At 40.3% G+C, this 71548-nt stretch overlaps 3 protein-coding genes across 7 annotated transcripts in view; all 3 read left to right on the top strand.

Annotated features, from left to right (window-relative positions):
- GABRP (gamma-aminobutyric acid type A receptor subunit pi) overlaps window positions 1–7566 on the top strand; it is a 19391-nt gene extending 11825 nt beyond the window's left edge. For 3 of the 5 annotated variants that reach the window (XM_051771735.1, XM_051771737.1, XM_051771736.1), the window contains 5 exons: window positions 429–511; window positions 2649–2786; window positions 3804–3956; window positions 4462–4655; window positions 5584–7566. In XM_051771735.1, the coding sequence (XP_051627695.1) occupies window positions 429–511; window positions 2649–2786; window positions 3804–3956; window positions 4462–4655; window positions 5584–5898 (883 nt within the window). In that variant the 3' untranslated portion in view covers window positions 5899–7566. Of the gene's footprint in view, window positions 1–428; window positions 512–2648; window positions 2787–3803; window positions 3957–4461; window positions 4656–4741; window positions 5444–5583 lie in introns of those variants that run through there. The other 2 variants (XM_051771738.1, XM_051771739.1) reach the window with 2 other exon arrangements.
- Window positions 7567–18814: 11248 nt separating this feature from the next.
- LOC127462824 (kazal-type serine protease inhibitor domain-containing protein 1-like) lies at window positions 18815–32526 on the top strand. The gene is made up of 4 exons (XM_051771741.1): window positions 18815–19607; window positions 24671–24831; window positions 26438–26582; window positions 27946–32526. The coding sequence occupies exons 1-4, from the start codon at window positions 19151–19153 to the stop codon at window positions 28089–28091; spliced, it is 909 nt and encodes a 302-aa protein (XP_051627701.1). The 5' UTR covers window positions 18815–19150; the 3' UTR covers window positions 28092–32526.
- Window positions 32527–32764: 238 nt separating this feature from the next.
- Window positions 32765–46144, top strand: LOC127462827 (ran-binding protein 17-like). The gene is made up of 6 exons (XM_051771743.1): window positions 32765–32854; window positions 36513–36662; window positions 40953–41018; window positions 41520–41624; window positions 44941–45104; window positions 46130–46144. Exons 1-6 carry the CDS (start codon window positions 32837–32839, stop codon window positions 46131–46133), a joined length of 507 nt encoding a protein of 168 aa, XP_051627703.1. The 5' UTR covers window positions 32765–32836; the 3' UTR covers window positions 46134–46144.
- The last annotated feature ends 25404 nt before the right edge of the window (window positions 46145–71548 follow it).

Raw genomic sequence — 71548 nt, 5'->3', positions numbered from 1 at the left:
CTCTGTGGTTGTGTTAGCAGTTCCTACTGTGCTCTGTCTCGTTACTCCCAGTAACTAGGTCCCAGTTACCTCAACTGCAAAGTAAAACTCATTTACCTCCCCATGAGAGCAAGCCAGAATATGTGTGCCCTTCATTAACGTTCCTTCACGTCACAAGTGGTGACTTCTTCAGACGTGCAAGCTGTAGCACTGGAAAAAAATGTGAATCTACACCGAATCTCCCACCAGAGCAAAGCAAAATTCCTGCTTGGGTTACATATTCATCAGGGTGGCTGCAGAGAGCACATGCTCTTAAGGAGGGTTCTAAATTCATTCATTTCATAGGCCTAATGACAGAGCAAAGTCTTTGTCATCCAGTTTGTTATGTAAAACAGGTATTTCATTACATGCTTTTATTGCAACTTTCAGAGTTCTTTCTCCTCCTACAGAATCACTACTACTGTTGCCTGTAACATGGACCTGTCAAAATATCCTATGGACACACAAACATGCAGACTGCAGCTGGAAAGCTGTAAGTGTAACATTCTAGAAAACTCTAAATTTGTTTATTCATAAATAACTACATATCTTGAATATTTGGATTCAGTGCAGTGGCTTTCTGGAGTAGACTTTCAGTCCTGCAGATACTAATGTCCAAAAGAAAACAACTTTTGCATCATCAATTTTCAAATGTTTGTGTTAAAATCCACGGTCCAGAGAATTTCTGTCACTGTGCAGACTATGCAAAAAGAGTGATAATAATGAATATTTATATTGAAATGCAGATATTTCAATTTTGCACAGAAAAGTTGAAGTAATATTGGCTGGTTTTCCAAATTTGGTACCTTTTGAACACATAGCTTCTTCAAAACTAACTTGTGGGGTATGGCAAGGAACAACCTCTCACATTTTTAGGTATCTAGTACCCTTGTCAACAGAAGAGTCTCTGACTGGGAAGTCTCAAGAAAAGGAATTGTCAGTGAGTTCTGCTCTCAATGAGATTAAAAGTTCATCTATGGCAATGCTGGCTGAGAAAGGCTCCAGGAAAATTTAGACCACTCCAGGGTTGTTAGCCCAGAACTCAGCCAGCTCTGCTGCTGTGTGCTGCGAAGCTCCACAATGAGCAGGCTTCATCTCCTGCTTGATGGCACAAAACCAAACATCTCAGCACTGAAAACATCATCTTTTTAACTTCTGAGGTTGCAGCATGAAGCACCTAGGGAAGCACATATTATTTTCACATTAAAATCATATTAGTTCACCATGGTTAACTTTATTACAAAGCACAGCTCTTGAAATAATAATGATTGGCCTCTTCTGCTAAAGCGGAGCTTGTTTGGGCCTGGTTTAAAAGTGATTGGATCCTACATCATGTTGAGTTGCTGTATAATTCCAATGAAATTACATACACATTGCCCACTGGAGATTTCATTAGGATAAGTGCCCAGAAATAATGCTATTTAAATATATACCAGATGAATTAACAACAATCTATCATTTATTATAAAATTTTCCTGAGTAACTACAATTTATAAAACCACTTAGAAACTTAGAAAAGTCGTATGCTTAGGATTCTACTCAGGGATTCATACTCTGGACACCTAATTTAGGAGCTTATCTCGCTCAAGCTCTGGTAATTTGTGTCTAATAAGAAAACACAATTAGATGAAAACAGAGCTGCAACTGCATCTGATTCCTCCTACCAGGACGAACGGGTTATTACCAGAATCACAGTGTCCTTACGCGTGGTCTCAAATAAAATAAAATAATTACATCAGTGAGACTGATGGGCTTGTTTCCTAAATTAAGTGAAATTTTTGAAGAGAATGGCAGGCTGGTGATTCAGTACAAGCTTTATCTCTCAGACTGAGATATCCCTCAGTCCAACCTGAGGTTATGCCATCACTTACATTCCTGGAAGCACTTACTCAGGTGGCATATACGGAGTCCCACTTCTTTGGAGGCAGGAATTTGGTGTTACTTAAATGTCAGGGGCATTTATTTGTCCTCAGTAACTTAATGCCTTTGGGGATAGGAGGAATGATTTGTAGAAACAGTTGCCTTTATAAGCAAGTTTTCTGGGCAATGCGTATCCAGTCAGAGGAACCTAGTTCATAACCATGTAGCAGTCTCAGTTCTAAGCTTCTGACTGACTGAAAATGCATTTTCTCCTATTTTTAGGCACTTGAATAGGTGATTCAGTGAAATGTGCTTCTGCTCCTTGGTAAGGGACTCAGTGGGATCTGAATTCTCTATTTTTAAGCACTGTGTATCTCCTGCTCTCCTCTCAGACTGAAGAGACTACATTTGAGGCTTACTTGCTGCAGTGTTTAATCCTGCTGCATGTAATCAAGCTGTGCATGACAGCAATCGATTATCTTTAAATCAGAAATACCCCATGTAAAGGATTGAAATAGACTCTCTGCAGACTTGCATGTTGTGTGTCGTTCCCAAAGGCACGTGTTCCTATTGAAATCTGGACCAGGAGACAAAGTGCAGCAATGAAGGCACAGCCAAGGTCCACCTGTGGTCTGACACAGCTCTGAGGGCCTTTGTCCAGCCTGTAGTGCCTGGATCGTGGCTGTGTTCCCCCTCAGGACTCAGAGCAGGGCAGCAACCAAGCTGTAATGGCTAAACCACAGTCAGACAGGTCTCTGTGTTCTCCTTAGGGGGCTATGATGAAAACGATGTCACCTTCACATGGCTGAGAGGAAATGACTCTGTCCATGGCATGGAGCAGCTGCGGCTCTCCCAGTACACGGTGGAGCGTTACTACACCCTGGTCGCCAAGTCACAGCAGGAGACAGGTAAATTTGTGAAAGAAAAAGGTAAGGAAAGCTCTTGGGTATTTCCCATCACATCTCCACACATACCTGAAGAAACCTTCTCCCTTCTTTCTATAAAGTTACAGTAACTGGGAGTAAAATTAATTTTTAAAATATACTTTTGATTGTAAATTACAATTCTATCATGATGGAATAACATCTCTTTGTACATCAGAATTCAATGTCTTTTTCATTATCAGTGTAAATACTCTTCTCTCCAATCACAGACACTGTGAAAGGGGGGCAAAACTTCCTTAGAAGGTTTTAAAAATAACAGTGTTTTGTTGTTCTGTTGTGTACACAGCCCATGAACAACACAGACTTTGTTTCTACGTTTCAAAGGGAGCTATTGTTTAAACAGCAGAACTATATCCTGAAAACATTACTGATCCAACCCCAGAACCCTTATGTCAGTATTTACAAATAATTGATTTTAAAAAATTGACTGAATTTTTTTGAGCAGAAAAGGATACCATTATCAAAGATCACAAATTGCTAATGAAAACAGAGCATCAAATTCCTTGTGATGATAAGGTAGTGGGATGCTTTGGGATGTGAGCCAGAGCCTGCTGAAATCGAGAGACAAATCTTTTGTGTGTTTCTCAGCCATCAGATGAGCCTGAACTTGGCAATGCCCCTTCCAAGCAGTGTTGGGAAAAGTGCACTGAGCTGAGTGTGCGAGAGCAGGGGACAGCACCAGCCCTGCTCTGCTCCCAGTTAAGGCACTGCTGTCACATACTTCCACTGGGGCTGAAGCCCAGGAGCCCCTCTGCAAACCCTGCATCATTGGATGTCCCTGCCCTGTCAGTGCTGTGTGTCCTCTCGTGTGGGATGTGTTGGCAAAGCAAGCCCTCTGAGGTGAAGCAATGCCTCCCCCACAATCATGGTGTGGCTCTGCTGAGGTCCCTCAGCTGAAGGGCTGGTGCTGGGCTGGTCCAGTTTCACTTCAGGTGTCCTTGGGAATCTCACGCTCACTGAGTTTCTTCCTTTCATGATCAGGCAGTTACCCACGTCTGATATTACAGTTTGAGCTAAGAAGAAATGTACTTTACTTCATTTTGGAGACCTATGTGCCCTCCACTCTGCTCGTCATGTTGTCCTGGGTTTCTTTTTGGATCACATTGGACTCAGTGCCTGCAAGAACCTGCATTGGTGAGTTATTGCCTGAGGAATTGAGAAGACTTAAGCTGGCAGGGCAGCCTCTGAAGGTTGGGTAGATGGTCCTTTTCTTGAGCTCTCTGCTCCGGGATAGTCTGTTGACCTTCTGCTGTTGCTTGGGGCAGAGCTGGGTTAGCATGGAGGATGTGCTGTGGCAGGTACACGTGCCCACCTGCCAAGGCTCCCAGGAGATTCACAGCAGAGAGTAGAGGACAGAGCACACATTCTTTGTGGTGTGCTTTGGAGGGAGCAGGATGGGGGAATTTTTTACAGAAAGCCAGAAAAAGAAGAGAGTCAAGTGCTTATTGGAGCCAAGTTGTCAACAGCAGGGAGAGCCTGTGTGAAACTTGTAGCTAGTGCTGCAAAAGCATTTCAGTTGCTGCGATGGATGATTTGGATTTGGTAAGAAATGATATGAGCAACAACATGGGCAGAAGGGTAGGCCAGGACTTTTCCAAAGAGTCCACAAGAGAAGGTATCTCTTTTTCTGCTTTCCAAGGAGTTACAACAGTGCTTTCCATGACAACTCTGATGATCGGCTCACGAAGTTCACTTTCAAAAACCAACTGTTTCATTAAGGCCATTGATGTTTATCTTGGCATCTGCTTCAGCTTCATCTTTGGTGCCCTTGTGGAATATGCAGTGGCTCACTACAGCTCATCACAAAAGTGTGCACCTAAAGTACCTCAAGAGGTAAGGCCTGATAAGCCCAGAGATCTTGGATTGGCAGCAATTAGTTCTCCATTAACTGAATAAGACAAATGGTCTTCCTGTTACAGGTACATTAACACTGGCTTCTCCTAAATGGCACTAAATCTTTATTTTTGTGTGCAGCAAGCACATGAATAGCTCTAGAGCACTGTGTCTCTGACAGACTTCTGAGCAGCAGCCTCAGCTGACAGTCATATTGGGTTCATCAGACCACATTCAGGAAGGCACTTTGGCCTGCCACTGGAATTGGGTCTGTGGCCCTGAACTGAGCTCACGTGAGCATGAAGCACCTCTGCTCCTTTCAAAATGCAGCCAGAGAAGACTCGGTATAACAAACCTCTTTGCTCTCCTATGGAATAACTCTGATTAGGAAGGTACTTTGCTCTTTTTTTTACAAAGGAAATATGAACCCTTCTTCCTCCCTTCCCAGAAGACACTACCAAACATCAGTCCCACCATGTTCCATGGGGATTGCAAGAGTACATTGTTCAAGTGCTCTGCTTTAGCGTGAGAAATTAAAAAGTCAGCTATGACCATAGTCCAGTAGTCATCAAAGGCCCAAATCCTGTCAGAGGGAAAAGAGGTTTCCCACTTCAATGCTGTGTTCCCCAGCCATTAAGTTACTGAGTAGACATGAAGGATGGATGTCCAGGAGGAGATGCATGTTGGGTTGCACTGGGTTGCTCAGTGACAGAGTGAGACTTGCTCAAGGTCTAAAAATACCTCTAGAAATACAGTGGTGGAAACACAGGCATCTCTGGGACCTCAGGCCCTCCTAAAAATAGGAAGCAGCTGAAAGGCGTGTTTGAGTGGACCACATACAACCACTCTTTTATCTATATCCTTATGGTTTCCTTCCTCTGCAGGAGAAGACGGATCCTAAAACTAGCTCTGCACTCTTGTTTCCTAGGGGCCAGCAAATAAGATCACTAAAGAAATGGAAGATGTCAACATCACTAATATCCTCAACAATTCCATCACCAGCTATAAACAGAAAATCAGCTTCACAAGCATTGAAATTTCCAGTGATAATGTTAACTGCAGTGATTTGACTATGAAAAGCCATGAGAAAATCAAATGTGTCTTGAGAAACAAAATGCACAGGATTATTGGTTATTTCACAATTCAGAACCCCGGCAATGTGGACCACTACTCCAAATTGCTTTTCCCTTTGTTTTTCATGCTGGTCAATGTGTTTTATTGGGCTTATTATCTATATTTTTAGTAGAAGTTAGTTGCTTCATCCTCCTACTTCAGCAGGAAAGGAATTGAGCCAATGGGTATCCAGGTATCTAACATCGGTGAATTCAATGTGGACAAAATGCTTGTGTCCTCAGGTACCCAGCAGAAGAGTGTGTGAGGTGTGCAAGATGCAACACTGACTGGACAGCAGCCTGTTCAGCTGAGTGGCTGTGCTGGGCCCTGTCACTCGTACCTGTGTTTCCTTTCAGCATCTCACCTGCTGGAGATGGGTGTGCAGGACTGCACGGAGCAGAGCACTGCAGGTGGCAAAATTGTTTTGGTAGCCTGGAGCAGGTTAGAACCTTCAAGTTTAGATCTCCAAGAGAGTGTATAGGATTATACAAACAAAAACAAAGCTGTTATTCTTTGTTTGCCAGAGATAACAGAGGGACTGTGATTGCTTCCTCAGTAGCTGCTCTGTTGCAGTGGGAGAAGCCGAGCGCAGCAGCACGCTGTGTGCTCAGGAGCTGGGCATGGTGCTTCCTGGGGGCACGCAGTGCCAGGCTGGGGATTTTGGTCCTGCTGGCTGTGGTGTGCTTTTAACGCCTGTCACTCATTGAGGTAATCCTCACTTGCTGAAGTTCTCCCTCCCTCAGACAGACGGAGGGCTTGCTGTTTGTAGTGAGCAAAATTTTTTCAGAGATTTGGGAACACAAAATAGAGGCAGCAAAATTGTTTGGTAACCCATCTCTTATACTCCTCCTGCTGTGCTGCAGTTGAACAGATTCTACCACCTTCCATGTCTTCCTCACACATTATTTTTTAGCCTGGAGAATGCTTCCTTCAGCTTTCACTGTTATAAGCAGCTCTCATTTCTTGCCAGCCACAGGCTTGAGTGGCCCATTTGTCATCCCCTCTTTTATGTGGCTGTGCAGCTGTGGCAAGTCAATACTGCTGGGTGAAAAACACGTGTGGGCTGAGGGAGGGTAGTCTAAATCACCCTTTCACTCTCTATTTTAGCCTGGAAAAGTGTTACTTTTCTGCAGAAATTCAGATTCTAAGTGGGCTCTGGAAACTGCCCAAAGTCATCTTTCTTTATCCTGCAATCAGCAGGACCCAGAGCTTTCTTTTAAAGATAAATTAAATGTGGTGCACACACAGTTATGTGCCATTTGGTACTGTGCAGCTTAAGGCTACTGGAAGTCTTTATTTCCTGGTTATAAAATTGACATTTTATGGCAGATTTCTCCCCGACCTTTTTTGGTCTATGCTACTTTTGTAATTGGGAGGGTGTAATCCTGCAGTTCTGTGGGCAGGACTGGAATTGCCTGCAATGGCCGCCATTCAGCACAGTTCTGATTGAGTGAGGCCTCTCAGCAGGCAGCTTATATTACAGTGTTTGCTTAGAGTAAGAATCTCTTACTGGGGGTTCCTCTACAAGGTGGGCAGAGCACGCAAAACTATAGATTTTTTACTTTAATAACTTTTTATTGAACCATTTCACTGTGCTATATTGTGAGGGATCTAAACCTCATATTCATAAATCATAGCTTTTACAAAAAGCAGCACGAGAAAACAAAGGGGAACAGACTGACAATGGCAAGTGAATAAACACAAACTCCAATAATGAAATGTTGTCTTGTATATACTGGCATTTAAAGTCCATTCCATAAAATGTAATAAAGTGAATGTTTGTGATATGAACACAACCCCCCAGAGAGATACTCTATTAAAAAAATCATTACCTTCTTTCTGTATCAGTTTCTTTCTGTAAAACCCAACTAAAATGTCCTAATGTGCTCCAGCCACCAAATATTAATGTTAACAAAAGGAATTTCTTTGTACAAAGCCCTCTAAGATCAAGTCCAACTGTTCCCCCAACACTGCCAAGGCCACCACTAACCCATGTCCCCAAGTGCCACATCCACACAGCTTTTAAATCCCTGAAGGGATGGGGACTCCACCCTCTGCCCTGGGCACTCTTTTCCAATGCCACCACCCTTCCAGTGAAGAAAGTTTCCCCGATATCCACTCCAAACTTCCCCTGGCACAGCTTGAGGCTATTTCCTCTCCTGTCCCTTGTTCCCTGGGAGCAGAACCCGACAGCCCCCCCCAGCTCCCCCCTCCTGTCAGGGAGTTGCAGAGCCAGAAGGTCCCCCCTGAGCCTCCTTTTCTCCAGGCTGAGCCCCCCCAGCTCCCTCAGCTGCTCCTCATCAGACTTGTGCTTCATACTCTTCCCCAGAAAGGCCTCTTCCAGCCTGACCAATTCCATGATTACAGCAGCCAGCCACCCTCAAGACTTGCTTTCATTACCTGCAGCTTTTGTTACAACTTTGATGTTTTGCCATTGTTCAGGACTTGTTCTAAGTTACACCTCTGTGCACTTTTCGGTGACCCAGCCTAGCCAACCACATGTTGTCTTGAAAAGTGTCAGCTCTGTCTATTCCAATTTATTGCTGATTTTGGCAACTTCAAGAAGGAAAGGAGGGACAGAAGGTAGTAGGGGAAGGAGGTTTTTTCCCAGATATTCAGACACATTCATATGAGAATCAGCCTTTCCCACAAAGGACTGGTATGTAACACATAATCTGCAGTGAGGACAAAGCCACAGGTTAAGCACTGCACACAGCTCTGTTTTGCTTAAGGGTTCAGCCTTGCACAGCTCTACAGGGAACAGGAACCAGTTTGAGTGGCAGCTTCCAACCTGATGGTTTCTGTGCTCGGGGCTGTTTCATCTCCCACTGACCACATCTGCCGTATAGCTCTGAGGGAGCTTGGTAGAGGACAGAGTTATCCCTAAGGTTTACTATTTCACTGTAAATTCCACTATTTACAGGAAGCCTGTTTGTTTGTGCTCTTGGCAGAATGTGAATGTACAGAGGAAAAGACTGACTGGCTTTTTGAGATAATTCTGCATTGCAGTGATAGTTCTGGTCTGCAGAACGTTGCCCTAAGCTGCAGCTTTTGCAATCTGTCTCTTTTTAAGAACATTTGCTCTCTAAGGCTTTGAGGACAGATCCTTGTGAATGTTGACATGGGGAAGCAAGATGGATAGTAAACAGCATCAGGCCATGCCGTAACTTGAGGCACTCCTGAGAGATGCAAATGCTTGTAACCCAGAGGAATGTAAAGCCTCAGAATATGCTCTGAAGAGTCACCCTAGCTGGCAACCAAAAACAGTCTAGGAACAGCAGCATAAAGCACTTTGGGGATTAATTTATCCAGTAAAATATGAAGGAGCTGCAATGTAGAGGAGAGCTCAAACAGGTTAACAGTGGCTATTTGCATCCCTCCTCTAGAGCTAATACAGGTGTTTAGGGGAGAGAAGCACCACAGCCCAACATTCTCTCTATGCCCTCCACCTGTTTTTCCCCTCACTGTTCTTGTGCCCAGTTCAGCCAGCATAAGCAATAAGCAGGCACTGGTCTTGCTGCAGCAGCCACCAGTCTGAGCTCACAGAGTGTTATTTTTCATTTTCAGGAGGATAAAGGGCTCAGTGCAGGAATCCTGTCATTTCAGAGCATGTGGTTTACATTAACATTTCCAAGAGGTATTTGTATACACAAACAGTACCATCTGCTGAAAAGAATAGTCTGCATTTTCACAAGGTTAATTTCATTTAAAACCAAGTGATTGAATTGGTAGCATAAACCAATAGCTAGTGTCCCAACACACAATCAGGTAGCAAGCCACATCTTTACAAGGAAAGACTGTTTAGTGCTGGTACTTGGCACAGGTTTTATCAAAGTTCTCACTGATATAACTTTTCTATTCATTAATGAATAAAAGTTGTTTTAAATTACAGCCTGTTGTTACACTTGGGATCAGGCAATGGGCTTCTTGTTAATCTGAGGAGAGTGTTAAGACTATAATGAATAATTTGATACATTTTCTTTCTTTCTTCTTACCTTTTTCAGATCTTTGTCTCAAATCCTGCAGTTTTTCATGAAGTTCCTGTAGTTTCAAACCCTTTTAAATTGTTTTTTACTCTCTTGGTAGTTTACCACAAGAATTCAATATTGAACTGCAGTCTGCTTTGCTTGGGCCCAAAAATCTGTTATGTCTTACTTTCTTCATCAGATTAGATCAGAGGATTGCAAACAAGAAATCCATATTTTAGAGTTGACATTTGGGTGCTCATCCCTGCTAGTAAGCTAAATGAACAGAAGAGTTATGAACAGGGAAGAGGAAGCAAATTTAGTTCTTGATATGGAGTTGCTTTTTTGTCCTCCAAAAAGAAAAGCTTTCGTATAACGTCAATGTACTCCCTGGGGAGATTGCAGATCCTACACCAAGATAAGTATAGTGTATACTAGCACAGTTTTGAAACAGAAGAAGTTTTCAGATCCAGGGTGTACCAGCATGATGAGGTTCTGATTCCTGTCTTTTAGGACAGGGCTTCAGCAGGGCCTGCCGGGCAGCTGCATCTGCTTAGCACTGAACTGCCTGGAGGCATGGCCTGAGAATGTGGCACTCTGGAAGCCTGTGAATCCAGAAGCCATCTGGTTTTGGTCTTTCCAGTATGTCATAGGGGTTTTATTTTCAGTCACACTGGAGAGTCCCTCCCTTTACCCAAGCCTCTAGCAGAAGAGGGATTTGAATGGAAATGGCCTGTGTCTGTTTCAATGTGGATTTTTTAGTTCCACTAAATTATAGAACATGTACAGCTTTATTAATTTGGGACTCTATTATGTTTTTATTGGGTTGAGACCTTTGGAAGACAAATCCTCAGATTTCAGAGAACATGGACTTAAAGCTCTGCAGGTAGAAGTCAGACCATGTGGATGCCTCTCAACACTAAGACCAAGTCTTCCCATCACTCCAGAATTTTAAATTTATCCAGTTTGAGATATATGCCCACCTGCAATGCCTTGTTTTAAATATAGAGATTATTTCCCTCCCCCTTTCCCAAGGAGGCAGTAAGTTTTGGCTTTATACTATTGGTTCAGATCTTCCCAGAGATGTCCTGCCTTCCTCTTTTGCTACAGCCCACAAACATGACTGGGTCTACCTTTGCCATGTGCTGTGGCACAGGAGAGCAGCCAGGCAGTGTCCTTTCCCCTCTACTGCTATAATAAGAGCAATGCCCCCCTCCAGCATCACTGCACACCTTTTAACTGGTGTTTGTCATAAGCAGAGAAAGCCTCTTTAGTGCAGACGTAGATTCATGTCAGTTGTCATGAAATGTAATGACAAATACAAGATCAGACCAGGCCTTCAAGACTGCTTGTGCTTTCAGACATTTACTTTAGAACAGCATTTAACACAAAACCATTCTGACTTGCAGTGCACACACAATGTTTCTGTTTGGTGTGTCCAGCCACACTGCAGCTGGAATAGACTGAGACTTCTAAGAGTGCTCCATAAGCTTGGGAGAAAAACAATTCCAAGTATGCCCTGTTGGACAGGGACAAAGGTATCTGCCCTGCCAACTCAAACAGGAAGCCAGCTTAGCTGAAAGAAAGGACAGGGTGAAATCCTGAGCACATTTAAGCTAATGGGAGTCTGGCTACCAATTTAAATGGACACAGACCTTTACTTCTTAACTCATGCTCACACCAAGTCTTTATTCATATTCCCTCACTTAATGCCATTTCCAGCTTCCATGACTTTTATTAGGAATAAATGTGCAAAGCTAAGAGCTATCCCAGATGAGGTACCCTTGGTACTGTGACCCTTAGAAACATCAGGATAGTGAAGGGGACAGGACTAGCACTGGGCTTCTAGAGATTGGCAAAGCCCCCCCAGTGCTCTGCCCTCTCTTGACCCCAAGAGCACAAGCATTAGTGAAAGCAAATATCCCTAGACAAGCTTCATCTTCCCAGTGGCACAACATGGTTGCCAGCATTTGTGCCAGAGATCTGCCATTGATTGTTTGTTTGTTTGTTTGTTTGTTTTAACCTCCAAGTATTCAAAGAATCACAGACTATTCTGAGTTGGAAGGGACCCATCAGGATCATCCAGTCCAACTCCTGGCCCTGCACAGGACACCCAAACAATCCCACTCCATCCCTGAGAGTGTTGTCCAAACACTCCTTGAGCTCCCTCAGCCTTGGTGCTGTGCCCACTGCCCTGGGGAGCCTGTTCAGTGCCCAATCACCCTCAGGGGGAAGAACCTTTTCCTGATGTCTAGCGTAACCCTGCCCTGACACAGCTTCAGGCCATTCCCTCAGGTAATTGAGATGAATGATGTTGTCTGGAGATTACTTCTTCATGACTCCTTCTGGAGGTATGAACACAAAAAGCCCAGGGTGCTGATCTGCAGGATTCTTTGATGCAGTCCTGTCTCTCTGTAGACAACACACAAAGTCCTGAGAAGAGCAGGAAATTAAACAGCAAGAGGCAATACCTGTGCTCTCAGCCCTTCTTTCGGGGCTAAATGTTGCTCCTCCAAGCTTGTCTCAAGTGTTGCCTTCTGTCCTTATTCACTCTAAAGATTTCTCCTGTCCCCTCTCACAACTTCCACCTCCTCCTGATGCATAAGTCATGGGTGCCTAAACCATCTAAATCCAGCAAAGCCTCCCATCCCCACACATAGCCTGCATGTCCCCTCCTCTGGACAGCACAGGGCATCTCTTTGAAGCTCTCTGATCACAAGTGAACATAAATGTTTGTCAGAAGTGTTAAATTTTGGAACAATTCCAAACAAACTGAAGCGCAGTGGTGGGAGGCAGATTCCTGCTCTCCAGCTTCATTGCTGGATCATTTTGACCCGAGCACCACTGCCCAGACACAACTTATTTGGACACTGTATTACCAGGGGTTGCAGCCTGAACCTAAGGCAGAGCTAATAGCGTCTGTGAAGGAGAAATGGAAAGAAGAAGTTGGAGTCTGATTTATGGTTTAGCCTGAGGAAAAAGAGACTTTAGCCCAGCTGGCAGCTCCAGGAGGTCCTGCTCTGCCTTTCCAGGCTGTTGTGGGACCACAGGGACCCTCCCAACATATAGGCCTTACTGACTGCAGCCCTTTGCTCTGCACGCTCCAAAGAGATAAGGGAATCACTTGGGAATATCCCATTTATATTACTGTTCTGGCATAGAACAGGAAAGACTCACACTTCTAAAAACACCTTGGAAGTTTCAATGGAAGTGCATCCCCTTCTGCACAGATCTCAGAGCAGTGCTGGCTGGGGGTCAGGTCTGGCACTGGGGGTGAAACTTATTTCCCTCAAGAGATAAGAGTAGTTTATGTAAGATCCATGTGCAGCAGAGATGAGGGGAGAGAATTTTGCTTGTATCACAACTTGATTTCTAGTTGCTTTCCTAGAGGAGGACTGATACAGGATACCTGTACATTTGATGTCATGAAGAACACTACTTTCCTCACTACTGCTGTGAGAGAAAGCAGGAGAAGCTGAAGGAGCATCCCTCAGGTTTCTTCTCTGTGCCTGATTTCCTGGCTGGTTTTAGGGACAGGTAGTTTTTGCTAATAAAACTTTCCATTATAAAGTTTCCATTGCTTTGGAAAATATTCACCTTGCTGCATAGAACAAACAGGCCCTGAAGTTATAGTTAGAATATCCTAAAGATTTAGTTCCCAGTAATAACAGGGCTAAACCACAGCACTGCTAGAAGCAAAACTATATTATTTGAAATGAAACTTCTCATAAATATCCAGCTATGAAGCGACTTTATATCAGCTGCTGGACATGGCAAACTGTCCTATCCATCAACGTTAGGGTTGCCAAGAAAAATGACTATATTCATTGTCTCCAAGTTTCAGAGAGCTCTCTCTATTAGGCTTTCCCAGGAAACACTGTGGTTTGCCCCTTTTAAGAACTTTGCTGGTACATGTCACTGGCAGCACCATCAGTGTCAACTTTGGGCTTACACTTCCTGCTGTGCCTCCTGTCTCTGTGCATCTGCTGGGAAACAGATGGACAGGTAAAAACACACATCTGGGTCTCAGCTGCCAGAGCTAACATTGCTTTTCAGTCTGTCAGGTAAAAGCACCTTGAAACATTGTCAAAGTCAGAACCATGTGGCTTTGAGGTTTTTTGTTTTGTTTTCTTCCAGCCTCTCTCCAAATGCTTAGAGCACATTTATTGCAGGTCTGTGATAGGGACCAGGCCAGTTTTCAGACAACTTGCTGAACATTGCACCCAAGAGGGGCTGAGAATAGCAAGGGGCACACCTGGACATTGCTAGACCCTTTAACACCTGCTCCAGCCATGCCTTGGTGACAGAGGTAAGTGGGTGCCACCCAGAACCCTGGGACAGGCCGGGGATCCCAGGGCCTTTCCTGTAACTCCCACCCTTTCCTGCTCATTGTATGCAGGCCCCCCAGCCCACTGCCCCATTTCTGTCTTGCTGCTTGTGGCTGTCAGCATGTGAAAGACACACTTTCTTGTGCTGCTCTTTTATTGTCTGGTTTTGTGTGTCAAGGTTTGACACGTTTTCCCCAAGCTCCAGTGTCTTTGAAGCCCTGCTGTACCTGAAAGCACTCCTGTGGCACTGTTGATGTAGACAGCAACTGCCTTTGACACACAAATAGTTTCACTCTGCATTAAACTACAGTGTCTGCTGCAGTAGAATATGACACCTGAAAACACTGTGTTCTGTGCAAAACAGAGAGCTAATGGAAAAGCATCCCCAAAATAAAGGCAGAAGGTAAACAAACCTTCATGTCCCTCTCCCTCAACAGGAAGGGGAACAGTGGTGGCTATTGCTTCCATACTGCCCTTGTGATTAAAGTGTACAGAGAAAGGTTTAAAATGAGCAAGTAAGATTTGCCAGGCTGGAAATGTGGGCAGGGCCTATGGGTGAAATGTCCTCCTGATACCTTTTGTGCAAGTTTCCTCACTACAGCTCCCACCTCGCAAAAGAATGAGTTCAGTCTTGAAAGGAATCATTGAACTCTCTGGCCCCTTGGAAAGAAATACTAGCTTGTGTGAAAAGGAGTCCATAAACCTGTATTAAAACAAACCCAAGCATTTGGTATAGCACAGTGCTATGAGGCACTTCTTTGGTCTTTGCAGGTTAAAATTTGAATGCCTACAGTGACCAACAACAATGCTGCTGAAATGTGTAACAGGAGAAATCTACAGCCAGCCACTGGTGGAGACAGGTGAGCCACCAAAAGCCTGGTCAAAGCCTTTCATGGAAAGCATCAGCTTACAGGCAGAGGACGGACATTAATTTTGATTTTTTTCTTTTTTTCCTTTTTTTTTTTTATAAATTATATGTAAGGCCTTAAAAATGCAAAAAAAAAATGAACCTCCATTTTAACTTTACACAGAAAATAATTAAAGCATTATTAAAATATGCAAAATTTATAATTTAATTATACAATTACAGAGCCTTATAGTCTAATAGCCCCACTGTATGTTGCATATTAGCGAACAATTGCTTTCTTAAAGCTCACAGCAGAATCATTTACTTGATGCTGGAGAATAAGTTAATTACGGATCTCCTGCCTTTGATTAATGGATTTAATAATCATGTTACAGCAGAATTAACTTATAGTTCATGTGCTTACAGCCCTAATGATGAGATTCATGAAAGCAACATGTCAGCAAATAGGACTGGCCCCAGAAAAGGCATTGTTTGGAGACCCCAGGACTGCCTGAGCTGCATCACTGCCAGTCAGCACTTCTGGTAGGAACCTGCAGATGGCAACCCACCTTTCTCACTTCATCTGGCATTACTCACCCCCAGTTGCCACTTCAAGCTAAACACCTCCACTGAAGCTCAATTCTGGATACTGTGGGGGGAAAACTTATCCCAGGAGACCAGTGCAGTGCCAGTATTGCACATACCCATTGGGCACAGCCAGTGGCCTGCTCTGACCCAGTATAACAGCAAACATTCTTTTTCTTTAACGCTTCTTTTGGGCACATAATACAAGTATAAGGTTCCTTGGATAGAAACACATTGAGTCAGCCAAGATTTCCTCTCTCTAAAGGTACCTCAAGTACAGGTAGTACAACTTAAGAGACAGAGCACTCTAGTTTCCAAACTTGACTTCAGTTGTTCAAGGAGAGGAACTAGAAAAGGTAAAAGGAACACTTGGAAGGTTTTTGTATTTTGCTGTTATTCGTCACAGGACTCCTGTGCATGTCTGCGTAAAACCAGATCTGCAAGTCTCGCAAAAGCCACATTCAGAAACCTTAACTTAATTAAGACTCAAATGGACACTAATAAAAACAGAATGAAGAGCTGAACGTTATTTTTTCTAAAGGAGCAGTACCTCAGGAATGACCAGCAACAGGATTTCAAATTGCATCAGCCATTACCTATAACTATGCAAAGCAAAACAATGCAATACAAGTCAGGAGCTTAGCATAACACCAGGGCCCAAAAAGAAGGCAGGAAATGAATAGGAATACAATTTGCTTAACAAATCACTTACAGGAATTCTGCAAGACGTGGCCCATGTCCTGATGGACAACACAGCCTGAGGGTACAGGAAGCACTGGTGCCTGTCTTGCACATCCACCAGTGACATTAATCCACTGCTGCTTGTGGTTTTTTATGGGAGATATTTAGGATTAAGATAATTCAAGGTTTGTGCTGAAAATCAACACTTTTTTCCACCAAAGCAAGCTTCAGGGATTAGAGACATATTGAAATAATGCGTATTTTATTACTGAAGCAGATGGGACTATGCCTTTAGACGTGCCACTTCAAACCCAGCTATGCATCCTAATCTCTGTCCTTCCTCCCCCTTTATACTTCTTGCTCTGACTGCCACACATTCATCCAGTGTGGAGAGTTCTCCTCAGCTTGTCACCGCAGCCTTGCTAATGAAAGACACTCAGACAGTTATCAGGCCATGTCATACAACAATGCTTTAACCTCTCTTGCCCCAAGTTGTTCCAGGTGAGCTCAGGAATCAGTGGCCAAATAATATTCAGGTGCAGATCCTCTGCCAAGTGGCAGCTGTTTAAACGAGATCACAGGCATTCTCAGTTCTTAATGTAGAGGCTGAATACACCAAGAATTCAGATTACATGAGTCAGGTAAATGCCAAATATGCTTTCTAGGATATCTGTGCTGGGTTTCCTCTGTGCCAGCTCACATGAGGTACTTCCTTGCAATGTACTGGTTTTTAGCCCTCAGATCACAGGTTTCTTGGAAGACCCCAGGTGAAGCTCAGCCTTACCAAGTGCGGGGCTGGCCTGCAGACCTTCCTGCTTTGGCTCCACTTTGAATATATGGTTTCACCCTTGTAAACGTTCTTTTACTTTATATGAGCCTTAGCAAACCCTTGTCCTATAGATACTCATCTCCTACAGCTGTAGACACAGGTAATGAAATAGACAGTGATGAGCAGACCCTATAATGCAAAACTAAATATCCAATTAGAACTCGATGAGGAAGTCTGAAATAAAACACATTAAACAGAATAAGGAGGTGGGACAAAAAATCAATTTCCCATTAAATTTAGTGGTTACTATTTTTTTCTGACTCTCAATGTTAAAAGCATCAATTACACACACAATTTACTCCTTTACAATCTGATTCAAAATTCAAAGCAAAAACTTGCACTGCAGAATATGAATTAGCCCAATGATCACAGGGAAAAAAGCAGTGCCCTGCAGATCTCTCCAGGCTGGCTTCAAGAAGTGTTCCACCAATGTAGGCTGGGGGAAATTGCATTATATGTTGTTTGGGAGAAGGAAGTGATTATGAAGCAGCCTGCTACTTCACTCAAAGCAAGAGGTGCAGAAGGTATGAAGCTGAACTTGGGAAAAGCCATGGAAATATTTTGGGATAAAAAGTAAATGACCTTAAAATATTTGCTTTTGTGGATGTGCCCAGAGGATGCAAGGCTGGTACAACAAAATGCATCCTTCACTGAGCTTATGTAGCAGCTCTGCACCATGAATAATAAAAGAAGAAGAAAAGCTGCTTGGGGATGATTTCAGGACAAGCATGACTTCTCTTTTATTCCACTTTGGTAACAGTGTCATAATTTTATATTTTTAAACTGTGATGCACGTAGAGTTATTTTAATCTAACCACAGAGACACTTCATTTGTAGGCAGTGGTGATCCTTGACCCATGGCATTGAGCTATACTTGTAGAGTCTGTAACTCCATGATGCTTCATTTCAACCTCCCACAGACAAGAAGATGCATCGCTGGTGAGCTGCATGTGGTTTGAACAATGGTTACAGCAGCCTGTGGGCTACAGACACCAAATCTCATCAGCAGTGCAAGGGAGGGGAGATTTCTGCCAAGGAGGTAGGGAGCATGTCTAAATCCTGAGGTGGACAAAGAAAAGTGTAACACCTGGTGAACAATGACCCTGCAAAGCCATCTCCCTGAACTGGCAGACATATATATACAGAAAGAGCAGGGAAAGAAATCAGAGTTACCTCTTTCATCTTCCTTCATAACCCACAATGCAACTACATCTTAAGAAACTAAGGCAGAGAAGACCTATGAAAAGATGAGTGCAGCACCTAAAACTTCAGCAGAATCTTCTTTTGAAGACGCTAGAGCAGCTTGCCCATGTTTGTCTCTGTTCTAAACCTTTTGCATATTGCTCTTAGAGACAAACACATTATTTTGTGCTGTAAAGCACAGACACCTATAAACACTAAAAAGAAGATATATGGAGAGAGAACAATGGTTTTTTTAATGGTTATAGGCATCTTTCATCTTAAACCCAAGAGTTTAAAGTCAATTCCAGCTGTTTTGGGTTGTCTCTTGCTTGTATAGAGCCTGTAAGTAAACTGTAAATTCAGGACCCCTAGCTGTGATCATTAATAGATGACATTTGGTGTTAAACCAAGTCCAGTTCTCTGGAGCACTGGCCCAGCCCTAGGGCACTGGGATTTTGGGTGCTGCTTTGTACCCATGTTTATCTTTTTGTGACCATCTTTTTCACCTGATGGAGGGCAGGGGCACTCATAGAAGTCAATTTTTTCGTTTTACACTTATTTACCCTGTTCCCCTTTCTACAATAGCTGCAATAAAATATTGTTTCAGTAGAGCACTGCTTTGCAAATTTGGCTCAAGGAGCCACTGAGCAAACAGCTTTTCAGAGAGCTTCAACTCAGCTGTCAGAGGGGGCAGTTTGGTCTCTGTGCAAGCAATACTCACATTCCAAACTGCATTAGAGAAAAGCTGGTGGGGGTTTATGCATTTTTATTATCAGTTCCAGACTAGGAATTTGATGCTAATTTTTTCTTAAAGCCTGTGTTTGCAGTAGCGTTTATATTCTAAAACAAAGCCAGGATTGTGATGTTTTTCTCTCACTAGCTTGCTCTTCTTTATCTTTTCTTTTTTTTTCCTCCCCTTGGCTTTACTCCAAGGACCTTTTCTGCTTGTTTGTTACACTCTCAAGATGAAGCACTGGATGGTTACAGCAGTGCTGATAGCACTGGTACAGGTTTCTCTGAGTTTCCCTGCCTTGTACCACCGAGGTTGGTGGAGGCTGCTAAGGGAAGGAGATAGTTGTGGAAAATGTGATTTGACGCTTTGCTCGGAGCCTAAAGACTGTCCAGCCGGGACTGTGTTGGATCGTTGTGGCTGCTGTCGGGAATGTGGGAATGTGGAAGGTCAGATCTGCGACTTGGACCAGGGCAATCATTTTTATGGGCAATGTGGGGATGACCTCGAGTGCAGGCTGGATGCTGATGAAGCAAGGTTTGGGGAAGTCCCCGAACCCCAGTGTGTGTGCAAGTCTCAAGAGAGCATCTGTGGACCCGAAGGGAAAACCTACGAGAACATCTGTCAATTCAACAAGGCTTATGCTGCAAAAAGAAATATCAGCATGAAACATAAAGGGCCATGTGAATCAGGTAATGTGTACAGAGGCACTTCCAAACTGAAAAAAAAGCTGATTCTATTTCCAGATGTCTTACTAGCTGCTCTAATCTAGCTTTATTAAACTAATACGGCATTTTTTTTACAATTATTATTATTCTGTTATAATACTACTTTGTGTTAAACATGTGGTTTAGCAGCTGGTACTTAATCTTGTATGTTATAAGCCTCTAGATTAGACTAGTCGATTAAATCACATGGTGACTAATAAGCCATCAATCTACAGACTGGTTCTTCTCTGAATAATCAGAGTATGATTATTATAATCAGAGTATGATTTTTTTCTACAAAAGTTGTCTGTGTAGTTGGGAATCAGTAAACAGATAGGATAGACTGGGAAAAACAGGCAAATGATTATTATTATAAGAGGACTAACCTAATTTTAAAGTGGTGATAGTAAGGCAGATCTCATTCATAAACATACATACACACACATACATGTATGTATATGTGTATATATATGTATGCATGTGTGTATCCACCAGTGAGTATATATGGTAAGCAGTGAAGCAGGGGCAATAGAAGATAGGGTTTAATTAACAGCTCTGTTCTTTTTACAAAAAAATAATCCAAAATAATCCAATTTGAGAATCATCATAAAATCTAGCTAACCCATGAAACAGAAATTCAAATATTAGAACAGAATAAAGCTGAAACAATTTCTCTAAAGACACAGTGCATGAACAGTTGTCTGTGATGATTGTTAGTGGAAGGATTCTTAGGTGGGTTTTCAGGGGAATGCTGACTCCTGTTCATGTGCTGTTCTCATTCTTCATATTATTACAAGTCATTACTCCTGAGTACCTTTCTCCTAAGACACATGAATATAAAATGAAAATGTGAAGAGGCTTTTATTTTCTGACTGAGAAATTACTGGGGTTTTTTTAAGTAAATGAAATATTTTCTCAAATGAAGTAAGTAGAAAAGGTCTGCGGGTCATAAATGGGTCACAGTTTTGGGAATTCAAAATTGCAACTCTGACAAAGGACCACATATGGGAGTAACTCAGGTACATTTTACCCACTCCTCTCTAGCAGTCTTAGACTGTATGCTGTGTTTTATATTGAATGAACACTGGATATTGAACACTGAAAAGGAAAAGTGATCAACAGTTTATACCAGGCTTCTTTCCTCTTTCTCTGGTTGCAAGAGAAAGATCCATTGAAGAATCCTTTATTTGCCATCAGGGTATTAAGCTGGGAAATGAGGCTTATCAGTAAAGACATGCTCACCAGCCTGCAGTACAACTGAAAGCCTGTCGGCCTTTCGGGTGGAAGTGCCACTCTGTTAGCAAGTGCTGGTGTCTTTGCAGCAGAGGCAGCTGCTCAGGCACACAGGCTTAAAGCAATGGTACCTCTAATTAATTTAACAGAACTGGCCACGTACAAGAAACTTTAATTTGGAAGTATTACCACTTTTAATTGCTGGTGTTACCCACCAGGCCTCCAGTCGCCCCTAAGGCACATCACACGGCTGCTCCTCAAGCAGGAGGAATGAGCTTAGCTGCCCTGCATGCAGGAATCACCCCCAATGTTTTCCTGCTGCTTCCTTGGGTTCCCAGAAAGGCTGGACCCTCTCTCCAGGAATGCAGAGAAATATCTTAAGGCTGCTCGGCTTATTGAAATGCACCAAAGCCTGGGGAATGTTCATAGCCGTGTCAGTGCTGTGCAGAATTGAGTTAAGAAAAGCAGGGCCCATGCCCTCAGCTGCTGGGGAGGACCGTGCCCAGCTGGTGTGTGTGCCGGCTGCAGCAGAGCCCCGCAGCCTGGGCGGGGGCTGCACTGGCGGGGGGACACCAGTGCCGTGTCCCCCACCTCCCCGAGCTGCGGCTCAGCTGTGCTTTGGAGCCCGGCCGGAGCCGGGGCCGTCCCGCAGCAGGAGGGCCCAGAGGCGCTGCTCGGCCCGTCAGAGCCGCAGTGCCAGCCCGGGTGTGCCCGCAGGGCCATGTGAAAGGGCACCGAGCTTCTCAGGGCTGCAGCCGAGCACAAAAGGCAACGGGGAGCCTGGCTCTGAGAGCAGCGAGCTCTCTGCAGCACCGCCTTTACCCACTCCAATTTGCATGTGAAACAAACACTGAGCGCTGTGGGCTTTTGATGCCAAGCTATAAATATAACTTTCACTCCACTCAAAGTACTTTGTTTTGTTATTTCTCCTTCAAAGCTGTTTTCTATTGATGCCAAATAGATTAATTGTATACAGCAACCAATGAATAAATAAATAACAATAAACTCCTTTCATCAGAAGAGTACAGCCTTTCATCTTTCCTCTATCACAAGAAAAAGGCCTAGGTCACTAAAGAAATACTGAAATAACCTTTCCTGAAAGCTAGTCTTGATCCTATTTTGATAATATTTTACCAAAGTTACTAAGTACATTAATTATGCACAAATTCTCCATGCTTAAACCATCCCCATTCACATCCAAACCTCTCTTGCTGATAATTTAATGAACTAACAGAACAGTCTAGCAGTGATTCTCTTTATATTTAGCTATGTCACATGATTAATTTTAAACGTAAATTTTGGAGTAAAACCAAATAAATAAGCCACAAAATTTTCTGCCATTTTCATCAAATCAGACACAGATTAGAAAAAAATAATAATATACAATATGAGGAAAAAATATCCTGTGAATTATGTAATTCATTAGTCAGGAGTGCTATTGGGTTGATTGCGAAAGGTGAAGCAGAAGCAGTATTTTGGCTTTTCCTGGCTTCTTGTTTATGTCTTCTGTAACACATGGGGATCATTCGCGACTGACTGGGACTGTAAAAGGAAAGAAGCAGCTCCTGCCCATTGAGTTCTGGACGCTGAGACATCAGAATGCTTTCTATGGCTATCAACAAAAATTTATCTACTCCAGGCATCAAAGTGACAGGTTATCATAACAGGAAAGCTCTGTTTCTAATCAGTTATACAAAAAAAGTACACACAGATATGCATGGGAGAATTTGTTTGAACACAAAATCTGAAACACTCAAAAATGAAGGTTATAAATTTCTGTTAAAATGGTACCTCATTACTTCAATTTTCTTCTGCAAATACAGCAAAATGGTGTTGTGAGACATGGAGTATTTTATTTCTGAAGGCACTTCAAGTTTGAGTAGATAATGCAAATATTTGTCAAGTGTTCAGATTTAGGAAAAGCAGTTTGGTTAGATCAAAACTACTACTTGCTGTGAGTTTGAGCTCACATGATGCCAGTCCTGGTCAGCCCTGTACTCAAGTGCTGGGACTCAGACCATACCCAGGCATTCCCAAGCTGTATTATCCTCACAGTTAATAGCAGGAGGGGTATTTCCAGGGTGGAATTCATCCAGCTGTATGGGGGACAGTGCTGGACAGCACTGGGGTGGCCTCACTGGGCTTAGCCACAGCTGGGACTCAGTCCTTGGCCATGGCAGTGTTGTCAGGGGATGCACAGGGCACCCGAGTCAGCACCACAACAAAAATACTCACCAGGCAACATCTGCCTCTCTAAAAAGTTTTTACACTGCCTCTGTGCGGGAGTAATTCAAAGAACTACTGTGAGTCAGTGTACACATTTGGTGGTTTTGGTACATTTTAAGCTTAACTAGATGTCTGATGATACTGGATGTATCACTAAAAGGAGTGTGGCTGCACTGAGTTTTAAGATTTGAAGGGAAAAAAAAATTCTCATCCAGATATTCAGTTAATGTTGATTTGAATACAAGATTTTTTAAATAATAGACAGATTCTGAATGTACAGTTCTCGTGAAAGAACAAACATCTAAGGGTTTAAGTATCCTAGTTTGAAAAACCTTACTTTTAAGAGCAGCAAGATTGTTTATTGAGCTATTTATAAATGGGGAAATTGATAGTTTGCTGTATAATTTGTTTGCAGTTAATTTTAATCAGTATGCATTTCATATTTTCTGCATAGACACAAATCCTGAAAAACTGACAAATGTGTTAGAAAATATTGCTTGAAAACATGGAATGGGCTGTTACAATTTCAAATGCTGAAGCATAAATGCTGCACCTCTGTACTGATTCAAATATTGCAGGTTTTTACTTATTAATAAAATATATTAGTAATATAAAATAATAACGTATAATTATATAATAATATATTAGTATTATATTAATTATTTACTAAAGTTTCTATTTCCAGAAATCTGGAATCTGTAAAAAAATAAAATCGCTAATTAAATACAAGCCCAATGGACCAGAAAATGAATTCCTTTTTGAGCATTGATCTGGAAATGGAAAACAGATTTTAGAAGGAAAAACATTTTTTGTTGACAACAAATAGATCAGGGGGAAAGAAAGCAGAGATCTCCAAAACAGGAAATCCGTGATGACAATAAATATGTTATTTTGCTCTTTGCAGCTAAATATCATCATCTCCTGTTAACACTTAGTATGTTCATACATAGTCATAGAGGAATATGTACTGAAATCATGTATGAAGACATCAAGGGATGGTTTAGTTTTTCAATGTCTTCAAGCCCCCGGGCTGGCTCCCTCTCGTGGTTACCGGCAGCTATTGCTTCGGGAAAAGGGAAAGCACAATTCAGAGGCAACCAATAAATAGTGGAGAGGGGTGAGGGTAAGAGAACTATAGGAAACAAGTAAGTGGAAATATAAGAGTTATAATAAATATAAGATAGACCCTTACAGAATTAATTGAATTCAATCCTTTTCATTCGTTGTCTCATAACAAGACTATTGAATGAAATCAATAGCAATTGAGGACAAATGTGGAATGCATTAATGCTGCTGTTCTGTAACTTGTGGCAATGGGTTCCATGGGTGCGGGACAATGTTTTAGCAAGTTCAGGGCAAGACCAAAATTTGACAAGTTCACAATAGCTGTATTTTGACCTTTAGCTAACCAAAATGGAACAGATATTCAGAAGAACTATCATACAATCAAGTCACTCTGTGACTGTCTGCTACAGAATTTCTTGTACTCAAGAAATGTATCACATGCATCAGGAATTAACGTTACATCCTTTTGTGTTTGTGGTCTTTGGTGCACTGTCTTCTAAAACACCACTGTCGGTTCTTTGCAGCTCCTGTTATTTCTATGCCACCTCAGGATGCCCAGAATTACACAGGCAATGATGTCATTTTTGGCTGTGAGGTGTCAGCCTATCCTATGCCACACCTTGAATGGAAAAAAAAGGGGAATAAAATGGTTCTGCCAGGAGATGACACCCACGTCTCAGTTCAGGTAAAACTTGAGTTTTCCATGGCATACAGTTTGGCAAGAGGAGCAGGGTGGTTAATCTGTGCATTCCTCCTACAAAACACAATACTGTTGCAATAAATAGATTCCCAGTAGGAGCCCTCTGACTATACAAAAAATGATTATTTCAGTTAATGCTTTGGCAGTCCCAGCAGAAGGAACAACAGCCAGGGTACCATCTGGCCTGCTCAGGGAAAGAAACAATGGAAGAGTCTCTTCATGTAGGTCTGATTCTGAAAAAAACTGAGCAAACACATAAATGGAACCATTTGGGCTACTGCCTGAAAGAAGGAACATTCTGGGAAGGATGGCTGTTTGCAGCACCTTTTCTACTCTTGAGGTAGGAAACCTGGTTCTGACAGGTATCTAAAGCTCTCCTGTGCAAGATGCTGTTTCTGAGAACTGTCATTTGGGTTCTGTCCCTGAAGCATTCATAAGGAAATCAAAGAAACTGGTTCATTTTATGGTGGCCTTGGTGTTTTAATCTGAGGGGAATGAGTAGAATGGCATTGGTATAGGCTTCAAGCAAGTCTAGAAATAGGCTGAAAGTTTTAGCTGAAACCAAATAAATCAAAATGTTAACGCTTTTAAATGGAAATAACATTCTGGGCTGGCAAACGATGCCAGCTGTACAGGCAGCCTGCAGGAAGGCTGAAGCCTGTACTAATGCATTCCCCAATGGTCAAAAAACATGAGCAGAGACCATGCAGTGAAATGCATGGCAAATTTTTGGATACACAGCCCAAAAGCAGTCAGATCCAATGGACATGGGGCACAACCTGAAAAAACGGTAGAGAGGAAAAACATAGAAAAAGTTAATTAAAGTACCAAAAATACCAAAGTACCAGAAGTGGAAGTTATTCAGAAATTCTTCCAGAGGCAGAATGAACACAGGTGGGATTAGTGGATTTAAAGTTGCTGAGAGACAATGGTGCAAGGAGCCACATACAAATGTTGGTCACCTCAGAGGCTAAACTGACCCCTGTTTACCTATCTCATTAATACATTCAGCATGAGAGCATCTCTGTTAACATCTCTGAATGGGTTTGCATTATTTGTTTGGCGAAGAAAGCTCACCCCTTTAGGAGGCTCTAATCCAAGCCAGTAGAAACTGATTGTCATGAAGTGTGAAAGCTCCTGGAATGTCATGCCAATCCACTAAAACCTGGCTGCTGAGTGGCAGCTTGGGCAGGTCCCTTGGCCCTGAACAACTCACCCAGATCCACTCCCTGCTCTCATCCTGAAGAAATTGCTGAGCTTGAGAACAAGGGGCAATGCTTTGAAGGAGCAGCAAGTGGTGCCGGGACAAAAGACAGGAGGAGCGCTGGGAATCAGCAGCACGAGAAGGAACAGGAATGAAAGAACTGTGAAGGGCAATGAAGGTGAAAGAGCAGAGATGGGAGCACATGAACCCAGAGGTGCAGAGCAGTAAGAAGGTAAAACAGAGCAGGAACAAACAGAACCAAAGCACAATGGCACTAAAAAAAAAAAGCAAAGGTTGTAATGATATTTAATCCATTCACAATTATTTTGAGAAATATCATGGTGTCTCCTAGCTACTTAATTTCAAACATTTCTTTCCTTCTCAAAGGCAAGAGGTGGGCCTCAGAAGTATGGCGTGACAGGTTGGCTGCAGATTCAAGGACTCAAAAAGTCAGATGAAGGCATTTACATCTGCCACACCAGAAATAAGTATGGTGCAACATATGCCTCTGCAAGACTGAAAGTCGTTGACGGTAATTTTTTTTATTTGGATGTAAAGAATATAAAAATGCATACAAACAGGCTGCAAAGGATGGGTTTGTCAGAATGCAGATGAAGGATAGGAGAAATTACCCAAAAGTGCCCATATTTTAACTTTTCTGTGTGCTTTTCTTTTACTTTATCCCCTAATGGGTTGATATTGTAATATTTTGCTGCAAATTATACCAGCTCCCAGAAAACAGAAAGCTGTGGATTAGAGCCATACAGCTGAGACATATCCTTATCCTACAGAAGTCCTTTGATATTAGTAGGACCCAGAACAACAGCTGTTGTAGCTGAGGGAGTCTTTGAACCATGGCAGGTCTGCTTAGCTGTTTATTTTTCAAAAAATTAGGAAGGAAACAGTTTTTGTTCCTTAATGAGAGTGATTAGAAAGATGTAAGAAATAGCTCTGCTGTTGTTTTGTATTGGGCCCAGACTTTCAGAATAACATCCTTCTTCCTCCAAGGAACTGGCTTTCCTGGCAAATTTAGAATAAGGATACATTGTCTTATATTTGCCTCCTGATCTAGAGGAGTTTGTCACTAATCTAGTTTCTGCAAGTGGCTTTCAAAGCTTTTCTGCCTCTGGTAATACTTGCAGGTGCAGAGGACCTGCAGAGGACTGACCTCATAGTTTACTAGTATTGAGAATTAAATGCATTTTCAATGTCCTCAGCACAGGAAAGATGTGGACCTGTTAGCGTGGGTCAGAGGATGCCACGGAAATGCTCCAAGCGCTGGAGCACCTCTGCTATGGAGACAGGCTGAGCAAGATGCTGGTGTTAAGCCTGGAGAAGAGACGGCTCTAGGGAGACCCCAGAGCCCCTTCCAGTGCCTAAAGGGGGGTTATAAAAAGGAGGGAGAGGGACTTTTTATACAGGCAGGACAGACAGTGGTTGGACAAGGTAGAACAGTTTTAAGCTAAAATATGAGAGATTTAGATTAGATTTTAGGAAGAAATTTTTGGCTGTGAGGATGGTGAAGCCCTGGCACAGGTTGCCCAGAGAAGCTGTGGCTGCCCCATCCCTGGAAGTGTCCAAGGCCAGGTTGGACGGGGCTTGGAGCAACATGGGCTGGTGGGAGGTGTCCCTGCCCGTGGCACGGGGTGAATGAGATGAGCTTCAGTGTCCCTTCCAACCCAAATTATTCTGTGATTCCACGATTCTATACAGAAATTTGCTCATGTATCACAAGCTTCAGTGGTATGAGGTCAAGTCATCAGATAAAACCCCTCTTCTTTTCATAGATAACAAGGATTCAGAAACACTGAACTTGCTATATGAATCCAAACCTGTACTTTCAACTTTGTTCCTATCTTCAACTATTTTAATCTGGATTCAATTATGCTTTGCAGACCCATCTCCTCCATTTGCATTTACTGCTGGCAGTAGAAGTGCAAGCTACAGCATTGAATATGAGGACTATTATGACAATTCTGATGAAGATGATGATGAAGAATATGAATCCGGGGACTATGATAACGGAAACAACTCTGAATAATAGTTTTTATACATCTGTTGTCCAATACCTTTCACACTGTTATATTTATCAGTAATCTCTGTGCTGTAAATGGCTCCTCTGCTAACACATGTATATCCACCTTCCTGAAATTCAGCTTTGGATAAAGTGTATCATGCTACTCAGCAGAAATAAGAACAGTTGTAACACCTCACATTTAAATTGTTAAATATAATGCTTCAACATGCACCTTTCTACTAGATATACCAAAGGCATCAAATTTTATGTTAATTTTAAAATTATTTTATAATTTCTTTCACACATTCTAATTTGTCTAGCAAAAATGTCAATAGTTAAACAAAATTTTTACCTTGTATCAATTTGCTTTTTTTCTATAATGTACTACAAAATATCAAAAGATTGTTCACATGGCAACAAGCCTAAGTATGGAGTTTGCAAACTAGTCTTTAATCTCCTTAGTTCCTGTTTTCTCTTAAGTTTCAGCAAGATTTTCCTTCTCATTTGAAATGTTCCATGATTAGTCTCATCAAATGTGAATTATGTGTCTTTTGGGGGATTATTTTGTTTACTTTTAATAGATACATGAAGCAATCCCAGTCTAAAGCAAGTAAGTGCTGTTTTATTGGCAATACTCAGATATTCCTAGAAAAGATTCTTTGTGCATTCAAGCAGCTGAGCACACCTTTGAACTCCTCTTTGTAACAGCTCCTGCATTTCTCCTCAAAGTGCTGGCTCCTTCCCCCAGCCCAGGGAGCGGTTCAGAGTTTGGGATGGTTACTTCACTCTGAACAGGGCAGTGTTTGGTGGCATCACTGCAGTTTAAAGGCAGCAGTGGCTCTGTAGCTCGGTGCCTGCTTTTCAAACACAGAGATCTGCCCTACAAGGGTTCCTTTATCTAGTGCTGTGAACAAATTGCTCCTGCTCTGACCCATCCATGCTATGTCCGACTAAAGCCCAGCCAGCATTGCCAGGCTGCTGGACACGGCAGCAGAAAAGCAGGAATCGTTCTTTCTGAAACCCACTGAACACATGCACATTATTCAAATCGATCCACAGGAACCAGACAGCAAAGGAAACAGGTTCAAAAACACGATACTTCTGAGTGTAGAGTGAAAAATTTCTCCACTTGCTTTTGTTAACTATTTACATGAAGGCTGGCTCTGAATTAACATGTGACTGAAGACATCAACTATGAAACCCACTTCTGGGGGGCACTTACATCTCTGGTTCCTATGGGCAGATGAACAGAGGTAAATTACTCAACATTTAGGACTAAGGAAGCAGAAGTTCGGGCAACTGCTTGGAAAGCCTTGGTATCTGCAGTCTTCTTCATCCAAGGGACAAACTCACATAGTGATTACTGCACACACCAAGGTAACCATGAGTTAAATTGATGGCGACAAGAAAGCTTCAGGGGCAATGCTACTGTATGCATACACATGTAGGATTTTTAAGCATACACAATGCATCACAAATTCCTTCTTTAATGTGCTATTTGCACCTTTTTTGCTATTAGAAAGATTTTTTCCTTTCAATTTGAATTACTTTAGGAAATTGGCTATAGACTGTGTTTGCCCTGAGGTATTATTGACCTTTGCCCAGGTAGCAAACAAGCAAAGAATAATTTATTTCATTTCAGACTTCACAGAGTATTGTCAACTTGTGATAAGAAAGCATGTAATTGTGTCACTGAAAAAGATTAATTAGTTTAAATTAGGACTATGAAGTGGCTTCATATTTGATTACTGATTTTGCTTTTATGGACTCTTCCTGGTCTTCTTAGTGATATGTCTAGTAACTTCTTTTGTTTATCCACTATATATTAACTTGAACATAAAGTTATCTGGTAGAAATCACTGATTATTTTTTATGAAACTATTTAATATATTCAGGATCAATTGTCATCAGCATTGCAAACTAATGAATTAGAGTACTAAAGTCATCACTAAATGGTGGCAATATATATTGGCATAGCCTGGTACATGGCACAGAAAATAATCTTGAAATCATTAGCCATAGAAAGAAATTAGAATTCTTCAGGGCCTTTTGCTGTTGTTAATGTAAAATGAAAAACAGAAAGAAAAGAATGTTTGAATGAACAAATATGCAGCACAACCAAAACAAATACCAGTCTGTGAGTGCTTGGCCTGATGGACTATGTCTATTTAAGAAAAGCTAACCTTCGCAGAACAAAGGATTCTAAATTAAATATGTTGCATTTCTCTTGTATGTATTTTTTTAATATATTTAACAATATATAAGCCATTCCTTTCAGTAAGAAAACTGCATTTTAGGAAAAATACCAATGTGATGCAAAAAGACAAGGAACACTGATACCCTACACAATTCCTAGTTCCTTTTTTATGGGAGAAGACAGAAATGGCTGGTTTTGTTGACATGCTTTAATCAAGTCATTTAACATTAAATTATAAAAAGTATGGAGAAGGTTCAGCCCTCTCTAAGCAGCATGGCAAATGAATGGATCTAACTGTGAATGGATTGCCTGTAGCAACAGATAACCCAAAGTAAGAGCAAGTTCAAAAAGCCGGTTTTATTCCACCTAGCAGGAAACAAGCTGGAAACTATGCTTTAGTCCTGGTACTGTATCTTGTGAAGCAGACCTAAACCCTTGTTTGATTGAGCTTCCATTGAACACTGCAAGAATTTTGTTATTTTCCATGGAAGCAAGTCTGAATTTCATGGCACAGCTTCCTCCTGTCACATAATCATCTTTACTCTGTCATCTCCCCCTCCCATGTAAAGGTAAAGACATTCTATAAAAGTTGCCAAAGAAATTATGCTACTTAATGAGCTTTGTCCTTTGGCCTAGGACCCTGACATAGGCTGGGGTATTTTCACAATCTAACATTCTTACTTGCTGTGGTAAATCTCAGGAGTTTTGTCAGGTATTAGTCTAGGAATCCACTAATTCCACTAGACCAATTTCTTTCCTCTTAAAATAATCAGGCTATAGTTGACAGAAATCGGCTATAGAAAGGCAATTGTGTTTCAGAGATTAAAATAATTCAATGATGATTAAATCAGTTGCAGTCACAGGGCTGCACTGTGCAGCTGAGCACAGAGCCAAGTGTGTGCTCCCTGCCTGTCCCTGGCACAAGCTTTGTGCTCTCCACTTGTTAGTGCTCAGCTGTCACCACATGGAGACCCAGGCTGGGGGGAAACAGACGTTCCTGGCTAGGAAGAAACACACTTATTCCAGACAAGCTGGAAATTAGCTCATCCTGCACAAACCCCATTTCTCACTCACACTTAGGTACATGTGCTGTCCATAGACTCTGCTCCTTAACTGTTTATTTAACTTATTCACCTCATTTCTGTTTTAATTTTGCTTCGGTCTCAAATAATTAATTAAGGTATTTTGTACAAAAATGTATGGTTAAGTGATTCAACTGTGATAGTTCATGTACAAAGAAATTACTTTTCTTCTCCCCCCTATTAAATTGTCATAACTCAACCTTGCTACCAAAGATGAATCCAGCAAATTCATGTTTTCATTCCAGATCTAAAGCAATTTCTATTTCCTGAGACATTCTACCACAGTGGGCCTCTTCTTTGGGGCTACCAGGCTTCACATGGGAATATTTGCAATGCAGGTGATGAAGCATCAGGGAAACATATTGACCTTCTTCTGTGCTGATTTACATTACATGTTTTCCCTACTAACCCTGAATTATTCCTTTAACTCTAGAAAGAGAATGTCTTGGATCAGACCCAGTCTTTGCAGTACTTAAGTAGTAAAATGTCTGTGGTAACTTAACCATGTTGGCTGTCACAGGCTCCACCTATTGTCTAACCACCAGTGGTTAGCAAAAATGGGATTCATCTCATTTAACTGGAAACCGAGACAAATTTATTCTCTAAATTTTATTTCCTTTATAGACACCTATAGAAGAGGTTTCCCCCTTTCTGGGATCACAGTGTAATCTGTCCCTTCGGATGCAGATTTAACTGCCTGAGCATCACCTATTTGCCCTGTTGGATTGAAGCAGCGTTCCGTGTTTTTCTACTCTCAGAACACTTACTGCACTTTCCACAGCGGAATCCAACTCCCGGCTGCTGTGCTGGTCCAAAACCTGCCTCAGCAGCACAGGCATCGGTTTGCATCTTTTCAGTACAGACGGAGCAACACCATGATGGCTTGGCCCATGTACTGACTATTTGTATTTAAATATAAGAAATTCATGCTACATTGAATTACTCCCACGCAACTTGTGAACTGCTGTTGTAAAACGAGAATATCCTTATAATCTCTCACAGTCTGAGAGTAAATTCTTTGGAAATTGTGCATTAATCTGCACCGCGCCAGGCCAAATGAAGGTGTACGGCAGCACTTCGGTGCGGTGACTACTGAAATCCACGGCTCCGTTCGGCTACCGGGACCCCGCGGGACGACCACAAAGACGAAGCCACCACACGACCTCGACCTGCACGGACAAAATGGCGCGCCCGTGTGAGGCGGCGCCCGCCCCGGCGCCCGCCCCGGCGCCCGCCCCGGCGCCCGCCCCGGCGCCCGCCCCGGCGCCCGCCCCGGCGCCCGCCCCGGCGCCCGCCCCGGCGCCCGCCCCGCACAGCCGGCCGGCCCCGGCGCTGCTCCTGTTCCCGCCCCGCTCCCCGCCCCGCACAGCCGGCCGGCCCCGGCGCTGCTCCTGTCCCCGCCCCGCTCCCCGCCCCGCACAGCCGGCCGGCCCCGGTGCTGCTCCTGTCCCCGCTGGGCTCGCCGCCTGCTCTCGGCGTCACTCGGGAAGATGGCGCTGCGTGTCCAGGTCGGTGCGCCCCGGCAGAGCGGTGAGGCCGGCGGGACCTCTCCTGGTCGTTGGAGCGCGCCGGGCTGTGCGGGGCCGAGCCCGCCGTGGGGCTGCCCTGGGGGACGAGCCGGGAGTTCGGGGCGGGAGAGGGCTCCTGAGGTAGGCGGTGGAGCCCTCAGGTGGTGCGGGGCGGCTGCGGCCCGGTGGCCGAGCGGAGCAGGGGCCGTAGGATGCGGAGCGCCGACCTGGCAGCGGGGCGACAGGTGCCCAGAGCCGCCCTGCCCGCGGAGCCGCGGCGGTCCCGGCTGGGCTGTCGGCAGCGGGACACGCCGTACGGAGCCGGTACCGGCGGGCGGGTTCGTGCTGCCATCGCCCCGCCGTGCGCTCCCCGGGAGCCGCTATCGGGTTGCGGCGGCTCCACGGCGCTGAAACAGCCGCACCTGCTCCCCGGTGCCACCGCGCTCTGAAGGCGGCGCTGGGCTCCTCCGCCACTTCTTCACTGAAAACCAGAGGCAGCCGGGCTCCGGGACTTGTCCGAGACGAGCATCAGCCACTGAAACTGCCCTCAAACAAGGGAGGAAGGAAAGGGGAGGCGGGAAAGGGCCTCGGGAGACACCGCGGTGTCAGGCGTGTGCCGTCATCTCTCGCGGCTTCACTGCACTGGTGGCAACAGGCTTTGACACTGTTAGAGAGGCCATTTTAGGCATTTATTTAAATACTTGGGTACCAGGCACGGCACATAAAAGGACCACTAAAATATCCTTTTTTTCTTTTTTTCTTTTTTTTTTTTTTTAAACTGGCAATTAAGTTACGTGCATCATGTTGCTCTTGCATAAACCTGGTGGAACTTTCTTCATAGAGTGTTTTCAGTCAGCAAATTCTGATTAAAATCAAAACATCTGAGGGAATTTGTTAATGTCAGCAAAACTTCGATTAGGAGCCTGCCTGGTTTCCTGCCAGTTTGCTTGGCTCGTGGGCTGCCTGGGGGTTTCTACGGGGACAGGCCCCCAGCATTTCTGGCCCTTGGTTCTTTCTCAGGAGAGTTGCCAGGGACGTCGGGGAGCTGGAGAGGTAGGACTAGAAGTATCCAGAGAACTTTATTCAGCATATTCATGAGTGTTATGAAAACGTGACAACCGGGGTGGGGGTGGGGGTGGGAAATCATAGTATCTAACGTTTTTTATTAGTATATGAATCTGTTTCTTGGAAAAAGTTCCAGTTCTTTGTGATCAAAAACGCCATTTCTTATTCAGATCTGTTTCTACTCCCATCTCACTTAAAGCAGCCAGCATCTGGTAGCTGGATTGTCTCCACTGACACAGTTGTTTTCTCAGGAATCACCTTTCAGCTCTTGATCAGGGTTTGAGTAAGTGAGGTATCTGAAGGCATTTTTATCTCATATTAAAGAAGGTATTGTGACAGTCTTGTGTTTCCTTAGAGAAAATACCTATCTAATCTAGAGAGAGCTTGTTTTTGACTTCTCATTGTTTTCTCCGATTACTTTTTTCTTAATAAAGTTAAATAATACCTCTGTTGCTCAGCCGAGTTGCCATCACACACAAGACGGTTGTATTTGCTCATTTCAAGTCATATTTTTTGGTTTTGCTATCAGAATCAAGGAAAAGCAGCACATTTCCTCAGTACCACACTTAAAATGTAACCCAGAGAACATCTAACAAGTTCACTGGCAGTCTGAGAATTCTGAGCACTTTGTGGCCATGCCTCCAGTCTGTCAATAAGAACCTTTGTCATAACATTCTCCTGAGAACAAACATGTCCAAATAAAGTATTTCAAAGAGCTGCATGTCATCAGTCTCAATATCCAATAAACCAGCTGTTCTTTGAATATCATTATCTAGTGTTTGTTCAGGCCTTACTTTTTTTAGCTGTCCTTCATAATTCTAACTTGTCAACAAGAAGTGATCCTTAGCCTAAATTTCTACATTTTGGTGTAACCTGAACACATTATCACTGTGCATTAAAGTGCACAGTGATTCCACTGTCAATTCTTTGTGTATAAATGATTGTTTAGCCAGCTTATAAATAATTTGCTATTTTAATGTCAGTTATCGTAGAGGTGATTTAGACCTTGGTGATTGGGCTGAAAGTTTTATTCTGTGCTTTCTCAAACTTGTTGCCAAATTTGTCCAGACTTGAAAGTCAAATTTCTAATCAAATATAAGAGGGTCTTTAACTTTTGCTGACTATGGCACAATAGTTTGTTTCGTACTTCTTAGTTTGTATTGGGCTTGTTCCGTTATGGAACGATGCATTGTAGTTATGTCTGTAGTTATGTACTCGTCTTTGCTAGATGTCCCTATTTGCAAGTTTTGCCCCAGTTGTGTGGAGTTTGTGTTGTATTTTCCCTAATGTATATGCTTGCATTTTATGAGCCTTAATGAGCTTTAATTGGTATGGATCTTGCCTCATTTAAAATTGCATTACTGGGATTGTTACCTGTTCCTTATTTTTCCTTTACTCTCAGTGTAGGAGAGGGAAAAACAAAAGCAAAAGAAGTCTCTGTTGAGCTCAGCATTTGAGGTACTCGATCTGTTCACTCTAGGAGCAAATATCCCGTTTCTTAAAACTTCTCCAAAGGAACAAGTACACGGCTACTTTTTGATTGAAAATCAAGGACTCCTAAAATACCATCATTACTGAAATGCAGAAGGTGCAGATCAAATCCAGGGACTACCTGTGCACAACAAAAATGAGGAAAAGACGATGATCTTTTTTTAATGTCTCAAGGAAATTACATGCTTTGATTGACAAAACCAAATGTATTTTAGTTGCCAAAGACACTGTCTTGGAATTTTAAAAGACATTTGAACTACAGTATATGTGAGATAGATTGTGCTGAAATCCAGTCTTTTATTTAAAGTGCAAAACATATGTTTGGAAGGGCTGGTGAACAGGATTTTGGTTCAAACTTTTAAATGAGATTGGTGAAACACTATGTGTTCTCTTTTCTTTCTAGACCACACTCAAATCATGAAGTACCTTCTAATGACGTGGCCACTTTAGGAGAGTTATATAGGCTTTGGGAACCTGATGGATGCTAAAACTTCTGTTTATGTAATGGTTCCTAAAGGCGCTCAAGGGGTTCATCTCTCTTGTGAGACAGTGACTAGTAGATATAAATCATACTGCTCACACAGGAGGGAGAGGTTTCACATACACACCTCTACCAAAGCGGAGAGGACTTTTAGCTCTAGTCTTGCTACTACAGCTTCTAAATTGTCCCATCTTTCACTGATATTTGCATGAATAGATGCATACAAAGCTACTTTTTTCTGGATGTGGTAATTTGATGAGTTTTACTGGTTTTAAAATAAATTTGCCAGAAGTTTTCCAGGTAGCGTAGCTCAAACTTGACAATTCTCCATCTTTCATCTCCCTTTGGGCTTCCCATCTGAAGGCTCAGAAAAACAGATGGATTGAACCATAGTAAAAAATACTTTGATAGCTAAGAGAAGAAATGGCAGTTTAATTTCAGTTATTTTGCCTTCTTGTCACAGAAGGCATCCTAATTTTTTCTAATTGAATTGTGAAACAAGTGGAAAGCTGAGCATAGGTAACAGTTCATATTTCTGCTATGGTATCTAAAATTATAAACAAAGAAATCTTATGTGGCTGAAAAGTCTTTGTGGAAGTTTCAGTCGTGTTGTTCCCTTAGGAGAGTCTGGCAGAAGTAGAAGTACTCTGTAACCACCTGTCTGGAGGAACTGATCCAGCCCAGCAAACGCAAGCTGAGAAGGTCCTGCCAGAATTTATTGATAGCCCTGAATGTCTCAGCCAACACCAGCGGCTGTGGGAACAAGGCATGGTGAGTGTCTGGGAGGTGTGTTATCCATGAAGGTGATTATGCTCATGGAAGCTCACGCAGATTTCTCAGTCATGGGCCACTACTAGGTCAGGACAATTAAGGCAAAATGCTTTTCTCTTTTTATATCTAAATGATTTTTATCTAAATGGTCTTTGTGGAAGTGACTATAACCTGCACCAGAGATGTCAGGCACAAAAGGAGGAAGGATCTCAGCTTTCAGTACTTTCAGAGGGGTTATAATCAGGGATTGTGTCATCTGTAGAGCAGTGTTGGGACACAGTGTGATATAATCTGGTGGTTCTCATTTTGTTCTCGTTTCTAGCTATGAAACAGATATCATCCCATCAAAAGGGATGAAAGTTGCAGGCCTCAGCTTTTTTATCACTGTTTTGTAATTTATGTTTAGTTACAATGAAACAAAGATGGTACTAAAATACACCTTTGATAAAGTTTTGGTACACTTAACAAAATGATTTATTCATTATTTATCAGGTTTTGATGTATTTTCCCTGCCTTTATTTCACTCATTTTTGAATAATACCTTCTGATGTGTTTTTGTGGACATCCTACATGCAGATTCTAGCAGTAACGTGTCTGCCTAAGCTTGTCAGCAGGGCTCCCCACTGCCTGTTGAACACAGAATTGACATTCATGAGTAATGTTTGTTGTTAAAATGTCAATATATGAGTTGGAGCTGAAACTCCGTTAAGCACAGTCTGGTTGTTCCTTCAGTTGTACTCGCAGTTTACCAAGCCTGGTTTTCATAGGGTGATCATTGTGTGAGAGTGAATGTAAAGGTGATTGTGAGATCTTCCATCGTTTCTCTGCAATTAACTCACAAATAACATTTTGTATTTTCAAAATTAAAATAAATATTTTTGCTCAGATTACTTCATATTTTGAAAAAACTGCTCATTTTTTCAAAGTAGACTTTGTATTTATTCCATAAGATGCTAAAGAGATTCAGCTCATGTTTGTAAAGGATAAAAGTTGCAGATATTTCTGGTACACCCGCTAGTCAGTCACGTCACGTTGCTGATGTTCAGCTCTTAATATTTGTAAAAGTCATGCCAAGGCAGCTTCAGACTTGCAGGACTAAGAGCCTACATAGTTTTCCTTACTTTTTAGGATCTATGTTAAAGCCATTGCTATATCCAAAAAGAATGAGCAAGTATGCGTTAGGTCTTTAATAGTGAAAAGGCTTTGCATAAGAAGCTTATGATTCAGTTTGGATTTTTAGAAAATCTGCACTGTTGTGTCAGTTCTGTGGACAGCAGTACCTTGAAACACAGGGCTGAGAACCTGCTGCTTCTGATAAAAGTTTTTAGTGTTCTTTTAGGTAAAAATTAACTTTAATCAACTTGAATTTTATACATTTCAACAACTTTTGAAACAGCTTAACTTCCTTTTAGTTAGAGCAGAGTTTCCAGAACTGCAATGTGCATTTCCCATTCCATGGGATGTTCTATATTGAATTGAGAACATTCAGTAGGGACTTTTATCTGTGAAAACTTGTGTTTATTTTGAGTTGACTGTGAGAGCTGCTGTTATGTAGTGAAATAATACCCAGTGTATGGGATTGTAATGAATAATTAGTGTTTTACCTGCCTGTAATTCAGTTCTCTGAATTAAAAAAACTGTTTTCATGTGTCCTAGAGTAATGATCATGTATGTAATGTACTTTGTGTTACTAAACATTCAGCTGGATTTAATGATTTAACAGAACTTACAGTTATTGTGCTAACTATAAGAATTCTTTTTTTTTTAAATCCATAGCTTAAGTTTCTATTAGAATTATTTAGCTCATTTTCTTTACAGAAGACTTGTGTTGCTGATTTTAAAATGCTTTGTTACAAGAAATTACATTCTGAGCTATGTATCTTTTCAACCCAAACTGGCTCCTTTTGTCATCCAAGCTCTTATTCAAGTCATTGCTAAAATTACAAAATTAGGATGGTTTGATGTATCAAAAGATCAGCCTATATTCAGAGACATTATTACTGATTTAAAAAAATTTTTGCAGGTAGGAAACAATTTTTTACTTCTGCCATTTTTTTTGTTTTTGTTCGGACCTCTTCATTTATAGTTATTGGCATATTATGTCTCTTAGTTTGATACTTGGGTGGCAAAAGCATAAGGAGCGTTGCTTAAAGCAGAAGATCGCCCAGCAGTGAAGAACCAGGGTGGGTTTGGCACTTGTGTGAGGTTGGGGAGTTTGATGCCTCACGGTATTCGTGGTGCTGTCACGGATTTTTGTTGGTTTTCTTTTTCTGAAACAGTCTTTCGTAGTGTTGTTGTAAAATAGCAGCTCCTGTTGTCAAGCCATTCTGTTTAATGCCTTCATTTTTTCCAGTTACTGTGGAGATACATTTCTGATACATGTCTGTGTAAACATTAAGCCCAGTACTTCTGTTGACAAAAGTAATGAGAAAATTTAAGCTATTTGGCAATTTCCTTCCAGGATCATCCGTTATCTGTGTATGTGGTGGTGATCCTGGTAATTCAGCAAGAAAATACGAAGTTAACCGTTTTTGTTTCTTGCTAATGAGTTTCTCCTTTGCTTTTCAGTCTTACTTTGTTTATAATACTGTTTGAGTTAATGTACTTTTTGAGTTATTTTGGGAATGCCTAATAAAAGATAAGTTGCAATAATCTGTTTATTAAAAACAAACTCAAGTATACTTCTCTACCATTTTGCAGTTATTTTTATGAATGTACTATAATTGGAATTTGCATTTATTATTAAAATGATTGCAGTGTGACTCTTCAGTGTGCAGCTCATTAAAAACAGAGATTTAAATAAAACATTTAGCTTCTTAAGAGATTTCTTTAGTTAAATTAAGAATTTCTGTGGAAAAGAAAATTAAGTCATAGATCTAGTGAATTAAATTTTATACAAAAATTGAAGAAATAATCCTTAAACAATATTAGATATGTCAATAATTAGCCTATGGTAGTTTCAAATACATATACATTAGCATTCTGAATTGAGGTTCCTCCAGTGTGAATTTGAATGTGATTTATTATTGAGAAAGGGATTAGCAGTTCTTTTCCCAGCTCCTTCGTAATTAATCACACAGGTTTTCACATGTGATAATGGGGAGGTTGCATTTTCTATTTTTACATGTTTGCATGATCTAAGGAACATTCCTATGGACTATTTTAAGAATTTGAAATGTAAAGGAAAGTTGTGTTCAAATTACAGTGTAGGATGTTTAGTCTTACTGAAGGCAGATAGGGCAGCAATGTTAATTTTGCCTGAGAGCTCCCCTCATTTGTCTCTTCTGATTTGCTTTTGTGCAAGTGATGATGCAAAACAGATGGCAGTGAAAAGTTAGGCCCCTTGGTAAGTAGTCAGACTTTTCTTTAGTTGAACTTCGGGTGATCTTCAGAGTTGTAAAAATGAGTGTAATTGTGACAAATAGCAGGAAAATTTTGACAAGGATGACTTGACATTTTGGGCACCGGGGGAGCTGAGGCTGCAAACTGCAGCTGTGGAAGTACACATGGAGATCTTCCCCTGGCTCAATGGCAAGGCCTCATTGCAGTTGATTTTAGTTATATTTAACAAAGTAGATTTAATTTTTCTATCAATGCTTTGTGGTAGCTCAGTGAAGACAGTTAGATTTTATTAATTATTTGCACAATTCTGCATTGTATCTGAATTTCAAAACATTCCAAGGATCTTAATTTCTGATGATCAGATCGTACACTCAAATGGAAATACTGAACACCTCTGCCTCACTTTTTAGACACAAGTTCTCAGAGATGAAATGTATGATTCGCTTCCAAACAATGCATTATAAACTACTGTAGAGGGAAAAGAATTAATTTTTTTGACAGGTAGCATTGCAAAACTTTGTTTTTTCTGAGAGTACTCTGTGATCTTTTTCATCCATTCGTGGCTTAATTTTTTCTAATGGTTTGAATTTCATGCAGCTTGCCTTACAAGTACTAGAATACTGAACTTTGAGAGGTGTAGTAGTGACTTTCCAGACTGCAGTTACTCAGAGTTTATTTTCAGATGGGGTTTTGTTATCAGACAATTCTTAAAATTTATGATGAGGGTTTTTTTCAGAGATAATTAGGAAGCTTGGAGGTCTAGTTCCGTTAATGCTGATGAAATTTGGTGTGAAAGCCTTCTAAACAGCTTAGGATATCTCAGCCTAACAACTCCTCTTGATTCTAGAAATGTTGAAAAATATTAAGTACAATCTGATTGTAGTAATGCTGAAAAATGGTAACTACAAGTGCTGATATTTGAGCAATCCTGTCTTTTTTTTCCCGTAGGGCACTGTGGACCATAGTACAATAGAAGTAATGCTCCTCTCAGAACTGATTTGGGAAATTAATCTAGTAAGCATTGCTTTGTTTTTTTCCTTCTGCAAGTGATGCTGGTAAAGCCGTGGATGTTTCAGCCCTTCATAAAAATGGTTTGAGAAACATTTCTTAGACATCAAGGGATTAAAACACCTTCCTCCCCCACCAAAATACACAGAGGCACAAGAGATTCTTAGTACAGGGACTCTACCAGTACCAGATACGTTTCCCTCATCACAGTCACCAGAACTAGTAAAACCAAGTGAAGTGAACAATCAACTTTTTCAGTTGTGTTTCTGCTAATGACTTTCTTTGCTTACATCTTACCCCGAGGAAGTGCCTCAAACCTGTCCATCCAGAAAGAGGAACAAACTTGAAGGGAAAAAAGGAGATGTGTCAAAAACCTGATGAGACCTGCATTTAGTGCTGGACCATCATTTTAATTTCTAGTGTCAAATAATTAATCTGCCAGATATCCTCTTCATCTAGTTTGAGCAAGGAAGGGAGCGTTGTTTATTCTGTCCTTACTTTTCTCAGGTTGATTATTCAAGACCTTCAGCAAAACATTGTAAAATAGCTGCCACATTCCATGACACCTCCCTGAAGGACATACTGATGCTTGTGTGCTCTCTTTTGAAGGAGGTGAGGCTTTTTATGATTGAACCTAAATTGTTAATGTCATTATTGTCCCTTTATATTTTCTGGCTTGATGAACTCTGTACTTAAATGGATTACATGACACCCAATTAAGCTCAAGTGATCAAAAAGGATTCAAAGACAAAAATTTCTATCTTCTTCCTTCCCTGCCTCTCTTGCTGTCTCTCAATCTCTCTGTGCCGTCTCTCTCTTTTTATATCTTACCAGAAAGGTTGAACTATCTAAATTCTGGGCTTGTCTTCTTTTTATGTTTTGCTGGGTCCTACCATCTCAGTACTTGCTAAAAGAATTAATTCACTGAACTGGAAGCAACCAAAAAGAAAGACAAATTCTTGTGGATAGGCAGCGCAGTCAGATCAGGCCAAGATGTTTTTCTCCTTCACTAGTTCCCTCATCCTCTCTATAACATTGGGGGGTAATTGAAGCCTCTCAAGAGCCTTGACAGGAGGTGGTGAAGAGCAGCATGCTGTACGCTGGGTCTCTGAGCTGACATCAGAGCTGGAATGATTTTGTGCTGATCAAGACCTTCCATAGCAGTGGAAGTGGCACCATCAGGTACATTCTACTTCTCTTAAGTTCACATATCTCTGCTTTTGAGAGCAACTTATTTTTTAAATGTTGCATGCCCAGAGGGTGGTGGGGAACGGTGCTGCGTCCAGTTGGCCACCAGTCACTGGTCGTGTCCCCCAGGGATCAGTGTTGGGCCCAATCTGTTTAATGTCTTTATTGATAATTTTAGATGAGGGGGTTGAGTCCACCATAAGCAAATTTGCAGATGACACCAAGCTGGGGGGGAATGTTCATCTGCTGGAAGGCAGGAGGGCTCTGCAGAGGAATGTGGACAAGCTGGAGAGTTGGGCTGATTCCAAGGGGATGAGGTTCAAGCAGGCCAAGTGCCGGGTCCTGCCCTTTGGCCACAACAACCCCCAGCAGCCCCATGGGCTGGGGACAGAGGGGCTGGAGAGCAGCCAGGCAGAAAAGGATGTGGGGGTTTGGATTGACAGGAAGCTGAACAGGAGCCAGAGTGTGCCCAGGTGGCCAAGAAGGCCAATAGATCCTGGCCTGGCTCAGGAAGAGTGTGGCAGCAGGAGCAGGGAAGTGATTCTTGCCCTGTACTCAGCGCTGGTGAGGCCACCCCTGGAGTGCTGTGTCCAGCTCTGGGCCCCTTGAGTTCAGGAAGGACATGGAGGGGAGCAATGAGGCTGGGGAAGGGAGTGGAGCACAAGTGGTGTGAGGAGAGGCTGAGGGAGCTGGGGCTGTTGAGGCTGGAGAAGAGGAGGCTCAGGGGAGACCTCCTCACTCTCTACAGCTCCCTGCCAGGAGGTTGTAGCCAGGTGGGGGTTGGTCCCTTCCCCCAGGCAGCTATCCTGGGAGTAAGACAAGAGTGCTCGGTCTTCAGCTGTGCCAGGGAAGGTTTAGGTTGGATATTTGGAAGAAATTCTTTACAGAGAGGACATTCAGGCATTGGAGTGGGCTGCCCAGGGAAGTGATGGATTCTCCATCCCTGGAGGTTTTTAAGATGAAACTGGATGTGGCATTGAGTGCCATGCTCTAGTAACTGCAGCAGTAGTGGATCGAGGGTTGGACTTGATGATCTGACGGGTCCTTTCCAACCCGTCTGATTCTATGATTCTATGATTTCTATTCTTTGAATTACTTGAGAGTGCTTGTTTACTCAGTTTTTCTGAAAACCAAATAATTAGGTGTCGAAATTTGGACACAGCTGTTTAGGCTAGAATTTAAACACAGGAGCCATCGCAGCGGGTCAGTAGATAGTGGCAGAAATTTCTTTTTGGCCCAAGGTGTAATTCTGAAGGTTGAGATATGTGATTGTGGTACTACTGTGAAAAATGAGATAAACTGTGTTAGCTTTAACTTCTTTCACAGTATGTTTTTGGTCTAAGTAACATGTTTTACCCCACATTTGCAGTAAGTTTAAGGGACATGTGGTCAGCTACCAGTGTTCAGGTGACAGGCAGTATATTTTTTTAGTACAGAATTAATTGTTCCAGAAATAATAATGTGTGAGCCCTCATCTCTCAAGAGGGACCGCTCTGCTACTCTGTGCAGGATGTTTTAAATCAGTGTTGGAATTACATGTTAATGGAGAAATCATATGTAATTTAAAAGAAGAATTGAATACTTTTGGAACATTCTTTTTAGATAAAGTAAATCCCATTACACATTAAAGCATTAAATGGATGTGTGGGAACCTGTAGCCACTTTTCAGCTTTCTTCAAGTTCATCTGGTCTGCAGGTACTTGAATCTCTCATGCGTTGAAAAGTTTGTCTGAGTGACATCACAGGGATTTCCAGACAGAAATATAAAGAAATTATAATTGCTGTCTTTCTAATGCCAACTTTAGTATAGGAAGCTGGTTTTAGAAATATTTCAGTGTGTGCGTTACACTGAAAAATACACTCAACTACAAAGGTGGAATCACTAAAATAATTCCAAGACTTTGAAGGTTAGAGAGGACTGCTGGCAGAACAGGTGGTTCCTATACAAGACAAGCAGAAATTCAAATTTCAGAGCTGAATTTATAATTTAGTGTCAATTCTAACATGATGTAACAGTTGTTATCAGGTTAATGAGGCACAGTTGATATGAATTTCTGTCATCTGAATTAAAAAAGTTGTTGTTAATAAACTTGAGATGTGACTTTGAATCTAAATAACAAGCGGATGAACTAGATAAAGTTGTTGCATTTGCATGTACTTTGTTTCTTTTCTAGATGAAATTATGTCAATTTTCCCTCTAATGTTTGCAAACTATGTCAGTGACTAATGATTCATGTTTTCAGTGTCTTTATATTGTAATCTTGAGGTAATAATTTCTTTCAAGATAAATGTTATTTAAATTACTGTTGTTACAGGAGTGGATCGATAAAATATTCTTACTTACAGGATTTAGAGTTTATGCTTCTGGACAGGTTGCTTTGCTTGCCAAGTCCCTTTTCATTCTGACACCACAGGGGTTATAAAGCAGTAGAGCCCCTGACAGCTCTATTTATATAGGTGTATATTTGTACAGAGCTATATGCAGATTACAGACTGCTCAGTTCATTGTTTTTTAAAGCCAGGTTTTCGTAGACTTCCAAGGAGCAGTGTGAGTATGCAGACTCTGAAACTCAATCTCTCTCCTCTGCAATTGCTCTTGTTCAGGTTTGGTCTCAGTTGTGACTGGGGCCCTCAGAAGCTACCTGGATGAATAAGACTACTGAAGATAAAAGTATCATGTTTCTCAACTGAAATGTCACACTGGGGTGCTTTAACAGAAGTATGTTTTGTTTTCTTATAGCACTGGGAGTTTGCCCCAAACAGTGTTTGTTACTCTGTGGCAAAGGATAGTGGGTCTGTACCCTTTGTGAAAACAGCAGAACCCCACCTCTTAGAAATGTATGCACCCCAGATAGCAAAAGCTTACATTACTTCTAGACTGGAATGTGTTCCTCAAGTTGTAAGGTAAACTTGTAATTGCAACTTTCAGGCTGTAATATGGAGTGTTTAATTTTCTGATTTATTGGCATATTATGTTTTGGTATAATCTGAGTATGCTGGTTCTGATTATCATGGTGATTTCTTTAGCTTGTCTTAATGGGCTGATAACATTTTATTCCTTTTGCTTATTAAATTTAGGCCAAAATCAAATGTAAATTCTAGCTTTTTTTCATTTCATGGGCCTTTGCTGACTTTCTAATGGTTCAAAATCATGAACATTTCTATCGTCTCAGGAACAGGAATCACTCGTACCTAGGGGAGCTTCCAGTGATCCAGGGCTAGGACAGGGAAGGACAAGCAGCTCATTGTGGGTGCTGCCAATTTTCCTGGGCCTTCTCTTAACCAACTACACTTCTTTTGGCATCTTTAGGTTTTTTTCTCTGTTTAGCTTTTCTGTAATGAAATCTCAGGGTTGAAATTTCATGTCTCGGCTTTTTTCTCCTGAGTAGGACTCAGTAGTGCTAAGCTTCTGGGTCAAACTATCTGTCTTGATCAGCTCCAATGAAATGTGCTATTGCCTTCATCAGCGTCACCATCAGCACTGAAAATTCAGTTTCTTTCTTTGGTACTGATGAAAGATTCTTCTTGATGTTCATGTTACATTGTGGAGGGGTAAACTTTCTAACCTGTGTAGAAAGCTAACAGGGAAAAGATGAGGAAAGTACTGACCTTCTCTTCTACCAGTCTGTGTCATTCTTAAGACTGTCTTGGTAGTGCTGTTTCCACGTATCCCTCCCTGTCTCCAAGTGATTTGTATTCTACTCTTGTGTTGTCTTACTCTCTTACATGATGGAGATCCTTAGTTGTGGCATTTCTGTAGACAGCAATATCAAATGTAGACTTTATTATCAAATGTCCAGGCCATTCCTGAGAAGCATGGGTTGTCCGGGAGCTAATTTCATAAGACTTCTTTCATTTGCTCCAAGGAGATTGATACATTCACAAACAAATCCTGTTTTCCGGAGTAACCATGTTTCTTAAAAACCAAGGTAGTTGATAACATCACCCTCCATCCTGGAGCCATCCATCAGGTTCTTCACACAGAGAAAGAGGTAGGTTGGAACAATGAAAGGAAAGTCACTTTTGTCCTTTTTTAGGGAGTTTGAAGAGCTATTCTCCCTTTTGAGTAAGGGTGAGTAAGGAACTAGTGATTTTTCTACAAATGGTCTACAAGAGGATGCTTCTCTACAAACTAGAAGGAGATCTTTTATTTCAAGTATTTGTGAGTACCTGAGAAGCAGTCTGTTTCAGCCCATCTGGAACATTATGATTTTCAGCTGCTTTGTATCTTTCAAAGCTTGGATGTTATTCCTGTTGGCTTTCACTTTTTGTCTGTAGATTGTTTGTGGTCTGTGCAGCAAAACATAACCTTCTGATGAATAAACCTTTCCTTTTGTGATTTGTGTAAGGAGTATCAATGCATTTTATGGCAAGAGCTATTGGTTTCATAGTTACAGGCATTCCATAGGCACTCAGCTGGTTTACAGCAGAATAGAAGAAGGCTTATAAAGCAGTTGCATGAAATTTTACTAAAGCCTGCTTGTTGCCTTTGATATCATGGTCTTGTGCTTAAATTGATAAATATGCAAAATCCGTTTCTACTAAATAGCCCTTTATTTCCTCCCATCATCCTCTGAGAAAGATGCTCCTTATTCATAGTCTATTCAGGCACAGTGGACCTTGGTTATTCAGGTTTTACATTTCTGAATTCATAATGCCAACCTCATCTCCTCTTTTCTCTTTAAAATATGTTAAGAGGAAGGCTTAAGTAGAATACTGTTCTGTGTTTGTTGGATGTGTATGAGTATGTATGTAAATAGAATGAGATCTGTGTCTCTTGTATTCACCAGCTGCAGTGAGTTCAGCAGTTCAGTGACGGTGGGAAAACAGCCTTTAAGCAATAGTGGCTACATGGTTACTTGTTCTCTCTATTCTAGAGGTGGCTTAGCAGATCCACTGGATGATACAGCAAGTTTTTCCAAAAGCAGGAGCAACTGTGCACAGTTAGCAGGCGTGAATACCAAAAGACCTGTACGCTTCTTTAACAGTTGTTTGACTGAAATGCACAAAACTACCAAAAACCATTGCAGTCTCCTAGTAGGAATCCATTAGAAATCACAGTTCAGGAAGGTGAGTATTTAATTTAGTTTTTAGACTGTTTTATGTGTCAGTAACTACATACTTGCATATGAAAAAGAGTTGTGATTTTATGGCAGATATAACTAGGCCTTTTCTCAAACAGGCATTAATGATCTAAATCACCTTGTACCACATTTCGCTTGTTGTCTTTGTATTAAACGGGGTACATTGGCATTGATGTGTTTGTTTTAACATCTTGTTACATCTTTAGAATATAGGCATGAGAGCTGTAAAAGCTTTTTAATTGCTGAAAATTGACAATTTCATGCCTCAGGTGCCCTCAAGGGAATCAGCTGGAAGATGATGAACATTTTTTGAATTAAAATGTTAGCTTTATTCCTTTTGCACTTATCTGTCTCTAAAAATTAGTGCAACATTAAAAACCTTAATTTTTTTTATATTTCTCTGTTAAGATGTATTACCTAGTTTTCAAGAAACTGAAATTATTTATTGTAATGTAAGTGGTAAAAATATATATTTTCATATGTTTTTCATATACTTATTTTCATCCCCTCTCATTTACATTGTCTTTATAACTACTGGCTCTTTCCTAATATAGCTATCTTGTGTCTGTTGCATTTTAAAATGGATAAAGTGTATTGTTTTGAAAAGGTGAAACAGGTTAGTGCATAATATACAGCTGTTTCTTTACATGCTTTTAAATGTTTGTGATTTATTTTGCTATTCTTTTTTAGAGTTTGAATATGCTGATTTTCTTCTATGTAGCAGCCATTTCATCATTAGTTTTTAAAAGACGTCCTACATACCTTTTTATTAGTTCCACTTTCTTCCATGCACCTATAGGCTTCTCTTTGGGAGAACTGTGATTGATGCCCTGGTGTCATGGGGTGGTTGCAGGGTTGACACTGCACTCCACAGTCGTGGGAGGCCCGAGGGAACCCAGCAGCCGGACACTGAGGACTGCTGTTACCTGTTAGAAAATATTCAGTGTGGTTTAGATACTGTTGCTTTTCTACAAACTAAACATTTGTTTTCATATTGAACAACAACTGTTATATCCCCGAGATATACATAGTTAAATTTACGTGTTTAACGGCTTTTAATGTTACAAAGTCAATGTAATATTAAGATCTCGTTTTATTATACTGCCTTGATCTCTGTATCAATAGTGATGTGGTCATGGTTTACTAAAACAACAGCACTACTTAGTGATCACTTGTGGTCTATGGTAATGACTGATTTCTTTGGGATTTTTGCTGTTACAAAAGATAATTGCAGGTTATTACAGCAATAATCATTTCCTAAAACAAAAGATATCTGCCTTAGAAATTGCAAAAGCAACTGCACTGAAAATTTTAAATAGTGAAGGTGCGATAGAGGGAAAGAAGTCGTACCAGTTACTTGGTATTGTGCTCAGAGAAGAGGATTACCATCACAAAAATAACTGCTTAAAAATGAACTCCTGCAGTTTGTAAGAAGGAAGGCAGGATTTTATTTTAAAAAAGACTGTTGGCCACAGGATTGGCTGTGCTGTGCTCTCTGAACCAGCTGGCACCACTTCACAGCTGCTTTGTGATACCCTCTTCAAATGGCCATTCTTTAGTAGCTGTTAATGCTAAATTCATTTGAGCAATGTCTGTTCTCTGAGACACTTCAGCTCCTTAGTGTTTTGCTAATGATGGTGCAATCTCCTAGTGTCCTAAATGAATAGCTGTTTGTAGTGCAATGTGTGGTGTGTTTTTCCTTGGAAGTGTCCTTTTTGTCAAGAAGCACAGGTCTCAAAACTGGGAAATAAAATACGTTGGTTTTTGGAGAGCTGATACTGCCCCTCCAGGTTGTTAGGAATGGCACAGGCACAATAAGAGAAGATATTTAGTAGTCTTCCTCTTTTGTCTTGTTTCCTCTCAAAAGTCGGTGCTTGTTCCCTGTCACAGCGTTTGCTGTTACAGATCTCAGTCTGTATTACAGTTTTGTGTGGTATTTAAAAAAAAGACTGAGATTTAAAACAAACCGGAATGCCTTCTGTACTTTTGCTGGAATCATCTGCGTGTTATTCCACACGTTGTGTATATTTGTCTCTGCATCTTTTTTATGTATAGAACACACCGTGCTATATACCTCTAGCTAAAGCAGAATTACTTATAGTGTATAGTCTGAGGATACTGGAACCCTCAGAACTGTTGAAGGGGATGGAATGAAAACCCTCTGTTTTGGGTTTTTCAAAAAACAATAGTGCAAAACATAAGGGAGATTGAGTGGAGTTTAATGTTATGTAAATGTAGACTAGTTTATCAGAGATTTAAAACAAACATGAAATAAAATCTCAAGACTTTAGGCAGATACTATGCATGTCCTGATATATATGTAGAAATATCCAAAATACAATACTGTTTCACAGTCATAATATGACTTCATTGGTTTATCTGTAGTTTATCCTTTATATTAAACTTAAGAATGAATTTACAAGACACTGTATTCGTCAGGGTGTTGTCTTCAATCTTTTAAGTTAAGCTGTTATCACTTTGTAAAATCCTAGAAATGAGAGCAAGACATTTTCTAGTTTATGTAATTCACTTATTGAGAAGCCTTGTTTGTAGCTTAAGTAGAAACCCCTCCAAGTTGTCTTTTCTGTGTTGTCATCGACACCCAATTTTAATTTATTACAAAGAGTATTTTACCAAATGAAGGTGGAGTCTAAAGGTAACTTTTACTGTAGTCTCATTGCCTTTCATTTGAGGAAGAAACCTTTAGCAGCATCCTGAAGTTTTAACAGGTTACTTTGCTATTCAGGTCTTCCTTTTGATCTTACCTCAGGATAGAATACTGCATCCTTCCTGAGAGAAGATGCCATTAGTTACTGGACTCACAGCTTAAAAAGCTGAAGCAGGAAATCTACGTGGCTTCAGTAGGGTCAGGAGGTCAAACTTAAAGATATTCTACCTTAATGTGCTAGAGAGATTAAAATAACCCATGTTTTGCAACATGGCAATTATTTTCCAGCAGAGAGAGGCCAAAAGAATTCCTCAGAATTCAGTGTTTGTAAACTGAAGAGTTCCATATTTATAAAGAGGGATTTCAGTATCTGAAAGTCTGTACAAAATATACCACATACACAAACTCAATGAGTTATTTATAGAACCTTAGTTTTAGAGAAATTACAATCCTTATGTTGCACTTTACTGGAGAAGGACTTGGCCACTGGATCCTGTAAGTGCTATAGTGGAGAGTGACAGCTAAATAGTCTGGAAATTGGAAGGCATGACAGCATAGCTTGGAATCAATGAGCTCTGTCTTTCAAACCCATTTAGAAGTAGTCCACAGAGACTTTCAAAACTATATGGTAGTTCAAAGACTCTTTTGTTGAAGGATATGTCTGATTTATGACATAAATATTTTCTTATGTGCAAATCACTTTAAATAATATCTTAAAATTACAAAGAATTTGAAATAGAACTAAGAAACAAATAAATTGTGGGGAGACTCCATTACTTTGTAATGCTGTGATAACTAGATGTAACAGTCCCACTGTAGGTAAAATTGTTCCATGCCTTGAAGTAACTTGTAGCAGGCAAGTGAAGATGCTGGATTAATTGCCTGTTATCCAGGCTGAGTTTGTATTTAAGGTTAGTTCTTTGGTGTTTTATTTAGAAGCATGTCCAAGTTAATAGGCTGTTTTAGTTTATACGGCAGTTGCGCTCCGAGTTTTTTGTTAGTTGGTTTGTCTGGGTGGATTTTAGATGGGGTAAAGGGGAGAGCTGACCATTCTCTTGACAGTTTGATATCGTGTAGATCTGCTCATACCTCGTGGGAGTGTATTGTACTGGCATCAGGGCTTATCATCATGAACTGTTCTTTCTGTTTAATGTAGGAGTGCTGGCATGGCTGGTCTGTTCTGTGTGTACATTTCTGGGAGGACAGTTAACACACACTGGTACTGATGGGCACGATGCCCTCGATGGGGAGTTAACCTGTTGGGAAGTAGGGCTTGTTTGTAATTGTGATTATTTTTTTTTAATGATGTGTAGTGTCAGCAGATATTTGGAATTTAAATGTCTCTGTTTTTGTCCAGTTCTTGGATGGTGGGTGCTCAAGGGCTGTACTGACTCTGTGGACCGCGACGATTCCACTGGCTTTGGTCTTTCTTGATTCATCATCCTGAGCAGTGGAGTCACCGAGGCTATCATTTCAAAATTGTTTCAGAGGAAGGGAAGGGGATTAAAGGCAGAGATATCTCTTACTATAAGCAGTGTTTAACTGTGCCCATGCAGCTGCCTGTTTTCATTTGTGTGTTACACAAGTGTAAGTTTTGTAAGTTCTGAGTTCTGGCTGCTGTTTTCTGCAGCACTTCCTTTGCATTAATTATTGTGGGTGAAGAAGCACAGGGGAGCTGCTGGTTGAAAATTTAGACTAATTTCTAGACTAGAGCTTGGAATAAAAAAGAAGGCTCTAGATTTAGGAGTGTGCATACCAGAGTCCTCTTTCTGCAGTGAGTTGGGTATTGTTCGAATGACCAATTTCTTGTGGCAAACACTCTCTCAATCCTCATGCATGTTTGATCCTGTTCTTTACATCCACTATCTAATGCATGAAAAAGGACATGCAACTTAGAATTGGAGAAAAAACTGTGCATTTTCTCCTTTGTTTCTTGCCTTCCTAATCTACCCTGGGGCTCTGTGGTGTTAGCAATCTTCCACTGTGTTTTTATTAAAAGTGAAAGGTTTTAATATCCAGACTTACAGATGAAGTATCTACTGACTTTTAATCCAGTGACTATATATTTCAGAATTGACAAAAGGTGGGAATTAATTTTTGAATTGCTAGGGAATTGGAATTTCAAGGAATAGATAGCGGAAGAACACTGAAAATTAAATAACAGAATATTCCCTTAAAAAAAATTAATTAAATTTTCTTAGCTGGCATAGACTGAAATTGATTCTTTGAAATCAGTCCTGATAATATGGAGATATGTACAAAGTGAGAGTGTTTTAGGAGAGGCAGAAGAGGGAAGAAGTGAGGCCGACAGTGCATCCATTATATAGTGCATATGTAAACTTGTTTCTAAGTACAATAGTTTCAGTTTTCAGGGAACCCAAACAGCTCTTATCTTGCACTTGCAGTTTGAGCCCCATGCTTCTCAAATTTCTGTTTCTTTCATCATGGAATGGATGGTCTAAGAAAAAAAAACACTTTAGCAAATTCACCACAGTTTAACATATGCATCTGAGAAAATGTCAAGTGACAAAGTAATTAGAAAAGCGTTATGTTGATGTTTATGTTCAGTACTGGTCAATTAGCATAATTAGTGTCTAAACAAAACAAAATCTTAGAAGAAACTTAAACTTGGGCAAACAAAAAATAGATGATGGGTTCCTAAAGAAATTGGCTGTGACAATACAATTTTATTTGAGAATTCTTCCTGAAGATATTTTTTTATGTCATTAAGAATTTTCCAGCTCATCTCTTTGATAGATGCCAGTTACCCCTGTCTAGTAATGAAAAAGTAGAACTGGCAATTCTGTGGTTCTTGGATCAGTTCTGTAAAACATATGAGGGAGACCAGCTTCAGCACACCTCAGAGGTCAATATTGTCTGTAAGGCACAACGTTTGAACTAAAAAAGTCTTGTGCAGAAATCAACCTGCAGATATATCTTACACATAAAAGCTCTTGAGATCAGCTGGGGGCAGTTTGACTGGATGGAGAGAGAGAGAACTACTTGATGTGATGTTCATCTGATCAGACCTCCTTCCATGTCTGCTTTGGAGTTTTGGCATGCAAAGAGTTAATATTTTAACAGCTATGTTCATTAAACAATTTTAGGTTACTTTGCATTTCAATTTTTTATTTCAAACATTTAGCTCGTTTCTGCTATATTGTGTTATATTTCACAGCTGGGTACACAAGATTTATTCTTTTAATAGTTCTGTTCTTTTGACAGTTATTCATTTATGTGGTTTCCACTGTATTTCTCACATTACTTGGCTTTTCTGCATTTTCAATAGGGAAGAGGGAAAAGTAAGATGCATTTTTGAAGAAGAAGCAGTTAATTCACCTTAACTGTAGGGGACAGTCATAATATAGATGTTATAAAGAGAATGTCAGTAAGATGAGATCAATTGATCTTGAGAAAGAATTCTGTTAGAGCCTCAAGCAAATCTTTAGCAAGAATTTTGACAGTGACTGAGGTTTGCTTTTAGTTTGTGTAGCACTCCTTCCTTGCTTTCTGGTGGACGGTCCCAGTCTCCAGAATTCTTTTACCCCTTCAGGTTTGAACTGTACTTCAACTTTATTAAATGCTTTCTCACTTAATATTAAAAATAAAGTTTTACACTGTATTGAATTACTTTTTCATTAAAGCGATGTGTTCCTTTCAATTGTCAAACCTGATTTGTTATTTTTAAATATGGTGGACTGCTCTAATGCTAAGAAACAGGAGGTACACAGTGAAAATGTACTCATGCTCCAGGTATTTTCACGAGCAAAATTCCTATTGATGGAATTCAAGGCAATGTGGCTCTACAGTAGTTGTCATTGTGATCTATAGTTTCTTTTTATTACTATATTGTTATGTTTATTCTTTTATTCCTTTTTATATTACATTATTTTTATTATATAATTATACTCTTATTATTCTTTTTCCTTTATCCAATTTTGAGAGTTTCTATTTCACCTTATATTCTGACTCATGGAGTTGTAACTGCATGGAGAAACCCCAGTATACTACAAAGGATTGATATAGGAGATTGTATCCCAAACTTTTTATGGCCATCCGTAGAGAAAGCCAGAAGAAGCACTTGTATGTGGATGAATCAGCAGGGAAAGACCTGAAGTGCATTATTTATACTTCAATCGCCTGGAGCTCCGTCATCGATAACAAAAAATGTCCAAGTTGAGCCTTTGGCAGCTAAGCAATGTGCTGGAGTGACCATAAGCCTGGCTCTGCCATTGCACTTTGTGGGGAGGGTTAAATGGTTAATTATTGAGTAAAATGGTGGCTAATGTTTCCATTTGATTTATTGAAGAACACTTTGAACAGAAAGAATGAACTTGTGCTGAAAGGACTTGGGGAAAACCTGCAGGATGAATTTAAGAAAACGGTTTTGTGTTGGTTTATTGTTTCCGTTTTTTCCCCCTGCCCCAGTCAGTGGACATGAATCAAACTGGTCATATATCATATTTTATATATTGCCTTTGCTAATGGCATGTGCTTGTATGGAACCAGACTGGGGCAGTGGGAGTTTTGCAAGGCTCTCATGGTGCATAACTGAGTCTCAAACTCCAGAGTTCATTGCAAATGCATTTTCGAAGTGTTGTTTTGTTGGGTTTTTTTATGGTTTGATTACATTATCTACTAGTATAATTTAGTTTGCGGTCAAATTACACTTTCTTTTTTGTCTTGATCTATTAGACCTGATACAGCAGCCCCTCATTTGCATGGATAGAATCCCGTGGTCCAGAGCTCAGTATTTTACTAGCTCTCCTAACAAAAGCTATGTGTAAAGGCATTTGAGCTCCCAGTTTTGGTGGGTTTTTTAAACATTTTTAATAAACTGAGCTGTTAGTGTACATTCTCAGAGAAGAGAAAGGCAGAAGGCAGCACTGATCTGATTGCTGTGTCTCTCCTGCTGTAGCAACCCTCATAGCAGCAGATGGCATGCTGCCCCCGTGGTTGTAAATCCTCCCATACAGGGTCTGGCTGGCAGCTATCTACAAATATGCAATAAAAAGGCTCACACTTGGAAGCAGAAACATCAGACATATATCAGATGACTAAGTTAATACACATTTATATAAATATTCATGATTGCTTGAATTGTTTTATTTACAGAATGGATAATAGAAAATCTGCATGCTTCAACCATGTTGAAAGGATTTCTCTGTTTGCTTGTGTGCTTTCATACAGTCAGACAATGGTTAGAGACGGGTGAACAGTCTAATGAAAATGTAGAACAAGTCTTCTGTATAAATAAACAATTTTTTTCATCGATTAACTCATATTCTTAAGTGTGTGCATGTAATAAAAGCAAACTGATTACAGAAAAAGAGAATTGGCTAGGTAAGTGAATGCATCCTTATTAACCAGCCCACAGGGGCTTGCTGTCTGAAGAAAGATAGCAAAACCTTGGCGATTTCTTCCATGATGCTGTAATACACTTTTAGTGCCATAACATTTCCAGTACGAAAATAATGCATACTGTCTTTTGGAACAGACAGACCTTTGAATGAATATGTATATATATATCAAATTTCTGTTGAATACTAGACTGGATTCTCAGGTATAGTACAGCACTATTATTTGTCTGTCAATTGACTATCGGTATGTATTTTGTTTTAATGGAGATATGACTTAGCTTTCATAGGGTCATTGTTTTGTGGCATATTGCTGGTTTGGATGCAGGCAGGGTTGTAGGAATAAATTGTCTGGGAAAGCACTGGGGTGGCTTTACTGAAGTTGTAGTCTCAGCTGCTGTTTCTGGAATTACAGTAGTGCCACTGCTGTGACTAGTGTAAAAGTGCACTGAAATCATCAAACATGTTATTTATCAGACAAAACATTGCTGGTTGGAGTGAGACTTTTCCTTTGCATTATTCTTAAAATATCAAAAACTGTAAGAGTATTTATTTCCAAGTGACACTGGATGAAATGACTACAAAAGACAGGATTCGAATTCAGAAAGATCTTCACAAGCTGAAAGTTTAAAATACTGGTGAAACACCATGCTTAGGAATGAAAAATCCCTCTTAGAACTGCCACTGGGACATCTCAGGCCAGACAGTGTGTGATAGTTTCAGTCTAGGCCTTCCTGGAGACTAGCTTGTAACCAGGGAAGTACCCTATGTTCCCAGTATTCCATGCTATCCTTTACATGAACAGAGGTATAAATAAGAAAGGAAGAGAAGCCTTTGCTCTCTTCTCTTCCAGTGAGGTTCAGGAAGAGTAGGTCCCTGCGTTGGTCTTGCTTACCTGGAGTTGAGGCCCGCAGTGACTGCTGCTGTCTGCCACGCGGGAGGGGACAGTGCTGGCCAGGTCTGGCTGTCCTGCTTTTCTCAAGGGAAGTGGTGAGATTTCATTTTGCTACTTCTTAATTTTGCTAGTTCCCGGGTTTTTTGATTGTGCATATCTGTTTTGTTTTGTCCTTTTTTGTCCCTTTTCTCTTTTTTCCTTCCCCTTCCCCTTTTCAGGAGCTGTTTGCGGTTCCTGTGTTTATACGTGCATAGTATTCTCACTGTATATGACTGTGATATATATAAAATATATATTTTTGCTATAACTTTGGCTGTTCATTTTTTTCCTTCCCTCTCTGGGAAGTAAGCTTTTTCACTGGGTCTCAGCAATTTGGTGGAGAGCCAGCTCCAAACTTACAGTGTTACTTCAGAAAGTGCTGTGAAATGTGAGCAGGGGTAACTCAGTAGTATGAGTTGGTTTAGCACACAAGAAAAATACATCATCTTTGTGGCTGATGTAGCAGGAATATTGTGTCAGGTGCCAGAATTTTTTTATTCCATTCTGAATATTTGGCTCTGATTGGGGTTTAGCTTGAATAACGTGTCCAGTTTTTGGCACTACACTTGGAAAAAACTGTAGACAAATGGGAGAGTAGGACAGCACAAGTGAGATGCAGAAGACATTGCTTTAGTTTAACTCAGAAAATAGAATATTGAAAAGGGACAAAAATCAAGGATGTCAAGAGTTGTTTTAGAAAAACAGATGTTTTCAGTGACCTTCAAGGGAAAGATGGTATGAAATCAGCTTAATTTGTAGCAAGGAGGATTTAGGGAGTGGTTTTTAACTATGCCAGTAAGGGGGTATTTGTACGTGTTGCCCAAGATATGATGGGGCTTTAGACTGATGCCCAGGTAGACTTAATCCATGCATCCATAATGTACAGGATAACACAGGAATCCTGCTGCTCTAGTCTCCTGCTTCATAATCAGACTGTTATAATTGTTCATGGTTGTTTGCTTTGGCTTAGCCAGTGAAAAGCACTTAGTAGAGATTGAGCCTTCCTGTTTGTAGTGTGTATGTCGTGTCCATCAACCACTCATGAGGAATTTTTCTGTTATTTTGGGATTTCATTTTAGCTTGGCGTGTTTCAAGTAATTCATTACGTGCATTTTAAAAGGAAAAATAATATGATTACTAAGAGTGAAGAATTAGAAGAATTAATAAGAATTAGAGTATCTTTGAAAAGGTAGAGTTGGCAGAGGAATTTGACTCCTTTTCCAGCTCAAAACATGAGTTCATACCTCCTATCCATGCTAAGGAAGATTTCTTTCTAGTTATCCAACCACATGTGGGATTTTCACTAGATAGCCTGCAGTATAGAGACATGGCCTGGTGACATCTCTGCCATGTTGTGTAACCTCCCAAGGCAGCACAAAAAAGAGTTGGAGGTGCTGAGAAGGTGAGAACCTTGTTTGTTGTGGGGTAGGGCAGAGTTGGCACTGAATGAGCAGGTTCTTCACTGAGTTCCATGCAAGTTCTTACCTTGCAAGACTTGTTATCTGGGACCTTATCCTGCTTCCAAACACATCAGACATTTGCCTTTGGAGAGATAAAGCACCAGGAGGGGGTCGTAGCCTTCCCTGGAGCAGTTCAATGTGCAGTGATTCCCAGCTCCCCTGGGAGAGGCTGGATCAGCAGCTGATGGCAGGGGCAGGCCTGCCAGCCTCTGACTGTCCCTAATTGCCCTAAGAGATTACCAGGGGTCAGTAACACTGGTGCTGCTCAGGTAAGTCTTGCCGATTAATGTATCCCAGGCATTCAATAGAGCAAAGTTAATTACTAAAATTTCTTAAGTTCACTTAGAATCTTTAACTTGAAACAAGTTTACACTAAAGTATCTTCATAGTCTAGAGTCCTGACACTTGTAACAGTGTTATTTCCATATCTACACAGTTACAGTGATTGTACAAAAATGATTGCTTTGGTTGAAGACTTTTCTCTTGAGGTCCCATTAAGCGTTATTCTAATAGTGTGCTCTTGAAAAAGGTATGCATACATAGTTCCTTTGCATCTTTAGTTTTTTGAGGGGAATGCTTTTAGTGGTTAAATATTTTGTGATTGAAAATAGAATTATTTAGTGGACAGTTCAGTGAGAAATAAATTGTATTAGAACTATTGGTGGACTTAATGAGTGTGAAGTAGGGTTTAGCGTAAGAGTCATGTCACTTATTTACACTCTTTTTTTTTGAGGCGTTTGGCCGAGATTCAGGATTTTGGTAGAGTTGTGCCCGTGCCATGTTTCCCGTCTCCAGCGTGTGGAGCTGTTGGACCGGAGTTGTCCCTGCGGCTCCCCGTCGCCAGCTCCGGACATGGAGATCCCGTCGGGGACCTGTTCGTGAGCACAGCAGTGTTTGGGACCGAGCTCCTCTTCCAGCACAGCCTGAGCACGAATTAAGGCTGCAGTTCCGTGTTCAGCTTTTATAAGCAAAGTAATTTTTAAGAAATGTCACCCATAAACGTAACCAGAATAGTTGCATGTGCAAGGGTTGAGTTTGTTTTGTCTACTAAAAAGAATTTTTTTATTAAAATGCATTTAGTTAAACTCATTACTGTGAAGCAAATAACAGTTCCCTGTTCAGATCTTTCTAATCCAGCAGTAGCCCTGAATGAGTTCAGAGAAGTCTGGAAGTGGGTGTAATCTATCCCAGGTGGCTACAGTTTGAGAGGTCCCTCCAGAAGGGAAGATCTCTGGCAGTAGGGTGTTGCAGCAAGCCATGCTTTTAGGTAGGACAGTAGGAAATAGAAGTCTGACTCCTGTGTTGGGAAACAGCCCCATGCACACAGGGAGAGGTGCAGCCATCACTTCGCACCGGGGGGTGTCGGTCACACAGTCTGAGGGATCTGCTCTGCATTTCAATCCAGAGCGGGTGACAGGGAAGAAGGAAGTAGGAATATGCATTAATTTTTCATAAAGAGCCTTGACAATTACAAGTTGAAGCATTATAAAGTGGGGCTGAGATGTTGCAAAGGGCACTTCCTACTGTATCCTGCATGTATTTTATTTGCTTATGTGGTCAGTATGAAGAAGTCACTGCATTAACATAGAGGATTGCATCTCTATGTGTTTTTAAAGCTTTCAAATTACAGATTTGACTTATGAGGTTGATCTGCATTATCATAAAAAAGTAGCTGGAGGGTTTAGAATTTAGACTACAGTGTATTTAGAGGGGAGGAAAAAATAGTTTCCTTGCTGGATGGTGTTTGCAGTAGCTGAAAGCCAAAAGTGTGTGTAACCAGGTATTATTACCTCACCACTGAGCACAACCTGGTCTTCTCACCTGGAGTGGGTGTTCTCTTAGGTTATTTTGATGTTTCTTCAGTATAAGTATATTTCTTTGATTGCATTGCCCACAGACACAGTAGCATGATCTAACAAAAAAGAAAAATATATTTAGTTGTGCAGCATGTGACCACTTTTCTCCCTGTGCAATATGAGACCAGAGATCTGTAGCAGTCCCACTGGGGATCCTTGCAGGTGAGGGGGTTCGTCTGCCAGCGTCTCATCAAAGATTCTGGGTCCAGGCGTCTTCATGATTAATGATATCTTAACACTTATGAATGATTATCCTTTCCTGAGCTGTAAAATACATACACTGTTTTATTTCATTACCATGAGGTGAAGATCCCAACACTGACAGGTGCTGGGCATTAGCAGGCAGTTTTGAAATTGTTCTGTGCACTAGAAATTAGATCTCATTTTAATTCAGCTTTTCCAAACTAGTAAATGAGGTTAATGCCATACATATTCAGCTGATATGGATGAAGAAATTGATATAAAGTAGATCAACATAGCTACAGGGCCACTTTAATTTATACGTAAAAAGGCAGTGATAAATGAAAGTAATGTAGTAGTGGTCACTAAACTCCTCAGCCATCAGGGATTCAATAGTGTTAGCTGCTCATTAAAGACATAGTTGAGGTTACCTCAAATAGAAATTTGAAAAGAAATAGCCAACTAACCCTTAATTATCAAAACATAGAAAATACTAATTATGCCTTAATTAGCTTTTCTTTTAATGTACTGAAATTGTTACTTTTTGTGTAGCACAAATGGATAGTTATATCAACAATAAATAGGTTGTTTTAATAACTTTCTTTTACCTCTGGGAAAACCACACTCCATTTTTTAATATGCAATAATGCTTCTCTGTAGCCTGTAGGAGATGAAAATTATTAAGTAGCTTTATTTTTTGAAGATCTTAGAGCAGCTTTGGGAAGAATTATTTCACCATGCATCAATTATTTTTAATTGAACTGAATATTTTTCAGATTGCATGAAATGCCTCTCATTTAAGTTGAACATTTAGAGTTTGTTAAAGAAACATCAGAGTGAGAATTGGGTACAACTTTTTTCTGTGACATAATCTAGGAAGAATAAAGAATGGTTGTTTCAGAAGACAAATACTGTCACTGATATTTTTCCCTTCATTGGGCCAAATCTTACTTTTCCTCTGTTTCATAGCTCCATGCTGTTCTCATCCAATCCCCTTGCAGTTTATATAAGAAAAGAAAGTAAGGATTGACTTCAGTGGAATGGGATCCATTTGGTACTGATGGAAAGCTTCAACATCTGCTGCCCAGTTCCTTTCCTGCTGAGGCAGTGTTGCCTTCCCTCTGTGGGTGCATGTGCAGGAAAGGAATGGCCCAAGCACAGCTTCTTTTGGTTTGTCCAACACAACAAGTATGTGCTTTCCCAGCTAAATGAAGGGAGGAAAGCACTGCACAGTGCAGGTCATAAAAAATCCAGATTCTTTTAGCAGTCCATGCTGAATTAAATGGAAAGTAATTGCTAGTACAGAAGTCAAAATAAGTAGATATTATTGACCAAAGATTGTAAGTTTTTTCCAAATACATAGAAATTACAAACATCTTTAGAAATCTTATTAGTGACTTCTTGTGAACTTTTCCTTCTAAATATTTTTAGCCTTAAAATAGAGTGTTATGCTTACCTACAGAAATTTAGACATTACAGGATACCAGATTGCATTTCAAAGAGATTTCAAACATTTTTCATATACCCTACATTCCGTATGGTCAAAATTCGGTATGTAAAATTAAATGACAAATACAGTTTTATTATTTGATAATGTCCAGATGGTTTTAGTCATACTTTTAAAGAAAAAAAAAAATCTTGCTCCCAAAACTGTAAAGGCCAAAAATGAGATGAGAACATTTAATGTTTCTTGAATGAAATATCTATTTCCAGTGTGGAGACAGCCACAAAACTAGTCAAATCTGTAGTTTAAACTTGTAAGTGTAGGATCTTTTTTGGGGGATTGGAGATGTCAGTTTGGCAAGCAGCAGCCAGTGTTTAGATTGAGTAGGTTGTTTTGGACAAAAGAATTGGAAATGAGTTTTTCTTTTTTCTAGTCCACAGGAAGAATGTTGTTTCATGCGTGTATATGAATTCTTTGGTTCCCTCCTCTTTGGGGCTCTGACTTCTTGACTGACCAATTTCTAGCAAGTTTAGGAGCTACAGATTTACTCAAGTATATGTTACTCAGGCAGATCTCCTTTCCTGTTTTTATCACAGTTCCTATCCTGCCATGAGAAGAAAAACTTTCAGTAAATATTCCTAAACTAATACTTAACTTATTTAGTTGCCTAAAGATTGGACAAGCCAAGTTAATTGTGCCAGTGCTTATAAAATCATATTGTTATTTTTAATTCTGGACTGTGGCTTGCACTGACAACCATCTTGCTTCATATGAGAAATAATTGGATTTCCTTTGAAGAAATCTAATACTTTGGAGGATTCTCTAAGTACTTCATGGAGAATTTTTTGGTCTTCTGTTTTTAAATTTAAAAAAATGACAACAACAAACAAAGTGAGCTAGAATCTGTGACATTATAATTCATGGGACTAGACAGCAACACTTACTAACACAGTCTTGGCAAACTCTAAATCACAACACACCGTGTCTGTCCTTTAACTACTTTTGGAAATTTCTGTGCTGAATTTTTACATTACCTGGAAACTCTGTACAGCCAAAAAAGTATCAGGATGTGAAGTCAAACACGAAGAACTTAGTGGAGTCATAAACATTGGTTTCCTCATCAGGTTGAGTTGTAAAGTATTTTTCATTTTACATGTCCTCAATTCTGTCATTTTTTGTGTGGTACTTTTGTGTGTGAATCAAAGCTTTTCGTCTTGAATTATACAGCACGTTCCCTTCTGTATTTGCTGGGGGAATTTTTGTTGTGCCTTTTCCCAGATTTTGTGTGATATACTCCTGTCTTCCTCATTTTCTTAGAATACTGTTTAAAATATTTAAATCCTTAAAACCTCATTATCTTGGGGTTTTTTCCTTCTTAAGTCTAGTATTTTTGCTGCTCTGTTTCCTAGACCTTTGTCTCACTAACTCATTATCTTTTGGGCCCTTGCTCTTGACAACTAAAACCTGCATGAATCTTTATAGACATGTTCTTTAACCATGTTTGCAGTTAAAGCACAGGTTTAAGTGCTGTGCTGTTTTATTTTAGAATTTTATAACACAAATCAGACAACCCTAGAAATAAATAATTAGCATAGTTCAGTTCTTCACTTGGCTGTAGCTGAGCTTTATTTTGTAGCTGCTAATAAAGGCACATTATCATGTTCAGGGATTGCAATTATCATTGAAATGAGTACGTCCATTAACTGCAACATTAGGCTGAGGATATAATTACTGTCTAGAGCCAATATTTGTGTGAAGTTATGTCTGTGATGCTATTAAGCTATGAGCAATATTTGTAAACTAATATTTAAATGTTTCAGAATTGATACCATCACTTGCGGACTTAAAAACTAATCCCACTTCAACTCCAAATTATTGATAATTTAAATGCTTGGCTGATGTATTATTGAGTTATTGGATGTGAGTATAATTTGTGATATGAGAGACACTACTGTTTTTCTGATAGCAAATGCCCAGAACAAACTGAGCTGGTGGCAGGAGGAGAGAGAAGCTGTGGTGACAGCAAAATCTGATAAAACAGTCATATAATGTGTCACAAAATGCTGCAAACAGGATTAATTTTTCTCAGAGTTACATTTCAGACAATTTAGTACAGCAATTTAACTACAGAAAAGCCTGTCACATGTTAAGAAGAGAATAAGGAAAAGACTTTCCTAAGTATTTTGTAAAGAGGAATGAGGTTGAGTCTGTTCATTTATTTGCTTTCTGAAAAATTTGAGTATTTCTGCTGACAGAAGAACATGAAATTGCCTGTGAAATTAGGTGGATAAATTTGCAAAACTAGGCTAAGTCACCTGTGTAATTCAACACATGTGGAAATGTTTAGATCTGTAACGAGATGCTCTTTTCCATGTTTTATTTTATATTCAAAATAACAAAACAAAACTCCTATGTGTAGTTTCCTGTTGGATTTCCTTGGTGTGTGATAGCCACTGCTTTGGTTAATTTAGTTACCTGTCTCAGAAGTTATTATTTAGGGAATGCTGTTTGGGGGTAAATGTTAAGAAAATCAGTCTTCCAGAATTTTTCACCTTATTTTGAATGCAAGTGTGCTTAAAATTTTTCTAGGAGAGAGGAACTATTACACTGCTTAGTGACTTTTGTCTGGTACAGCCTAATACACTTCCTTTTTCTGCTTTACAAAAGTACTTTTGAATTTAGCTTTCATGTTGTTTTGTGACTTACCTGCCTCTGCTCTGTCTTTGATGACTGGATTTAGTTGTAATGACACTTCTTATGTTTGCTGTCCACATCAGTAAATACTGCTTTGTATTTATTATATTGTTTGTATGTATTATGTTGATTATGCTCTTTGTTTAAAAATTCACTTATTATATCATCTCAAGCAGATTCTCTTCTCTGAATAACCTCTAGCTGCTGGACCTTTCCACTCTGCTGTATATCCCAAATCAACTTAGCAAGAAGGAGTAAGTAGTGAATGGGGCATCTTGAGATTAAAAAAAAAAAAAAAAAAAAAAGGCTAACTTGTGACTTACTCATCTAAAATATATTGGGCTTGTTGCTGTATGTTGGCCTCATATACTCATTATTTAAACAACTTAATGAATTAATTTTCCAGACCTTGCAGTAAGTAAATTAACCATCAGAGTTCAGAGCAGAGTGAATAATTCTTTAATATTAGACTATGGCAATTTTTATGACTCAAGTTAAACTTAATTATGAAACTGCTTATTGCATATTTGTGTAACTCAAAGAGAAAAAATATGCAAAATAACGCATAGTAAGTACATCTGTCAAAAAAGAACAAACCAGTAAAATCCTAGGAGGTTAAACAATTCTTGTTGATACTGGTTGAGTTACCCCCCGTTCTGTCCAGGTCCTGTGTCTGTGGTCAGCGCTGCTGAAGGAGGTTTGTGTGATTGCAGCTGATCAGCTGTTTAGCCTCTCCTTCAAATTACTGAAGAATTGAATTTAGTTACCAGCAACTATTGTATTATTAAAACACCCCTCTAGATGGTCTTCTAGATTTTCCTTTAGAATAGTTGTTGTCATCTTAAATTTATAGAGGGAAATATGTATTTGTATTTGTATAGCAGTTGTAGGAGTTGTTCCAGAGCACTAACATCAGTTCATTGGAATTATTTTTTTTCTGAGAAAATATTTAACTCAAGTAATGATCTTTCCAGGTGGCTTTATGCACTGACTGTTTCTATTCTTATGTGTGAAATACATGTGATAATTAAATAGACGAAGTACAGAATTCCACCCTTTGTGACCTCAGTTGGTAAGGTTTTGACCTTACAAAAAAGTGAAGTTTCTGTCCTACATTAAACATTGCATGGGAACTGTCCATCACTTGGAGTATTTTCTGCTGATTTTGTTATAGACATAAGTTCTGGGATAATCCAGAATTACAAAGAACATGCGTTTCTCCTTTTACCTATTACTCCTACACCTTTACTCCTGGTTCTTTAATTAAATAGGATTGGATAGTTTGCATTCCTATTGTGGTTTATTCATATTTTTTTTCATGCTTTTCAGAGTTATTTACAAGTATTTGTATGGAAAGATCAGTGATGGCCTGATCAGCTGTTCATGGAGCATCATGTACAGAACCTATGTCTCTTCCCTTGAAGCTGTTGTCACCGAGCCATCCAGCCTTACCATCACTTCCACTCCAGAAGGGATAAAGTCAGTAGAGCTCGAGTTCCTAACGACTCTTTCCTTCAGAACAGCAGCAGTCATATCCAGTATATAGTATGAGAAACCTCTGAGGCTTCAACTACTTCTTCTATTTTGCAGTTCCTTTGATCTGGAAACTTTCCAGGTGGATGAAGTCATTAGACTTCTGAATCAATTTTTAAAAAATTTTTTATTTGGACTGCCCTTGGCTTCACATGACTTATGTGGGTGACCTGAAACGCTGTCTGAGTGTGTCACATAACAGAAACTTCCACATCATGGTAAAATACTGCATGATGAATTAGGTGATAAGACTCCTCTGAGCCAGATGAGATGTTGTACCAATGTGCTGCCTTTTGCACCTGTATGACAGTAGCTTTATCGAGAAAGGTCTTCGCAGAAATCTCTGCAGAAACAGCATTTTGCTCAGTCAAGGAAAGAGCTTCCAGCAGGCACTGCTTTTCCTAATTGTGTTTCAGCTCATTCAAACATTTTGATAAGGCCTGCACTCTGATCTTTTTTTTTTCCTCTTTCTACTAAATATTTGAATCATTTGCACTTTTCATCCCATTTTACTGTACCATTAGGAAAAGCAGTAAAGTTTCTCAGATAGATCCAATCCTTTCGTTGTCTGAAAGTTTAAGAAATGCCAAGTTTAACTGGGAAAATACTTGAAAAATAATAGATACAGATGCTATTTTCATTTATGTGGTTGGCTTTGGTGGTGAAAATCTAAAGACCATAGAAGGCATGGTGTTAGAGGGTACCCAGATATGTTTTTTCTCTCCAAGAAAAGGAAAATTAACCCATTGCCACTGTATTGTTTTCTTTTTCATGTTGCACAGGAAATTGGCATCTTTCTGGAAAATCTTGTGCAAATCAACCTAGGTTGGGTCATCCTTTTCCTTAAGGAAGATTTGTCTTGTCACCTGCAGTTCCAGGACCACTCACGAAGGTCCAGGTGACAGGTCAGTGCCTGTAAGTGTAAACTATGAGAAGAGCAGCTTCCGTTTAGAAATCTGCAGTAGTGTTGGAATAGATATTTTGAAGAAACCTGATTCTTCAGAAGGCCAAACTGCTTAGGCTAGAAACCTTTTCTCATCTCTTGTCAAACATTTTGAATACATTTACAGTATGAACATGTTAAAGGTTAGGAATTCCCATAGTCTTCCTTAAATATACAGTCTTCTGCTCTTCATTCAAACAGAATATTGGATTCTGTAACTTTGTCTAAGGAGACTCATGAGGATGTTCATAGAATGATTTCAGCTGCAATTAGGAGTGAGCTCTTTTCCTGTCGGTGCTGTCCATGATCTTGGGCCCGGACAATTCTCTAGGGCACTGGAGAATTTTCCAAAGTGGACACTATGTCAATTTGTCGGTTTCTAGCAGAAAGCAAGCTCACCAGTAAGTTTCCATGAACTAGAGATCCCCACTCTTGTAGTAGTTGCAGCACACACATCATTCTCCTTCACATTCACTGTTGCTGACGTTCAGCCACAGAATGAAAGACTTCTTGAGAGTCATTCCAAATCTGCTGTTCTTTTGCACGAGAATCAGATGTTCTGCTTCCTATTGCTGGTATGAAAATACCATCTTCTATTATGGAGACATAAATCCCAGATATGGGGTTTCTGATGGTCTCATACAGAGGAGAGGAGCTTTTGTGTGGATCTACACCATCATTTTAGACTTCCATGTTTTCTGGAAAGTTGGTATAAAAAATTCCAAACTAATTATGTTTAAACAAACACACACATCCTGTGAGTTGTAAGAGAATACTGATTTCATGAACATTTGATTAAAATAATCACATACCAACTTACTAAAGAATTAGTTTTTCCTAGATCAGAGAAGGGGTTTTAGAGTTTTTACTAGAAACAGTCAGAGAGGAAGTAATTCACTAGCACTTGTGATTCCTTCTGCCTGTCTCATAGATAGACATATCTCCTATCTTCCCTTGCAGATGCCTATGGTAGTATATTAGTATATTACTGTATGTAGCTTTTTGAACCAGTTTATTTACTTAACCATGCTTCAAATCCTTGTAAATTATGATCCCTGGAAATTCTAATGCAGTGAAGTGAGAGTTGCCAGTTACTTCTCTGGATTCTCTCCTAATGCTAGTGATTTCCTTCTTCTCATACTGGTCAGGACTTTCTGAGCATGGTGAAGTCATTTGCTCTGTATCAGTCACTTTGAAATTCATTGAGATGTGATAAATGCTGCTTTTTTTCCTGAGAATCATCATCTTTTAGAGAAGTTGTTTGCTGAAAGTATGGTTATGGTCTTCAATGTGTTAGAGACTTGTTCTAACTGCACAGGCTTTGCAACTGCCTTCAGTTTACACAGCCCCCTGCATGAGTGATTTCTGAGTGTCATGGCTCTGTGGCTAAATTTACTGTAGTACCAGGACTGCTTTGTAAAGCTGCTGGTGCCCTTGGAAGCAAAGGAGGAAAGGTGTTCTCCTGAACTACTGGGATTTCAAGGAAGTTCATACTTGGCAAAGTAAATCTAGTGATTTGTATTTGTTAGTACTTGTGGTAATCCTTTTAAAAACAGTTTTAACTGTACATGTTGCAAAATCCACCATTTTTTAATAAATAAATAAATCGCATCTGTTGGGAAAGTATGGGACGTGTGACAGGCAGAAGGTCAGCAGAGGGAGCACAACAAAACAAATAGAATTGTGCTGGTTGTGATGTACTGGAGGTAGGAAACGTTCTGGTGAATAATCAAATTCATGTTTGTTTTGTATTCTATAAAGATTTAATCACAGTAACACTTTCATCCTACCAGTGTGAATACTTAGATGGTAAATGATATGAAGTTATTTCTAGAGGTGCATAAAGCTGTCAGGTAAGACTGAGCTGTGATATGTAGGGGTGTTTCTATTGCCAACCTTGGATTACTCTTAGCAGTTCAACCTTGTTCCAGTTTGCCTTTTGCTCTCCTCCCGTGCCAATAAACAAGTACTTGTGCAAATGCATCCCCCCTGTTCATCCCTGGAGGGCCAGGAGGAGGGGAAGCAGGTAGGTGGAGGCTGCTTGCTCTGCAGTGTTTCCAGCCCCAGGTTGGGGGTGTTAAACTTCCTTCTTTCCATGACGCTACTTCGGCCCAAAGCAAGGGAGAAGATATTTTAGAGAAACATATATTTCATTTTTAAACATACTTAACCTTAATAGTTATGACAGATTTTTAAAAATCTTTGCATTTGAGACAACATTAATAATTCATGTGTGTTTCATTAAGAAAAAGAACAAACTGTCTGTAGGGTCTTTAAATTCTTACTTGGCTAAGATCATCAAAGTTTAGATGACCTAAAATGGTACATTGTTGCGGTCATAATATGCCACTTGAAAAAAAAATACCCTGTGATTTAGTTTTGATTCTGACAATACTCAAAAGGATTTGTTATCTTACAGACCTTTCTGCAAACTACTAATGGGATGAACACAATATATCACTTTTATAATAGTGAGCTATTAAAGGCAAACATAAAGCAGTCTGAAGCCCATAAGTGCTGCCAACAGCTCCTGCTTTAATGAATTCCCTTTTAGATGTCCATTAAATGCTCATGGCAAATGTACTCATAATGGAAATGGCAAATCTAAATGGGTAGATATGAATAATCCATGGAGTTTAAATTCTGTTTATGATCATCTTCACATTTAGTTTTCAAGACAACGCAGTTTAGTTTTCATTACAGTTTGGAATAAAGAGGACAGGGAGTAATTGATTGCTTCAAGCAGATTAAAATCAATGGGTTGCTTTTCAAAGAGCCTGTTCAATGCAGTAATTTCAACTTTAAACATTGATTTAGGAAACTCAACACAAAATGTTTTGTGCCGTGTGAACTTTTATGTGGAAAGACTAATACTAATTTTATTTCTATATATCTATATATAGAAATATATAGAGGTTGTTATCAGTATGTGCATGAGTAAAAAGTGATTTATATTAAGTTATTTTGGTATTATTGCACTCATATAATGAATCAATGAGATTCCCGTCATCATTGGGATACTGTTTGTGAACCATTAGCACACAGAAATTACAGCCCATCATACATCATTACTGTGATTGAGACTTTATTACCATATTCTCAAATTGCTTGCTTGCTATAAAACTAAATAGACACCAGACAACTATAGGTAGCCAATAGACTGTGCATTATTGTACTGGAGTAATGAAGGATTATTGTAGCATAATGGGACACAACTTATGAGGAAAATAAACTTGGCAGCAAAGGAAAGCTTGAATGTTTTTAATGTTTGTTGTTACTGCTTTAAAGGTCAAATATATTTGTTATGATCGAGTTACTGTTTCCTTATTTCATGAATCATACATTTTTTGTGTTTCACATAGGCCTCATTTTATATTGAAGCATTTAAGAGGCAGGAACTGCACTGCACCTTTCAACTCCAGAGGTGGATTGATGTACAGCTTTGGAAGCAGTGGTGTGGTTGTGGAGGTGGTGGGGTGGCTCAGAGGATGTGTCCATAGCTCTGCACAGACATGGCATTGTTCTGGAAAGAGACAGAGAGGAAAACCTGCATCAACAGACAGCAGCTGTTAAATGTGATTAAGTTCTCCAAACAGATAGAGGCAAAATAGGAATTTTGGGCGCTTTAGTGGAAGGATTCATGATATCTTCAGTTTTGAAGTTGAGAAGACATACTGAATTTGGACCTTGGGAGTTTAACAATCTCTTGTGACAGAACTGGGGGCTTTACTGTACAACATCAGGATTTGCAAGGTGTATTCAAGGTGTTACTTTTTCTCCAGCTACAAAAAAAAAATATTGTATTTTAGAAAATTAAATTGCTTCAATTTTCCAAACTTTGGAGTGAGTTTAGGTCACCCAGTGTTAGTCCCAAAGACTCAATGGAGAGAGAACTGCAGCTCCAAAAGCAATTTTGTATCATCCTTTGGAAGTACCTCAAGCCTACTCACCTACTTCCTATATCCCACCTCCATCCCCACATCCTTGCTCACACCTTTCTCTCCCCACTTCTTCTTACTGGTGTTCTCCTGCTTCTGTCACAATAAATTCCTGTGATACCTGTCTTCAGTGAAATTGAAGTGATGTGGGATAACTCATTCAGAATCCTTGAGGGTTTTTTTTTTTTGTTTAGTTAGGTTTGGTGTAGAATTTAAGATCTTCCCTAATAGGATTTATTCTGATTATGTTGGGGAGTCAGTGTTTGGCTGAGGAGTAATGGAAACATTCCAAGTTTCTGAAGGGGTTCAGGTTATCACCATGATCAGTGACCTATGTTTCAGTAGGACCTACAAGCTTTGATTGTATTCAGGTACCAAACTATTACTGTATGTATTTGGGACAGTTTGCAGTAGCACTCCTGGCTTTACCAAGGGATGTCATCAGCCACAGTGAGAACATAATGACTGTTTCTTAGAGCTTGTAGGTGAGTATACAGCAAAAGACTGGATCCTTACAACAAACAGAAAGGAAAATAAGTCTGACTGCATTCCCCTGTACAGTCTGGGAGTGGGATTCAATCTCTGGCAGCATTATTTTATTAAAAAACCTGAATTATTTGCTGCTGAGTGATGACAAATCTAGTTTACCCTACTATAGCTTGTCTGTGAACTTGGGGACTCAGTTGTGTGCTCTCAGCTCCTGTTTTTATTCTCAAGTACCAGTAGGTATGTTGATTTAGCAAGTGTGAATAAGGCTTTGACTGTATTAGCAAGTCTTTTACAGAGTGTCATGGTTTGAGATAGCCCCAAAATCCAATTCTCTAGCTCCATTCCCCCTCCCACATCTCAACCTAATGTGAGATGGGTTTTTCCAGACAAAACACACCAGACTCAAAGTGGGGGAAAGGGAATATATTACAATGACTGTACAAATAAATACCATATCACATTATACACTATCACAACTATCTCTACCATGACATATGTATTTACAATGATCAGATCTCTTCTCCCCTCCAAATAAAAGTCCAGGAGGGAAAGAAGGACAGATCCCTTCCAGTCCTTAAGCAGCAGGATCTTCTAATGCAGCAGGTTTCTCCTCATCTCATGCATGCAGCAGCTGTGGCTGGCTTCCTACCAGCATCCACGAGGGAGGTATCCAAACGTCTCTCTCGGCCCCATCGCCTCCAACCGAGGGGTCTTCCGTGGGCTTCGTAACCCCAGACAAGGTCGTATCACCACGTCATATCACGAAGA

The sequence above is a fragment of the Manacus candei genome, unplaced genomic scaffold (genome assembly GCF_025592945.1).
Source record: "Manacus candei isolate 608988 ecotype Guabito, Panama unplaced genomic scaffold, ASM2559294v1 h1tg000141l, whole genome shotgun sequence".
Taxonomy (NCBI): domain Eukaryota; kingdom Metazoa; phylum Chordata; class Aves; order Passeriformes; family Pipridae; genus Manacus; species Manacus candei.
The sequence above is the reverse complement of the archived record's forward strand: the minus strand, read 5'-3'. Positions and strand labels throughout refer to the sequence as shown.

Coding starts and splice junctions, on each gene's coding strand:
- LOC127462824 (XM_051771741.1), top strand. CDS start 19,151: ATGAAGCACTGGATGGTTACAGCAGTGCTGATAGCACTGGTACAGGTT. Junction 19,608..24,670: donor TAAAGGGCCATGTGAATCAG/GTAATGTGTACA, acceptor GGTTCTTTGCAG/CTCCTGTTATTTCTATGCCA. Junction 26,583..27,945: donor AAGACTGAAAGTCGTTGACG/GTAATTTTTTTT, acceptor TATGCTTTGCAG/ACCCATCTCCTCCATTTGCA.
- LOC127462827 (XM_051771743.1), top strand. Junction 36,663..40,952: donor GGCTGTGGGAACAAGGCATG/GTGAGTGTCTGG, acceptor TTTTTCCCGTAG/GGCACTGTGGACCATAGTAC. Junction 41,019..41,519: donor TGATTTGGGAAATTAATCTA/GTAAGCATTGCT, acceptor TACTTTTCTCAG/GTTGATTATTCAAGACCTTC.